The following is a 70,152-nucleotide window of genomic DNA, read 5'->3' on the forward strand; positions in this document are numbered from 1 at the left end:
AGGAGCACAGGGTTGAAGCAGGTCAGATATTGTGGAGCGAGGCCGTGAAGGCATTTAAAGACAAACAAAAGGATTTTAAAGTCAATTTGGTAAGGGACGGGGAGCCAATGTAGGGACATCAAAACAGGTGTAATGTGTTCCAGTTTTTTGTACCAGTTAAAAGGCGAGCAGCTGCATTTTGAACAAGTTGAAGTCATGCAAGAGAAGTTTGGTTCAGACCAATATAAAGAGCGTTACAGTAATCCAAATGATTGGTGATAAAAGCGTGAATTAAAATCTCAAAATGATGCTGTGACAGGACAGGTTTGACTTTCGCGAGTTGACGAATTTGAAAAAAGCTAGTTTTGACAACAGCGCTAATCTGGACATCAAGTTTTAAATCATTATCCAGCCTCACACCAAGATTTGTCACCACAGGTTTCACATGTTGAGCAAGAGCGCCAAGATCAGTACTAAAGGTGTTTGCTTCACTAAACCCAAACACTACAATTTCAGGGTTTTTTTGTCATTTAAGAACAGCAAGTTTAAAGAAATCCAATTTTTAATTCCCTCAAAACAGTCTCTGAGAGTTTTAGCACTGTAGGAATTTTCCTTCTTAAGTGGCATGTAAATTTGTGCATCATCTGCATAAAAATGAAATGAAATGCCATGTTTGTGAAAAATGTACCCGAAAGGGAGGCGATACAAAGAAAAGAGAAGTGGCCCAAGAATGGATTATACAGAGGAGGACTAATAAGAGCTCTGGTGTTTTGAACTTTACAGACAAAGAAGTTAGGAAAACTGTCACGCATTTCAACAGTGGACTCAACACAGACTGGAGAATTAAGTACACAGTTCACCATTTTAAACAAAACACGTTACAGTTGGACACAATGATATCTGAAAAATACTTTGTTTTAGCAGATTTCAGTATTCTCTGATAAGACCGCCAACTGTCTCTAAGTGACTGAAATGATACTTCTAACGTTTCCATTTGCGCTCAGCTTTCCTAGTGTAACCCACTTCAGGGCATGTACATGTGTCGCCTCTAGGTTCACAGAGCTGAGATGTAGCAAGAACAATGGACACCGGTAATTGTAGTTAATAGTGAACTTTTAGCTATAAAAGTATGAAAACATTGTATCATATAATGACACATATGGACCCAGAATAATAAAAAAGTGTCCCTTGGGGAATTGTTCCTCTGAAAATTGTTGCCTTGCAACTTCAATGTTCGAGTCAGTTAGTCGGGGGGATGGTCAAGTCAGGGAATGTGTCCAAAGGAGGCTCTCGTTGGTATCAGTCAGTGGGAACGATACAATCCTACCAAAGGATCCGTTGTGTGGGGTGGTGGAGTTCACAATTCAGCTGGGAGGCTTCGCCATCAATGGATCTCGTCAACCTCGGACATCAAGGCTGTGCATCACTTTTCCATGAAGTCAAAAATCCTGACCTGCATTTGCAAAACAGGTTTTTTATAATCCAATTCTCACGTATGCAATTGCAATTTGATTCACATAAAGTTCCTATAAAAGGTTGCTGTACAACATAAATTTATCTTATCAAATCGGAAATAATTAAATATACTTAACAAGTAGGTAACTACAATTACTTTCCCAATAAATGTTTCCTATGGTTAAAATATATTATTTTAACCCATAGTAATTCAAATTGTAATGTAATATGATCACATTTTACCAATGCACTCACTTATTTATGAAAACACATGAACTTTTACAGTTAAATGCATAAAACATATTTCTGTGTATCTATCTCACTTAGCGACTCTTTTTAACATAGGATTTCAGATAAAAGAAATAAAATACATAGTTTTAAATAACAAAAATCACAGCTTTGCTGGTTCTACTCAATTTAGATAACTTATGACAATTTTATCTTCACATGCTTTGTACTTTGATCCAGAGTCACATTTAGCGAGTGTGACTAGTTTCTTTTTCAGTGTAAAATTATTCAAACTGCACCTTTAATGGCACGTTACATATCACCATGAATTATCCCTCTTACACAATCAATGAAATGCTTTTAGCAATACATTTCTTTACAAAATGAACTCAAAATGTGCAAAGAACCTAAAATGGTGAGCTAGCATGCCCAAAAGGAGCGTCATAATACAGTCTGAGAGCACGTGTGTGCTAGCTCACCAAGACCAGTAACTCGGGTGATTCAGCAAATTAAAAGTGCGTCTTCAGTGGTTCTTTCGCCTCTAAACAGGAGTTTTAATCATATTAGAACATAAACTTCAACATTTGTCATTTTCAAGACATTGTATTTCGGTTTTCATACCTTTCTCTTTCTTTTTCAACCAACACGTGAGACGAAAGGCTGAGCTCTGTGCGTGAGCAAAGTGAAGCTATCTGCGCATGTTCATACTACTTCCGGTTTCCTGTCAAAATAACTTCCGGTTTTCCTAAATAAAACCACTTATGTATAACGTGAAATAAACAATTTCAAAACAAATGAAATATTATGAATTAAGTGGCAGTCATGTTTTTTACTTCTTTCCAAAAGCCAAACGTGTTGTTGAAAGAGTTTTCTGGCCCACGAGTCCGCTCTCATGGCTTGCTCATTTTTAGTTATAAAACGCAAGGCAAACTTATACTGAGCGTTTGTGACCCGCTTTTGTTCATACACAGGCCCACATCTTGGTCTTCCTGCCTGTATCCACTCCTGGGAAGCCTCTCGTGCCTTAACATAAAATTCAGCCACATGGGCATTCCAGCCTGGCCGTCCTCTCTTTTTAGCTTTTGTTTTATGAAGAGTTTCACTTGACTTAAACAACACTTTGACAATATCCTCATACATAGCACTGATGGCTGCTCTGTGTTCAGAATTTTTGCAGCTGCCATCCTTGCACACGACTGCTTCCTTGGGCAGGTAGATATTTCTTAGCAAATTATCCGTGGACACAGAATAAGACAGTATTTCCTCCTCTGAGAGAGAGCTCCAGTCCAAAATCAATGCATCACTTTCTTCCCTATAAATCTCAGTCCAAGGTAAAAACTGACGGTTTATTTGCATCCCAAATGGAATATGGTCAGTTGTTGTGAGCTCATAAAATATTTTCATATCTGTCAATGATGCATGTGCATCCGCTGTAGCTGCACAGTGGTCCAACCAAGAGGAGGTGTGCCAAGCTTCACTTATGTAAGTAAAACTATCTGCAGGCAAGAGGTCCTTAGTTGACAGTATTAAACCATTATCCTCACAAAACTGGTTCAGGTGATTGCCAAACATAGATTTATCATCCATAATGTCTGAATTAAAATCCCCAATTACAACCACATTTAAAAACTTCTTGTCTTGTACAAATGAATTAATAAAAGCCAGTCTATTAAGATATTCTGTCTCATTAAGATGGCACTCATAAGGGGTGTACACATTTAAAATAACACATTCCTTGCCGTGTTATTTTAAATGTGTACACCCCTTATGAGCTGTCAACTGATCACCACCTGGTGGTGAGTTGGATCCGCTGGCGGAGGAGGAAGCCGGACAGACCTGGCAGACCCAAGCGTATTGTAAGGGCCTGTTGGGAACGTCTGGCAGAGCCCTCTGTCAGGGGGGTCTTCAACTCCCACCTCCGGGAGAACTTCTCCCTGATCCCGGGGGAGGCTGGGGACATGGACTCTGAGTGGGCCATGTTCTCCACCTCTATTGTCAATGCGGCTGCTCGTAGCTGTGGTCGTAAGGTCTGTGGTGCTTGTCGCGGTGGAAATCCCCGAACCCGGTGGTGGACACCGGAAGTAGGGGATGCCGTCAGGCTGACGAAGGAGTCCCATCGAGCCTTGTTGGCTCGTGGGACTCCTGAGGCAGCTGATGAGTACCGGCGGGCCAAGTGTGCCGCGGCTCATGTGAATGCAGAGGCAAAAACTCAGGGTTGGGAGGAGTTCGGGGAGGCCATGGAGGAGGACTATTGGACGGCCTCAACGAAATTCTGGCAAACCGTCAGACGCCTCAGGAGGGGGAAGCAGTGTTTCACCAACACTGTTTACAGTGCGGGTGGAGAGCTGCTGACCTCGACTGGGGATGTTGTCGGGCGGTGGAAGGAATATTTTGAGGATCTCCTCAATCCTTCCGTCATGTCTACCGAGGAGGAAGCAGAGACTGGGGACTCGGAGGCGGACTCATCCATCACCCTGGCTGAAGTCACTGAGGTGGTTGGCAAGCTCCTCGGTGGCTCCGGGGGTGGATGAGATCCGTCCTGAGTACCTCAAGTCTCTGGATGTTGTGGGACTGTCTTGGCTGACACGTCTCTGCAACATCGCGTGGCGGTCGGGGACAGTACCTGTGGAATGGCAGACCGGGGTGGTGGTCCCTCTGTATAAGAAGGGGGACCGGAGGGTGTGTTCCAATTACAGGGGAATCACACTCCTCAGCCTTCCCGGTAAGGTCTACTCCAGGGACTGGAGAGGAGAATCCGACCGATAGTAGAACCTCGGATTCAGGAGGAGCAGTGTGGTTTTCGTCCTGGTCATGGAACACTGGACCAGCTCTATACTCTCCATCGGGTCCTCGAGGGTTCATGGGAGTTTGCCCAACCACTCCACATGTGTTTTGTGGATCTGGAGAAGGCATTCGACCGTGTCCCTCATGGTGTCCTTTGGGGGGTGCTCTGGGAGTATGGGGTCCGGGGCTCTTTGCTAAGGGCTGTTTGGTCCCTGTATGACTGGAGCAGGAGCTGTGTTCATTGCCGGCAGTAAGTCAGACCTGTTCCCGGTGCATGTTGGACTCCGCCAGGGCTGCCCTTTGTCACCGGTTCTGTTCATTATATTTATGGACAGAATTTCTAGGCGCAGCCAGGGGCCGGAGGGGGTCTGGTTCGGGAACCACAGGATCTCATCTCTGCTGTTTGCGGATGATGTTGTCCTGATGGCTTCTTCGAGCCAGGACCTGCAGCACTGGGGCGGTTTGCAGCCGAGTGTGAAGTGGCTGGGATGAGAATCAGCTCCTCCAAATCCGAGGCCATGGTTTTCGACCGGAAAAAGGTGGTTTGCTCTCTCCGGGTGGAGAGTCTCTGCCTCAAGTGGAGGAGTTGAAGTATCTCGGGGTCTTGTTCACGAGTGAGGGAAGGATGGAGCGTGAGATTGACAGGCGGATCAGTGCAGCATCTGCAGTGATGCGGTCGCTGTATCGGTCCGTTGTGGTGAAGAAGGAGCTGAGCCCAAAGGCGAAGCTCTCGATTTATTGGTCAGTCTACGTTCCTGCCCTCACCTATGGTCATGAGCTCTGGGTAATGACCAAAAGGACAAGGTCGCGGATACAAGTGGCCGAAATGGGTTTCCTCCGCAGAGTGGCTGGGCGCACCCTTAGGGATAGGGTGAGGAGCTCGGTCACACAGGAGGAGCTCGGAGTAGAGCCGCTGCTCCTACACGTTGAGAGGAGCCAGTTGAGGTGGCTCAGGATGCCTCCTGGACGCCTCCCTAGGGAGGTGTTCTGGGCATGTCCCACCGGGAGGAGGCCCAGGGGAAGACCCAGGACACGCTGGAGGGACTATGTCTCTCTGGCCTGGGAACGCCTTGGGGTCCCACCGGAGGAGCTGGAGGACGTGTCTGGCATGAAGGAAGTTTGGGAGTCCCTGCTTAGACTGCTGCCCCCGCGACCCGGCCCCGAATAAGCGGAAGAAAATGGATGGATGGACATTCCTTGCCATTTTGTGTAAAATGGTTCGGTATACACTAATCCACTTAAAGTCTAATCACATTAATAAAAGAGTCAAGCCTTTTATTCCAGAGGATTGCAACTCCACCAGTAATGCGCCCTTTTATTATCCCATCACCAATATCAACGCAGGACTCCCCAGCCCCATGAAAATGATGATTCAGTGAATTTAATCCTTCCAAATCCTGCTTCGTTAGGAATGTCTCTTGCAAACACAATACGTCGCATTGGGTCAACAGGTGGTCCACAGCAGCTCTGTGCATTATATCCTCTGTCCTCTGCCCCAAGCGCAGGCCGCGGCAGTTGTATGAGATAACTTTTAAGTTCATATAAGTTCTTACACTTCCGTGCCAACGGCCGATTGGGACACCACTCAACTGCGCGCCCACACCAGCTCGGTTAGAGCCAGCACCAGCCCTGCTCTGAGGCTCATAAAAACGCCGCACGCAGGTGCCCACAGGCCAAATCTCCGGATTGTACATCTCCGCCACATCTTTGCACTCAGCCGTAACTTTAAATGAGGCAAATCTACCATTAGCAGTGGTTATTTTTTGGCACGTAACCTCACGGCTAAATTGAACTTGCAAATAGTCAGACAGTATCTGGACATCTAGGTCAGGTGAGAATTTGGAGGCGAAAACACTCATCAGTTTAGTTGTCACCGTTTTTATGTGGCTCGCTGCTCCCGTGCCCACGATTGCAAACCGCTCGCGCGGGTTCCTCGCTCCAGGTGTACCAGGGCGCACAGACGTTTTAACTGCTCCTGGCTGTCGCCTTCTCCATTTATATACAGATGATGCTGTTTCGTATAAAAGTGCTCCCTCTGCTGGTCAGACACTTATTAAACTGCAGCAAGATTTTAATGAAATCCAAAATTTCCTCATAAATTTATCACTGAATGCAAATAAAACTAAGTATATGAAAGAAAAAACATATTTCAACGATGAGCAGGCTACAAATCTTATTACACTAAATCGAACATCGAAGAGTCACCACCTGTAAATATCTTGGGGTTTTTTCTTGACCAAAACTGTCGTAATGCAGGCAAATGGGACTCGGGGAAAGTTTACAGTGTTTATTTACAAGTTGTAGATAAATGTACAGCAAAGTGGGTTGATCTGGCGGAGAGCAGGGGGCGAGGTGCGGGCCAGGATCCAGGGGCGGAATGTAGAGTGCAGCAGAGATGACAGTGCGTGCAGCACCGGGGCGGGGAGCAGAGTGCGAGCCGGGGTCCGGGGTCTGTCACTGGTGAGGACCGGCTTAATTAGAGATATGTGGAAGACTGTCCAGTAGGGCTACAACGAGCCTGACAAGGGGCAGAAGACACAAGGAGGTCCCTGGAGGGAAGACGGTATCCAGCGGAGGTACAAGGGTCCTAATGGGGGGCAGAGGACACGAGAAGATGCCTGGACGGAAGACGGTGTCCAGCGGAGCTACAATGGTCCTGAGCAGGAGAGGACAGGTTGGGACAGGACGGCGAGTGGGAGGCCTTACCCCTGACACACACCTGGCACATGTAGGCCCTACTGTCTTTCTCTGGGATGGCCTGCTGACCCACCAGTACTCCAAGTGCTACTGTTTGGCACCCCCTCTTTGGCCGAACCGGACAGGAGACGAGGTAGTGCGCCTTCTTGCTGCAATGCAGGCACTCCCTCGCCCGGCAGTGATGCAGATGCTCCTCGGACGAGAGGCGTGTACGACCCAGTTGCATAGGCTCCTCTGGGGGCGGTGTAGAGGAGCGTATCTCGGGCCGGACTGGCGAATGACGTCCCTCTCTCCGGCGCGTCTGCCAACAATCATCTATCCGGTTGGCAAGCGGAATCAAGGATCCCAGGTCAGGGGGCTCCTCTGGGGGTGGTGCTGAGCAGCGTTTCTCGGTCCGGGCTGGCGAATTATGTCTCTCCCTCTGATGCGTCCGCAACCGGTCATCTATGCCTATTGGCAAGCGAAATCAGGGACTTCAGATCAGGGGGCTCCTCACCAGAAACTAGTTCATCCTTTAGACGGTCGTTAAGTCCCTTTAGAAACACAGCTCTTAAAGTGCTGTCGTTCCAGTCCACCTCAGCGGCAAAAGTCCAAAATTCTATGGTAGAATCTGCTACCGACTTAGATCCCTGGTTCAGGCTGAGCAGGCGAGAAGCTGTGTCCGCCTGGTAATGCGGGTGGTCAAATACAAGTTTAAAATCCCTTAGAAAGTCCTCAAAGTTTATCTGATTTAACTCAGTCCTTGCGAATTTAGCCCCATTAGAGTGCTCTCCCTCTTAAAAGTCTGCAGATATAACAAGTCTTAGCGACATCAGACAACAAGCGGGCTGGGCACTGCTGTCTGTTTACAGTGTTTATTTACAAGTTGTGGATAAATGTACAATTTATGCCCTGTACATGACGGAGACAGGGCGACCAGAGCCAGAACAAGGAGCAGGGTGCAAGGCAGGGTCCAGAGACGTAGAGTGCGGAGAACAAGACGAGACAAGACTGTACCAGGACTGGGAAGCAGGGTCGGAGCAGAGCCGGGAGCATGGGAGCTGGGACGGTCCAGAGAGCAGGATGTTGACATGCGGACGATCTGGCACCGAGTGTCTGGTCCTGGCTCCTCTTATCCCACGGCAGGTGGTGTTGATTGCGCTGATGAGCAGGCAGGTGAGGGAGGGGAAGGAGCAAGACAGGAGGCAAAACAGGGAGCAGAAATCACATGGATCGTGACAAAAACTTATCTTTAAAAAACATATCCCGGAATTATGTAACAGTTTAAAATGTAAATGATCATTTTATTACAGATATAAATCCTTGTAGATTGTGTAGATATAATCCACACACAGACTTCAGCCTCTACTTTAAACCTTCAGATCCACTCAGCCCTTTGTTTCAGGTGATGAGTTTAAACCCATCGCTCTATGAAAAAGTGGGTTGGCCATCGCTGTGTCAGATTATAAATGTATTTATAAGGGACAACTTCATAAAGTGTCTAAATACTTCACCTGTTCATCATTGATACAGGAACATTTAGTACCAGATCACATGACTGTATAAGGCTGAGGACAGGCCGCACCTGGGACCAGAAAAAGGACCTTTGGACATTTTGACTCACAAAAGTAGAATATATTTCAACATCGAGCAAAACTGGAGACTTTGGTGCCACAATCACAATTTAATCATCTGGTACCACACTGTTATACACCTGCTCCATGTTTTAAATGGACTTAGACTTATTTGGTTTGTTTGTTTTTTGTTTGTATTGTAATTTGAACAGGGCACTCATGAAAAAGAGAGTCTAGGTGCTCTCACTGGGTTCTCCTGCATAAATAAAGATAAAGAAATAATAATAAAAAATCATCATCATCATAGTAAATTTAAACAGTTCATTATTCCGTCCGTCCGCCATTCCGTCCTATGTTAAACTACACTTATATTTTGTGACACATATTATTATCATATATTTTGTGTTGTGTAAATGTACAAACGTACATTTAATCAGGTCATGGTAATTGTACATTAATATCTATGTAACAAGGCACAAGTTTATGTAGCACAGTTTTATTTCCATGCACTTCCATGTACATTGTACAGTTTAATGACATTTGTGTGTGTTCTGTTACAGTTTGACTAAGAGCCAAGTGGAGACACTTGAGTAAAGACGTCTCTACATGGACGTGTGGACTCTCTGTTTTGTTCTGTCTGATTCTGGCCCCGACCCCACAGAGAGGACACAAAAATACTATAAATCAACAACTCAGTACACACACTTCAAACTGCATATGTGTGTGACAGGGACACTTCACCTGCACATGTGTGTGACAGGGACACTTCACCTGTACATGTGTGTGACAGGGACACTTCACCTGTACATGTGTGTGACAGGGACACTTCACCTGCACATGTGTGTGACAGGGACACTTCACCTGTACATGTGTGTGACAGGGACACTTCACCTGTACATGTGTGTGACAGGGACACTTCACCTGCACATGTGTGTGACAGGGACACTTCACCTGTACATGTGTGTGACAGGGACACTTCACCTGCACATGTGTGTGACAGGGACACTTCACCTGCACATGTGTGTGACAGGGACACTTCACCTGTACATGTGTGTGACTGAGGCCCCTCCCTCTACTCTGATAATAAAGTCAGACTGAAGCAGGAAACACTCACTCTGCATTTGCTCAAGGGCACGTCAACGGCTCCAAACCCTCAACAGTCTGCTCCAGCACAGGTCAGTGTTTATAGACCCTTTACTACTACTACTACTAGTGCTACTACTACTACTATTAGTATTACCACTACTGCTACTGCTACTACTACTACTACTATTAGTATTACTACTGCTACTACTACTACTACTCTATTGTTACTGCGAGTACTGTCCTGTCCCTGGTTCTTTTCTTACTGTTGTTTAATTCGACTAAAGTTAAATTCATTCTATTGTTTATGTAAAAACTTATTTGGTTTAATTCAACATCAGTTTTGCTCAAACAGACGAGGGACTGAAAACCACTGTTTTATTTTCACTTTCCAAGACGTCTCCTCTTTTCAGACTTTATTCATAAAATAATCTGTTTATATTTCAGATTAAGATTAATGCATTATTATTGAGTTACTGTTAATTACAAAGAGGGTCACGTTTAGCTCAAAGTAAAGACAGAAGTAACTAAAGCAAGAAGCATCTGCAAACTCCACAACATATAGATCCTTTATGTTAAACAAAACTGGCCAAACCTGTAATACTTCATACATCGGATGATCTTGTGTCAGGCGTTTTTCCCTTTGGGTGTGTTTAAAATGTGAACTTTGAACACTAAACACAAATCTCAGTGTCACAAAGATCATGATCTGATATTCCCCCAAATGTTTCAGCTGTAAACACGTCCTCTGCTTTGTCCTGAAGAACAGAGTCGTCTGAAACGTTCCCCAGTCAGATCCTGCTCTATTTATCCATCAGTATCACTGTGTTTGACCCCGAGGGGCAGTTTAAGCTGAGCAGGAACATCAGCTCAACAGGAAACACTCGACTCATCAGATCAGGCCCGTCTGAGGTGGGGAACAGCCCTCAGGACAAAAGTGCCCATCCTGTGTCCTGCAGTATCACAGCAGCCTCCAGGGGGCGCCAGGTGAGCTCTGGAGACACAACAGGAAAGCTTCTTCTAAGCCTCTCTCTGTTGTTTCGGTCGGTGATGAGATGAGACGTTCAGAGAGTTTAGTCTGGAACATCTTCTGCCATATTTGCTCTAAAAACACTGGAGCAATTAAGAGCTAGCTGGTTAGCATAGCTAGCTTCAGGCAGGGCCGTCATGGATACAGAAAAACAAAATGCTCAAATCACACAATCCAATAGTTCTTAACCTCTGACCTTTGACCTTCTCTTCTTAACCTCTGAACCTCGGGTTTTTGCCTCTGTGACTGCCCGAGCTGCAGCACGCTTGGCCCACTGGTACTCATCAGCTGCCTCAGGAGTCCCGCGAGCCAACAAGGCTCGATAGGACTCCTTCAGCTTGATGGCATCCCTTACTTCCGGTGTCCACCACCGGATTCAGGGGTTGCTGCCGCAACAAGCACTGCAGACCTTACGACCACAGCTACGAGCAGCCGCATCGACAATAGAGGTGGAGAACATGGCCCACTCAGAGTCCATGTCCCCAGACTCCCCCGGGATCAAGGAGAAGCTCTCCCGGAGGTGGGAGTTGAAGACCCCCCTGACAGAGGCTCCGCCAGACGTTCCCAGCAGACCCTCACGATGCGCTTGGGCCTGCCAGGTCTGTCCGGCTTCCTCCTCCGCCAGCGGATCCAACTCACCACCAGGTGGTGATCAGTTGACAGCTCAGCCCCTCTCTTCACCCGAGTGTCCAAGACACACGGTCGGAGGTCAGATGACACGACAACAAAGTCTATCATCGACCTCCGACCTAGAGTGTCCTGGTGCCACGTGCACCGATGGACACCCTTGTGCTCGAACATGGTGTTCGTTATGGACAAACTGTGACTAGCACAGAAGTCCAATAACAAAACACCACTCGGGTTCAGATCAGGGAGGCCGTTCTTCCCAATCACGTCCCTCCAGGTGTCACTGTCGTTACCCACATGGACGTTGAAGTCCCCCAGGAGAACAATGGAGTCCCCGGTTGGTGCACTGTCTAGTACCCCTCCCAGAGACTCCAAGAAGGCCGGGTACTCCGCACTGCTGTTTGGCCCATAGGCGGACACAACAGTGAGAGACCTGTCCCCAACTCGAAGGGGCAGGGACGTGACCCTCTCATTCACTGGGGTAAACTCCAACAAGTTTTTATTGTCGTCATGGTAACATTGAATAACCAGCCTTTTCCTAAGACCGTGTTGGACATTAGTCACCACCAAACAGTCTCTGGTCACAGCACTAACATGTTCTTCTAGTCCAGTCTCACTACATCCTCCTGAAGCCTTACAAAATAAAAGCTCTTCACCTCTTTCCTGTCACAATAAGAGTTTTCACATTGAAAAGACTTTAGTTTGATAGTAACTATTGTTGGTTTGTTTCAGACATGTCCTCCACCAGTGAAAGGAGCTCTGAGGAGACGTTCCTATGCTCCATCTGTCTGGAGGTGTTCTCTGAGCCAGTGTCCACTCCATGTGGACACAACTTCTGCCGACGCTGCATCTCTCAGGTCTGGGACACTGATGGGCCCTGCACATGTCCTCTGTGTAAAGAGGTGTTCCACAGCAGACCACAGCTCAAGGTCAACACGCTCCTGAAGGAGGTGGTTTCAGGGTGTAACCTGGACAAGAACAAGAGCAAATCTATGGATGAGAACCTCGTCTTTAAAGAGGTCCAGTGTGACGTGTGCTCTGAGCCCAAGCTGAAGGCCCTCAAGTCCTGCCTGGTGTGTCTGTCCTCCTTCTGTGAGAGCCACCTCCAGCCTCATCTCACAGTCTCTGGGCTGAAAAGACACCAGCTGATGGAGCCTGTGGAGAACCTGGAAGACAGAATGTGTCCCACACACCAGCGCCCCCTGGAGCTCTACTGTGCCACTGATGAGAAGTGCATTTGTGTGATGTGCTCTGTTCTGGAGCACAAGAACCATGAGCTGTTGTCTCTGGAGGAGGCGTGTGAGCGCAGGAGGTCCTCTCAGCTGCAGACTCAGCAGAGGAGGCAGAAGATCCAGGAGATCCAGAGCCTCCTGGAGCTGAGTGAGACAGAGGCCCTCAGAGAGAGGGCTGTGGGGCTGCAGGCCTTCACTGCTCTCATGCAGTCTGTTCAGAGGCGTATGGACCTCTTCTTAGAGGAGCTCCAGGAGAAGCAGAGCCGGAGCCACAGACAAGCCCAGGATCTGGTGCAGCGGCTGGAGCAGGAGATCTGTGATCTGGAGCAGAGCGGCGCTGAGGCCGAACGTCTCTCACGCTCTCTTGACCCCCTCCACTTTCTACAGCGCTGCCCTGCACTCACGCCCCCTGCTGGGCTTAAGAAGTGGAGCAGCGTGAGCTTTGAGCTGGAGACGTATGAGGGCAGTGTGACCCGAGCACTGTATGAGCTGGAGAACAGTCTCTCTCAGGAGTTTAACAAACACTTTCAAGAACTGGCCTCAGAGTTTAACAAAGCTGAGCTGAGGAGAGTGCAGCAGTATGCGGTGGAGGTGACTCTGGATCCAGACACGGCTCAGCCTAATCTCGCTCTGTCTGAAGATCTCAAACAGGTTCATCTCACTGATGTGAAGAAGCAGCTCCCAGATTCTCCTCTGAGGTTTTATCAAAGTCCTTGTGTTTTAGGAAAACAGAGTTTCTCTTCAGGCAGTTTTTACTTTGAGGTTCAGGTCAAAGGGAAAACAGAGTGGGATTTAGGAGTGGCCCAAGAGTCCATCAACAGGAAGGGAAAGATCACTGCAGCACCTGAATATGGACTGTGGGCCATCGCCTTAAGAAACAAAGATGAGTACATCGCTGGTACTTCTCCTCCTATCCCTCTGTTTCCTCAGAGAGCTCCTCAGAAGGTGGGGGTGTTTGTGGACTATGAAAAGGGTCTGGTCTCCTTTTATGATCCCTATTCTGCAGATCTCCTATTCTCCTTCACAAACTGCTGCTTCAGGGAGAAGCTGTTTCCATATTTCGGTCCATGTTTGAATAAAGGAGGATCAAACTCTGCTCCTCTGGTCCTCACTGCAGTGGAGACTTTGAGCAGTGACAAAGTACAAAAGTAAAAGTAATGCACTTCAAGAGGAGTATTACACTTTTATGCGCATTAACTGTTAACCAGTGGAGGAAGAAGTACTCAGTTTAGTTACTTAAGTAAAAGTATAAGTACATTTATAAACAGGTACTTTAAAAGAGTAAAAAGGTATATCAAAAGTACTTCTTGCAGATTCTAATAAAGCTTCAAATGCTGTGATTTTGATACAGATTTGTGCTGAATTTTGTCCAACTAAACAATTAACTTGATTTTACATAATACCTCCTCTTTAAGTATAATTTTGAGGTATCTGTACTTTATTTATGTACATTTACTGTGTATACTTTTTACTCTATATTTTGAAGTGCACTGAAAAGTACCAAGTTCGTCTCCTTATAGTTTGGAACCTGAGTTATTTTAAGGACAATAAGAATTGACAGTGAGCTGGTAAAGTTCATCTGAATCTCTACAGTGATGTAAATAAACACTTGTGTGTCAACTCTGAACGGTGTGTTTGAGTGTATTCATGTGTCGTAAACTTGTGCTGTTCACACACGTTTAATGTTCACTCTGAAAATCTTTAGTTTATGTGAAGGTCGAGTACTGTCGTCTAGTGGATGATTTTGGTTTAGTTTTTGTTTTGTGCCACATGGGTCTTTTAAATATGATTGTCATAATGCAGGCAAATGGGACCAAGAGATGCAAGACTTGGGGAAAGTTCACAGTGTTTATTTACAAGTTGTGAATTAATGTACAATAAAATGGGTTGATCTGGCGGGGAACAGGGGACGAGGTGTGGGCCTTGATCCAGAGCCGGGGTGTGCGGCGTAGCGGAGACGACAGTGCGTGCAGCACCGGGTCAGGGAGCAGAGTGCGAGCCGGGATCCGGGGTCGTGGAGTGCAGGGACGGAGACAGGGCGACCAGAGCCAGAGCAAGGAACAGGGTGCAAGGCAGGGTCCAGAGCCGTAGAGTGTGGAGAACAAGATGAGACTGTACCAGGACTGAAGCAGCACTACAGGAGGCAAAACGTGGAACAGGAATAATGAGGATTGTGACATCCCCCCCCCAAGGGACACCTCCTGGTGGACCCCCAGCTTTGTCCGGATGCGTGCGAGGGAAGTCTCTGATGAGGTCGGGGTCCAGAATACACGCCCTGGGGACCCAGGAGTGCTCCTCGGGACCGTAACCCTCCCAATCCACTAGATACTGGAGGCCCCTACCCCGCCGGCAGACATCGATAAGGCGTTTGACAATAGTGAGGATGACCGCGTTGCCCTGAGATGGAGGAAGACCGGTGACAAAATCCACCGCCACATGGGACCATGGACGCCTCGGGACGGGAAGTGGGTGGAGTAGCCCAGATGGTGGCGAATGGGAGGCCTTACCCCTGGCACACACCTGGCATGCTGAGACATAGGCCCTAGTGTCCTTATCGATGGTGGGCCATCAGAAATACCGCTTCAGCAGGGAGAGTGTGCGGTTGGTTCCGGGATGACAGGCGAACTGGGAACTGTGGATCCACTCCAGGACCTGGGAACGCACAGAGTCAGGGACAAATAAAGTGCCAGGTGGGCCATTACCTGGGTCGGGCTCAGTTGGGCCTCCCGGGCCAGGCTCTCGATCTCCCACCGGACGGACGCTACAACACGGGAGGCTGGGATGATGGGTTCTGGGACGGTGAGGTCCTCCTCCTGGGTAAACTGACGGGACAAAGCATCGGGTTTAACATTGCGGGACCCTGGGCGATAGGTGAGCGTGAAATCGAAGCGGTTGAAAAAACAGGGACCAACGAGCCTGGCAGGAATTCAGATGCTTCGCTGACTGAATGTATGAAAGGTTCTTGTGGTCCGTGCATACCACAAATGGCTGCTCCGCCCCCTCCAGCCAATGGCGCCATTCCTCCAGGGCGAGCTTCACCGCCAGCAGCTCACGATCCCCCACGTCGTAGTTGCTTTCTGCTGGGGATAGGCGACGGGAAAAGAAGAACTGCCTTTTCAGTAAAAGGCAGTTCTTTGGTTCAGACCTCTGGGAGAGGACGGCTCCCACGCCGGTGTCCGATGCGTCTACCTCCACAATGAATTGGCGAGAGGGATCGGGCTGGTGCAGGATGGGGGCGGAGGTAGACAGGCTCTTTAGTCAGTTGAAGGCTGCCTGGGCTTCAGGGGAACAGATGAACTGCTAAGAAGGAGAGGTCAGCTTTGTGAGAGGCGAAATAACACGGCTGAAATCCCGGATAAACCTCCTATAGAAATTAGCAAACCCGATAAATCGTTGGAGCCATTTACAATTATGGGGAGTGGGCCAATTGGTCACCACCTTGATTTTCTCCAGATCTGCCCTCACCTGGCCCCTCCCGACAATAAACCCCAAGAAACTGACCTCCTCTGAGTGGAATTTGCACTTCACTGCTTTCACATACTACTTATTTTCAAGGAGGCGTTGGAGAGCCAAGCGGACGTGGTGCTGGTGTTCCTGCGGAGACTGAGAGAAAATTAGGATGTCGTCGAGGTAGACAAACACAAAACGGTTGAGAAAATCCCGAAGGACGTCATTAATTAATGCCTGAAAGACTGCAGGAGCATTAGTTAGTCCAAAAGGCATCACCAGGTATTCAGAGTGCCCTAGAGGGGTCTTAAATGCGGTCTTCCACTCGTCCCCCTCCCTAATACACACCAGGTGATAGGCGTTCCTTAGATCTAATTTGGTGAAGATGGTGGCCCCGTGAAGTGGTGTGAAAGTGGAGTCGAGGAGGGTATTTATTTTTGACAGTGATGGCGTTGAGACCTCGATAATCGATACAGGGACGCAGGGTCTTGTCCTTTTTAGCCACAAAGAAGAACCCCGTGCCTACAGGGGAGGAGGACGGGCGGATGATGCCAGCAGCCAATGAATCCCGGATGTACTGTTCCATGGTCTCTCGTTCAGGCTTGGAGATTTTATATAACTGGCTGGCAGGTAAGGGGGCTGCAGGTAACAGGTCGATGGCGCAGTCGTAAGGGCGGTGAGCGGGAAGTGAGAGTGCCCTACTCTTGCTGAACACCTCCCTCAGGTTGTGGTATTCCTCTGGAATCGTGGGGAGAGCCGGCGCCTCGGAGGACTGGTCGGGAGTGGAGCACGCCCTCCCGGCGGGTGACAGAGCTGATTGGAGGCAACGGGCGTGGCAAAAGGGGCTCCATCCCGACACCCTCCTCCGGACCCAGTCAATGGTGGGATTGTGGGTCTTCAACCAGGGGTATCCCAGGACCAATGGGGTGGAAGGGGAGGAGATGACGTGGAAGCTGCGGGACTTGTGGTGGTTGCCAGATAAAATCAATGTGACCGGTTCCGTGACTTGCGCTAAAAGTTGTCCGTTGAGGGCTAGTGCGGTGAGGGGATGCTCCAAAGGCTCCAAGGCCATTCCCCGCTGCTCAGCCACCCGCTGATCAATAAAATCCTCCTCGGCTCCAGAATCGACGAGGGCGGAAATAGGTAGAGTCTCTGAGCGATAGCACAGTGTGGCCTGGAGAAGCAGTTTGTTCTCTCTCTCTGGGATGGCCTGCTGACCCACCAGTACTCCCAGGGCTACTGGTGGGCCCGGTCTTTTGGTCGAACCGGACAGGAGGCGATGTAGTGCCCCTTCTCGCAGCAGTATAGGCACTCCCCCGCCAGGCGGCAATGCAGACGCTCCTCAGCTGAGAGGCAAGCATGACCCAGCTGCATAGGTTCTCCGGCGGTTGGTGGTGAGGGGGACCCATCGGTCCTGATCGGGGATTGGCGTCTCACGGACCGGGCTGGTGAGTTGCGTCTCTCCCTCTGGTGGGTCTGCAAGCGGTTATCGATCTTGTTCGTCAGGGCAATGAGAGTTCTCAAGTCCGGAGGCTCGTCACGGGAAACAAGTTCATCCTTTAGGCAGTCGTTAAGTCCCTTTAGAAACACAGCTCTTACAGTGCTGTAGGTCCAGTCCACCTCAGTGGCAAAAGTCCAAAATTCGATCGTATAATCTGCTACCGGTTTAGATCCCTGGGTCAGGCTTAGCAGGCGGGAAGCAGCGTCCGCCTGGTAATGCGGGTGGTCAAATACAAGTTTAACGTCTCTTAGGAAATCCACAAAACTCATCTGGTTTAACTCAGTCTTTGCGAACTTAGCCGCCGCCCACTGGAGTGCTCTCCCTCTTAAAAGTCCGCAGATATAGCGAATCTTAGCGGCGTCAGACAAAAAGCGGGCTGGGCACTGCTGGAAAACCGACACACACTGAAACAAAAAGCCCCGACAGAGGCTGGGCTGACCTGAGTAGGGATCCGGGTCCATGCCACTCGATTCCCGGGGGTCCGGCGGCGCCATGGCCCCGGCGGAGGTGGCAGTGGCTGGAGTCGAGGGCGCGGGGGCGAGCAGTGCGGCAACCTCAGTGTTGAGTTGGGCCAGCTGCTGGGACATGGACTGATTGCACTCCATCAGGGTCCGAATGGTTTGGTCGTGTTGTCCTATAATCATCCCGTGGTGAGAGAACGCCTGACGGAGCGAGGGATCCGACCCCGAGTCTGCTTGGTTCATGGTTGGCCAGATCGTTCTGTCATAATGCAGGCAAATGGGACCAAGAGATGCAAGACTTGGGGAAAGTTTACAGTGTTTATTTACAAGTTGTGAATTAATGTACAATAAAGTCGGTTGATCTGGCGGGGAACAGGGGACGAGGTGTGGGCCTGGATCCAGAGGCGGGGTGTGCGGCGTAGCGGAGACGACAGTGCGTGCAGCACAGGGAGCAGAGTGCGAGCCGGGGTCCGGGGTCGTGGAGTGCAGGGACGGAGACAGGGCGACCAGAGCCAGAGCAAGGAACAGGGTGCAAGGCAGGGTCCAGAGACGTAGAGTGTGGAGAACAAGATGAGACTGTACCAGGACTGGGAAGCAAAGTCGGAGCAGAGCCTGGAGCGAGGGAGCTGGGACGGTCCAGAGAACAGGATCTGAAGAGTAGCATGAAAAATCCAATGAGCAGGATACAAAGAGCAAAATGCAAAAGGGAAAAAACAAGCTAGATATTCACGTGGACACGTGGACGATCTGGCACCGAGTGTCTGGGCCTGGCCTTATCCACGGCAGGTGGTGGTGATTGTGCTGATGAGCTGCAGGTGCGAGCGGGAGGAGCCAGGAGCTCAGCCCAGCTCCGGCTCCAGCAGGTGGGGGAGGGAAGCAGCAGGACAGGAGGCAAAACGTGGAACAGGAATAATGCGGATCGTGACAAGGACGATGTATTAGGGTCATTTATAGATGAAGAAAAAAACTACTGAAGAGCAGATTTATGAGTTTAAACACACAAATTTATGAGATTTTGAACCAGCAAATGGTCCATAAAGGTTGAGATTATCTAGAATGTGTACGGGGACAAGTGCAGCTTAACCTTCTCATTTCCAAACTGTGTCCTGGTGAGTCTGTAGATTTGACTCTGTCCCATTTGACTCATGTTTGTGCTTATGTCAATTACCACAAGAAGATCCACACAATCTTAACAGTTTGGACCAAATAGTGTCAATCATGAGTCTGTCCTATAACAGATAATCCAATACAACAAACTTGTGAGGCAGCAGTGGGGTGTGGGACAGAGACAGAGACATAAAAAACAAGCAAATACAAGAAAAAAAGAAGCTAAATTGTTTTTGTTTTCTGGCATATTTGTTACTTTTATCTTGCAGATTTTTGTAATTAAATTTGAAAATGTCCTATCCATTTTTTTCCCGTCATCTATAAACCCGAGAGAGGAGCAGCTGAGGCTCAGGCGTCTGCTCAGGACGCCTCCTGGACGCCTCCTGGATGCCTCCTGGACGCCTCCTGGACGCCTCCTGGACGCCTCCTGGACGCCTCCCTGAGGAGGTGTTCATGTCCCACCGGGAGGAAGCCCAGGACACGCTGGAAGGACGATGTCTCTCTGGCCTGTGAATGTCTTGGGGTCCCACCGGAGGAACTGGAGGACATGTCTGGGGTGAGGGAAGTCTGAGAGTCTCTGCTTAGACTGATGCCCCCGTGACCCGGCCCCAGATGAGAGGAAGAACATGGATGGATGAATCCTGGACGGTGCAAGGCCCATCCCATTTCATGCACCCGACGAATGTGGTGTAAAATGTGCCCTGTGTTTCTATGGAGATCGAGCGTAACATCTGAGCAGACGTCACACACTGATATATCCCATGATGCACAACGCTCACGCAAGAAAGAAAAGAAAATGGAGTCCGCTACACAAAAAACGTTTAAATGTTTATACTGGTTCACGTCACCTACAACAGAGCGACATGAAAGTGTAAAATCTGAGTAAAGATCTGTACAGTGTGTTTGATGATTAAAAACCTTTCCAGCTCTGACACACTCAGGTTTATTTTGGGCTGGTTTGGGGAAACAAAACAAGATACATTGAAAAAATGAACTGGCCCATGGCATAGAAGGTAAACAGCGCCCTCTACTGGTATTAAAGTGGTTTAGCCACAGATCAAATTAAACCTTCTCTGGGTTATAGATAAAAATGTTATTGTTTCCTCTGTCTCTGTTATTAAATTTTAACAAGGTTTATTTTGTTAAAGTTATATAGAAGTTACAATTGGGGAAAAAAAAAAAAAAAAAAAATCACATATAACATTATATTTGCCTATTGATATTCAAAGGGAAACATTAATTCCTGACTTCATTCAATCTAAACAAAAATAAACGGCTGCGACAACGACACCTTGACTCTTCTTCTATTAAATAATAAATTATTAAAAATAACGTACATAACGTAGTCCATGATACACGTAGTCTCATGAACACTTTATAATATCTGCACAAACTGGACACTTTATAACACCGGTCACTTTAATAAGTCATGTTTGCACTGTTGTTCTGATGCTGCTGTTGTATATATTTTCTACCTATAAGTATTTTATTAGATTTTTAAGCATATCTTTTTAGTTGTTTTTTTTTCCTTTTTTTTTCCTTCGTGCATGCCCTTATTTGTATTTATTCAGTGTGTTTTTATGTTGCTTTATCACCAAAATAAGTTCCTAGTTTGTGAACTGTGTTCACAAACGATGGCAATAAAAGGATTCTGATTCTGATTCAATTCAATTCAATTCATTTTATTTTTGTAACGCCCAAAATCACAACAACAGTCTCTCGAAGGGCGTTCATGTTTTGGTTGATGGGGGAAACCGGAGTACCCGGAGGAAACCCATCCAGACACGAGGAGAAACATGAAAAACTCCACACAGAAAGGCCTGGGTGACCCGGGGATCAACCAAACCTTCTGCTGTGAGACATGAGCCACTCAGCCACCGAGATATACACACAAAAACAAACACTACTACTATCACAAATTAATATTATTATGTAAAAAATAAAATAAAATAAACTTAATACATTATGCTAAGTGGATGAATTTCTTGTCCTTTATTTGTGTCATTTATTTATTCATCTTTTTTGTATTTTTTATTTTGTTTTTATTTATGCTTCGTCACGGCAGCGTGTCGTTAACGTCATCAGTGCGCGCCGCCTTCAGTCCCGTCTCTTCATTCATTTAACAGATTAAAGAATTATGTAAAATTTTTAAAGTTTTAAATTATGTTTGGTGGATGTATTTCCTCTGCCTTTTCGGTGTCATTTATTAATTAATGTTTTTTATATTAATTTTAATATTTTTATTTATGCTTCGTCACAGCAGCGTTTCTACGTCATCAGTGCGCGCCGCCTTCAGTCCAGTCGCTTCATTCATTTTCGTGCTGTCGCGTTTGTTTTAGCCTTTTGTTTTCTCTCTCGGGGCTCCGTGACTCCAGACCCGCGGGCCCCCGTGTGTCACACCGGTGTGCAGCTCTTCTCGTAGCCGCCCTCGCCGCCATGGAGCCCGGGGAGGCCGCGGAGGAGAGGCCGAAGCCCGCCGCGGAGTCCGATCCGAAGCAGCCCGGGGGAGGCGCTCTGTCCGCGGCGCAGCGCAGAGCCGAGATCCGCCGGAGGAAACTGCTCCAGAACTCCGAGGAGAGGATGCACCGGATCGTGGGGAAAGCGAAAAGCGACCCCGACAGCGGTATGAGGCGTGGAGCGGATCAAATGAGGCTTTTCTGGACAAAGTGGACTCGACACAAAGGACAAAGGGTTGATGAGACTTTCCTGTGGTCATTTTTGAACCACTTAATTGGCAAAAATCAGTGTGTTAGCTTCATAAACGCCTGACATTTTATATAGGAAGGGCTGTAAAAACCTAACCCTAAATACAATCTGCATAATCTCTTGCATACATGCTGACTATTGTTCAAATATGTAATTTAAACTGTTTCTGAGCTGAACACACAGCTTTTTCATTGTTTGCTTGAGACAATCTCTCACCGATCTACAATTCCATCCAATAGTAGGGCCATTAAAGATTGAATAGGGCCATTAAGGCTGAAACTGGATGCAGTAGCTGTTTTCTGTTTCAGTGTCGTTAGCTCTTCCTTCAGACAGATTTAAGGCAGTGTCCAGCAGGAATCTGACCACAACTGAAGAAGAGACTTGGGCGAGCGGACAAACGTCTTCCCTCCTACAACGATTTGTCCAGTGACAGATTTAACTTTGCCTTTAGCTGCTGTTTACTTGCATAAAAGTTACTCAAAAGTACATTTGTTTTTATAGGTTTCTTGTACTTAAACTGTTATTACGCACGTACACGATGCATCAGAGGAAACATAAGGATGGATATGTAAAACAGAGGTAGTAGTGAGAAAACAAAAAGGCAAAAGTACAGGCTGATACCAACTTTAACATGATTTTTATGATTAAAAATAGAAAAACAGTCTAGGCGAGCTGTAATGGTCTATAAGATGGTCAGTCCTTAAAGGGTTAAGACCACAGCACATGGAGATTTAATCAGGTTTCACCTTCTTTTATGTTTAGAGAATTAATAAATGTATAACCAAGAACGCACTTGTAACTCTACGTCACTCATGACAGTGGACCGAGTGTGTGAAATGTTGTGCTTAACGACACAACAACGTTTGCACCGTTAAACGCACTGAGCGGCAAAAACACAACAGCAGAGCTCACTGCTGTTATCGATGCTTTGCAGAGATGTCACGCTGGGGATGTTTTGTCTGTATCTCTATGGTAGAATGTTCAGCGGTTACCATGGCGACACGATGCTGACATCAGCGAACACGGCCATGAAAGTTTTAAGATTGTCTGAAAACTCTATAAATACAAAAGGAGAGCTCGTGTTCAGGAGCCTGTGGTCAGTCTGAGCTGTTCAGGAGTTTGATTTTACGCAAAAAGATGAAAGTGACTCACTGAGAAACTGTTGGCTAATGCTAATGCTAATGCTAATGCTAGCTTGTGACTGTAATGTTTTTTTTAGGACTTGTTTAACAGCACAGATCAGCTCGCCTGGTGGAGTCCCGGATGAGTTCAGTTTCATCTGAATAAATAATTTTGGCTCTCACTTTGGCATCAGGACACGTCAAACATAATAACACCACACGCTTTTTTTATGACACAAAACACAAATGATGGAAAACTGTTCGTTGGATGTGTGAGTGGGCGTGGCTCGGGGTAGAGTAAATTGCGAACATCCTGCAGACAAATGTTTTTTGCTAATGAGATGTGCATTTTTGAAACCTCATTAATAACAGATTTAAAAGTTTAGCCTCTTGTATTTCAGTCATTACTGGGTTAAAACGACCATTTGTAATTAGACACATTTACCATTTACTGGTGGGGAAAAAAATGACCCAGGGTGGCTTTAACAAACGTTTCCTGTCCAAATGATGATGTATTTTTGCTACAATAGTGAACACCACAGGCAAACAGGTGTAAGTGGATCGATATGTTGAAGTTTGACAGTAACTCGTTCAGTTGAGCGGCGTGACGCAGCTCCCACAGATGAATAGTGTCATTGTGTCCTGGGGCAAGACACTTGACCGTAACGTGGTCAAATGGTCATGTTTTGAGTTTAGACTTGGTTTAGTTGAATAACATCAACAAACTCAAACTAACTTTGGCGCCTCTGAGCCTCTCTCCTCTTTTTTCTCCAGGCTCCTCCCTTCGTTCTTCAGAGCCGCGCTTCCACTTGGACCTGGACCCCTCCCAGCGCCCCTCCCCCTTTGAGTCCAGCCCCTCCCACAGCGGGACGTCCGACTGCAGTAAACCTCTGGAGGGCGCTGTGGAGGAGGACCCGGGCGAGGTGAGGCAGGTGCCCAGGGGAGACGAGGTCGGCGCGTCCCCCCGCAGAGGGCTGCAGAAGTACCTGTCGCGCTTCGACGATGCCATGAAGCTGCGCGGACAACTGGCCAATGAGAAGCCGGCGCATGACTCGGGGGCGGAGTCTGAGGAGTTTGATGCGTTCAGGGTTTTCCGTCTGATCGGCAGTGTGCTCCTCGCGCTGTTCGTGCGAGTGTTTGTCTGTAAATATCTGGTGAGTGAACACAATGCGTGTGTGTAAGAGTCAGACTTTGTAAACGTGACCTCTCTGTGACCCCAGAGACGACGTAAACATGTTCAGATCTAATACAGCTTTTACTGAAAACAACTGTAACGCTCATTTAATTTAAATCACACAAACAGTAGACACGATGGTCACGTTATTCTTTTTTTTTTCACGTTATTCATGTTATAATTTGGTGTTTGGGTTCCAGACGATTATCCAATCAGAGAGCAGAATGAGCGTCACATGACTCTCTCATTTATGAAACCTGAAATCCATTTTTTTAAACCTAAAATGTCTCTCTGATCTGATTGGACACTGTCTAAACACCAGCACCTGCAGCCAATCAGGACTAGACACACCTGTATGTGTCTCTGTCTTTAGGACAGGACACACCTGTATGTGTCTCTGTCTTTAGGACAGGACACACCTGTATGTGTCTCTGTCTTTAGGACAGGACACACCTGTATGTGTCTCTGTCTTTAGGACAGGACACACCTGTATGTGTCTCTGTCTTTAGGACAGGACACACCTGTATGTGTCTCTGTCTTTAGGACAGGACACACCTGTATGTGTCTCTGTCTTTAGGACATTATAGGTCATTATTCTTTCACTCCTCATGTGTAAACGTGACCAGATGATGTTGACGCCTGTGACTTGTTTTGTTTCAGTCCATCTTTGCCCCCTTCCTGACTCTGGAGCTGGCCTACATGGGGCTGTCCCAGTACTTTCCAAAGGTCAGTCTTTTAGCACTTTTCTTTCAGACGTTTTAGCCCTGGTGCATGACAAAGTCAGAATGCTTCATTTTGAGATCCTTCTGTGAACAAAGAGGAAAAAGAGGAACAAAGAGGAAAAAGAGCGATCCATGGGCCTGTGGACAGTGATGACGAGTAAAAACAGTAAAAACAGTAAAAACAGGTGCTCTATTTATCCCAGGAGCTCAGACACTACACTTAAAACTTGGGCCTGTGTTTACTGTATTTTTGTACATATATTCTTTAAATATTAGAATGAAACAATCGCTAATATTTTAATGAATTCATATATTTTTGTCTTTAAAAGAATCCTTCACATATCAGTTGTAATTATTTTTATTTATTTTATTTTATTTATTTTTTACAGAAGTTAAATTGTGAACGTCACTGCCACTTTTTTCTTTACCAGTTGTGTGATCTGCTGATTCTACTGATGCTGCAAAAATCTGTTATGAGAAAAAAATCCACAGTGGAGCATTTTTAAAACACTGATGCCCATTGAAGCCCTGGTTTAGACGTGTATGACTGTTGTTTGTGTCTTTGTGTCGTTTGTGTTCTCTGAGTCTGTCATGTGTGTCTTTGTGTCTTTGTGTGTTCTCTGACTCTGTCGTGTGTGTCTTTGTGTGTGTCTTTGTGCGTCAGGTGGAGAAGAGGCCTCAGACGACGGTGCTGACGGCGGCCCTGCTCTTGTCTGGGATCCCTGCCGAGGTCATAAACCGCTCCATGGACACGTACAGACGGATGGGAGACGTTTTCGCTGATCTCTGTGTCTATTTCTTCACCTTCATCCTGTCGCACGAGGTCCTGCTCCTGTACGGGTCCGAGTCGCCGTGACGACGAACTCTAAAGCCAAGTGCTTTATTCAAAAACTCAACTTTAACACTGAGGAAAAGGCTCGATATCTGAGGTTTAGACCACAGAATGTCATTTTCAACGCAAAATAATAAGAGTTTTTTAAGGGTGCACTGTGTAACTTTTCTGCTTAAGGGGCCACCATCTTACAGGTGTTTTTTTTTTTCTGATCCACAGTGAAAGAAAAATTAAAATCTGTAACTGGACAAAACGTTGTAGGAGTGAAGTCGTTTGTCTGACCAGCAGACAAACGACTTCACTCCTACAAGACGCTTCTTCAGTTCTGGTCAGATTCCTGCTGGACACTGACTTACATCTGTCTGAAGGGAGGAGCTAACTACGCTTAAGCTAACACTACCACATACTATTAGCATACCGGCTAGCCCTTCTTTTTGTCTTGATTTGCATTTGAGGATGGATGAAGTCTAAGGCCGCCATTCCTCTTCAAAAAAAAGGATTGTCTTTCCTAACACAAATCACTTCTTTAACTCTTCTCCTCTCAAACCGTTTCTTTCCTCTGGCTCAGATCTGAACCTCTCTCTGTTTTCAAAGTTCTGTTTTCAGCGTGTTTGAGACGGAGATGAACAGCAGACTGTGTCCTGAGCTGTTCTCTCGACGGTGCTGCTCTGTGTCCAGTTGACAGATTTATATTTTTCTTTAACTTGGCAGAGTGAGATTTTAAAACCGTCAAAGTGATCGCCGCTACCAGAAAAGTTCCAGTCGTCACTTTTAAATATGACGTGGTCTTAAACCTTTGTTCAGTATCGATTCTTGCTCGAATGCGTCTCTAGTTTCAGTACTAATTCAAGTATTGATTAATGTACGTGTGTTAATTTATTTCTTTTGACGGTTACCTGATATTTAAATGTTCCAGTTGGGTTTATTGGTCATTTTTTTGTTTTTCCAGAGGATCATGAGAACTAAACTGGGTCTAACGCGCGACTGTTCGATTTACTGTTACAGCAAAACTCCGCTGTTGTCTCTGAGAGTTGTGTAAAGTGCTTATAAACTCATCGTGGTGAGTCGTGAGGACGTTCTGATACGTCAGGTCAGTGAGGAGTAACTTCAGACGACTGTAAACTGTTTAAAATGAAGTAGTTTTAAAGGTTTTTCACGTTTTTAAGACGGGGGAAAGTCGGGTACAGCGACGTAAACACCGATTTACAGAGGATGTGTCGAAAATGAAGTGAATAAAAACACAATAAGTGAAAAGTGCGTTAACTTTAAACAAGGATGAACTGGGACCAAATAAAAATCCTACGGTTTCACTAATACAAAAGTGTAATTAAAGCCTTATACTGGAACATTCACAACAGGAAGATTTGAACAGGTTTAATGAAACACAGAAGAAACAAAACACTACTGATTACTTTATTTGCTAGATACCAAATCATGTTCTTGACCAATTTCTAAAAAAACTGCCACACTACTTCAGCTGTGTCCGTCAAAAACAACCATTTTTGTCGCCATATTGTGTGGTTTTTTTGTTGTTGTTTTTGTTTGTATTAGGTTTGAAACTAAAAATTGCTGCTTTGTTCCGTGTTCTAACGCTGTTCCCTCGTCAAAAACGCGTCTGAAGAGGTTTTAGACGTCACCCCTGTTTGAGTAACCTAGAGATCTCTCCCGAGCTCTATTCAAACGCTGTACGAGGCTCCGCCCACAAGCCGACGTCACCCATGCTCCACACGACAACACGCCATAAATATACAAAAACATGATTCAGAAGTGTACACTACGACTTCACAAACCTGGAGTGATGTGCAGTAGTTTCATTAGTGCGGCTGATTGTGTTGTGATAGTGCTCTGAAGGGGGAGGGGCTTAGCACAGAGAGCAAAAAAAATAAAAGCTGAACGTTAAAACCCGCTCTTTAAACGTGTGCGCAGTATTTAAGAAGTTTATACGTTTGAAGTCCCAAAAACCACGATGGACAAAGCAGAGAGGACGATCAGATATTAAAGCTGAAATATGAGACTTTTCTCACACTTTGTCTCCATGGAGATGATGTTGCTTTGCTTGTAATGTTCCACAGTAATGTGTCCTCTTTAAACTCTTTAAACTCTATGAAGATGGTGCAGAACATTTCAGGCAAAGAGACACGTCCACATCATGTCCACATCATGTCCACACCATGTCCACACCTTCTCACCTTCTCCACCTCTTCTCCTCACCTTCTCCACCCCTTCTCCACATCTTCTCCACCTCTTCTCCACACCTTCTCCACCTCTTCTCCACACCTTCTCACCTCCACCTCTTCTCCACATCTCCACCACATCTCCACACCTTCTCCATATCTCCACCTCTTCTCCTCACCATCTCCACCTCTTCTCCACACCTTCTCCACATCTTCTCCTCACCTTCTCCACCTCTTCTCCTCACCTTCTCCACACCTTCTCCACACCTTCTCCACATCTTCTCCTCACCTTCTCCACCTCTTCTCCACACCTTCTCCACATCTTCTCCTCACCTTCTCCACCTCTTCTCCACACCTTCTCCACATCTTCTCCTCACCTTCTCCACCTCTTCTCCTCACCTTCTCCACCTCTTCTCCTCACCTTCTCCACCTCTTCTCCACACCTTCTCCACCTCTTCTCCTCACCTTCTCCACCTCTTCTCCTCACCTTCTCCACCTCTTCTCCTCACCATCTCACCTTCTCCACACCTTCTCCACCTCTTCTCCTCCTCTTCTCCTCCTCTTCTCCTCCTCTTCTCCTCGTGTCCATCAGAGGAGGTGGACCCTCCTCCATGTTCTGTCGTTCACTTTTATAGTGAATATCACAGATTACGTCTCATTAAACACAAACATCAGTGAATCTTCTGATCATGTGCGACTGTTAAAAACGACAAAACGCTGAATGTTCTGAGTCATTTTAACGTCTGGAGCCTTTGACTTTGCTCTTTTCCTCTGCTCCTTCCTTTGTGCCCTTAAGCCTGACACTTTTATTACTGTGAATTTTATCTAGAATCTGTTTTGTTGTTGACACATGAACTGTTTGTATTTTGCATTTTGAGCTTTGAGATGTGAAAATAAATGTGCTGTAAAAGACGTCCGGCTTTTTTTTTACAGTGAAAAGTCCTCACGTCAGATGTGTCACGTGACATTTACATAATCACATAATCATTTATTGATCTGACTCTTAATCAGATCATGATCAGATTGTTGTCCACACTTCTCCTCTGTGCAGGTCTGACGCTCCGCCGCTGGGGGCGCACTGCGCAAACACAAACACGTGTCGCGGGTTGATGACGTCGCCGTTTAAGAGACACCAGCGCGGCGTCGTCGTTTTGTTTATATTTATCTCATAAAAACTTAATTTTATAAACCAAAGGATGGGCCGTGAGTCCAGGTACGTGCAGCTCACATTGACTCGGATGATCGTGTTTATTTGCGCGTTTATTCTCGTGTTTTTGTCTTTTTTTTAGTCGCTTTAAGCCCGTTGTTAGCATTAGCTCGTTAGCCAACTCTCTCCTCCAGACTCGACTCAGTCAAAACTTACAGAATATTTGGCACAGTATTTTCTCTTATGAAATGATTTGGTGTCATTGGAGAGACCAGTTTGTGACGCAGCTTTTATGAGATTTAAAACATGAAATAAACATTTTATAGACGCGGTGTGGACTGAAAAAACACATGGACTTTGCCTTTTAACAGGTATTGCTCCATTAGCATCAGAGTCTGAAGAGACTGGGGTTTTTACTGTTTAGTTTGTAAAATAAAGTCTAATCGTAACGTGGAAAAGCAAGTTTATTTATACAGCACTAAAGTAATTCAGAGTTTTACAGAATAAGAAAGACATTAAAATCACAATACAACAAATAAAACATAAGACCTGGTTTAGTCCTGGTTTAGACCTGGTTTAGTCCTGGTTTAGTCCTGGTTTAGTCCTGGTTTAGTCCTGGTTTAGTCCTGGTTTAGTCCTGGTTTAGACCTGGTTTAGTCCTGGTTTAGACCTGGTTTAGTCCTGGTTTAGACCTGGTTTAGACCTGGATTAGACCTGGTTTAGACCTGGTTTAGTCCTGGTTTAGACCTGGTTTAGACCTGGTTTAGACCTGGTTTAGACCTGGTTTAGACCTGGTTTAGTCCTGGTTTAGTCCCGGTCTAGTCCCGGTCCAGTCCCGGTCCAGTCCTGACTCTGGGACCAGCAGGAGTCCTGTTCCTGAAGTCCTCAGATGTTGCTTCACCTTTTTTACACAAAAATGATCAAATTCAACAGTGAAGTTTCATTATTTTGTGTGTTTTTCTTTGGCTGTTCATTTTCTCCTGGTGTTTGTTCCATCAGTGTAAAACTGGATTTCTCTTATACTATTGAATATTTATCATTAAAAGTGCAGTTTAATGGCAGATAATATTCTCTTTTAAAAGTATAATTACTGAGTAAAAGTAAAAAGTTGTAGTTACAGTTTTAGCACATTTTAAAGACATTTTTCATTTTTTAATACAAAACTTGACCAATTAAAGTGTAAAAGTGTGTGTTTTCTAAGCTCTGGCCAATCAGAGCGAGCGTTTGGAGAGAAGCAGAGGCAGTGGTCAGACGGTCGGGCAGTGGTCAGACGTTAGGATAAGTGGGACTTGAACAGTATTCTGTAACTTTTTAGATTTTTACATGGACTGAATTACAAATCGAGTCGTGATGAAGTCGTCTGATGTGCTGCTGATCGATTGGTCGATTGTAAAGGGGGCGTGGCAAAAGTTCTCAAAACTCTTCACTATCTCCGTGTGTCTGACCCAAACTGCACTTCAGACACTCTACACCAGGGGGAGTTCATTCAAAAACTGCTATTTCCACAGAAAACAGCACTGAAACAGATTAAACTTCAGAATCATGAGTTTTTACAGATAAATCCCAAAATAATCCCACATTTCGCCGCACCGCCCTAAAGTACAGGTTTAAAAAGCTCCTGTTTACTCTCAGTGAGGATTTATAAGTTTATCGTCCTGTTTATATGTCACATTGTGATGTCACATTGTGCATCTTCATCCTTCAGACATTACAGAAAACGCTCTTCATCGAGGGGTCGCTCCGGGAGCCGCTCAAAGAGCCGCTCTCCGGACAAACGATCCAAGAAAGACGAGAGAGACCGAGGCCGGAGAGAGAGGTCACGGAGCCGGGAACGCCGAAGGTCACGGTCCAGAGACAGGAAAAGACCCAGGTCAGTGTCCGAGCGAGACAGTGTCCAGACCGGACAGTGTCCAGACCGGACTGTGAGCGAACATTAGCCTATGAAATAATATTTAATCTTTATTCACTTTAGTCTTTTACTTTAAATGTGATCTCATCTTTGTTTCATTTCAGTCGGTCCGTTTACCTGCTGAGTTAAATCATCACTAGTGTCAATCTTATTAAAACAACACGCTGAATGTCAGTGCGACGCTTCTGTGTCAGAATGTTCTAGTGTTTAGTGTTTGTCGTATAAAAACGCTGCAGGATACTGAATGTCTCAGACAAAATAAAATATAAAATATGAGGCAGTTGAGAAATATAGAGATAACAGCTTTTGTGGAGTTTAAGTCGTTTAGTAGACTGTTTTTTGTTTTTTTTGTGATCAGTTTTTTATTTGTATTATAACAACATCCCCCCAAAAATAAATAAAAATCCTCAGTCCCGAGCTTATACTTCCGTAGATTGTTGCTAAATATTTCTCCTCTTTCTGTGAACAGACGGTCGAGGAGCAGAGACAGACGCAGGTCCAGGAGTCGAGATCGAAGGAGCCGAGGAAAAAGATCCCGATCGGGAAGCAAAGGCCGGAAAACCGACGAGACGTGAGGCGAAAATCGACGTGACAGTTTGAGTTTAGATGAATATCAAACCTTTACCGTTTATGTAACAGGTCGAGGAGCAAAGAGAAGGACGTCCTCGACTCTGCCCCCGAAAAGAAAAAAGTCAAAGAGGAGAAAGAGGATGAGAAAGTCGTGGATGTAAGTGTTTCATTTTAATAGTGTTCTAATATTATTTTAATACTGAACTGAGTACAGACTGATCATGAAAGCAGCAGAGTCTAAACACGGGAGAATCAGGAAGTGCCGGTTGTTGTTATTATTACTGTGACGTTCAACTCTGGTCTGGCCTCTAAAGATGGTGAAAAGCAAAAAAAACAAAAAAAAACAAATGAACTAGTTCTGTTTTCATGTTTTAAGTCATAAAACCCCCCCGTTTTTTTTTTTTTTTTTATTGTGCAGTACTTTTGAATCCCTTTTTTTTTTTATTGTACAGCACCTTTTAAATGGTGTTTTTATTTATTAATTTTTTTTATTGTACAGGGTTTTTTTTAAAGATTTTTTTTAAATTGATCAGCACCTTTTTATGAATGGCATTTTTTTTATTGTGCAGTTTTTGTTTTTTTTAGTTTTTTTTTACTGTACAGCACCTTTTAAATTACGTTATTTTTTTATTGTACGGGTTTTTTTTTTAATTATGCAGCACCTTTTAAATGGTGTTTTGTTTTTTTTTGTTTTTTTTAATTGTCGTCGTTCTAGAATGTTTCAGGAGTCAGCGTCTCGTCGTGTTTTGTTTAGTAAATCGTTGTAACTCTGCTGACTCGAGATGTTTCCTTTGCATCGTTGTGTTTTTGCAGCAGGATTTTGACCAGAACAAACTGGAGGAGGAGATGAGGAAGAGGAAGGAGCGTGTGGAAAAATGGAGAGAGGAGCAGAGGAAGAAGGCCATCGAGAACATCGGAGAAATCAAGAAAGAGCTGGAGGAGATGAAGCAGGGCAAGAAGTGGAGCCTGGAGGACGACGACGGTGAGAGACCCGCACTTTGACTCGTTAAAGACGACGACGGTGAGAGACCCGCACTTTGACTCGTTAAAGACGACGGTGAGAGACCCGCACTTTGACTCGTTAAAGACGACGACGGTGAGAGACCCGCACTTTGACTCGTTAAAGACGACGGTGAGAGACCCGCACTTTGACTCGTTAAAGACGACGACGGTGAGAGACCCGCACTTTGACTCGTTAAAGACGACGGTGAGAGACCCGCACTTTGACTCGTTAAAGACGACGGTGAGAGACCCGCACTTTGACTCGTTAAAGACGACGGTGAGAGACCCGCACTTTGACTCGTTAAAGACGACGGTGAGAGACCCGCACTTTGACTCGTTAAAGACGACGACGGTGAGAGACCCGCACTTTGACTCGTTAAAGACGACGGTGAGAGACCCGCACTTTGACTCGTTAAAGACGACGACGGTGAGAGACCCGCACTTTGACTCGTTAAAGACGACGGTGAGAGACCCGCACTTTGGCAGAGAAGTAGGAGAAAAAGAGAAGATTCGAGAGGAAGAGAGAGTAAAGAAAGGAGAGAAGAGAGGGAGGGAGAAAGCGAGAGAGAGGTGGGAGGAAGAGAGTGGGAGAAGAGAAGGAAAGAGGCAGAGAGAGGCATGAGGAGGTGAAGGGACAGAGAGGGGAGAGAGAGAGAAAGAAGGGAGGACAGGGAGAAGCGAGAGAGAGAGAGAAAGGGGCAGTGAGAGAGCGGAGGTGGCAGAGACGTTGAAGGAGAGAAAAAGAGAAGGGGGGAGAGAGAAAAGAAAGGAGAGAAGAGAGGGGGCAGAGAGAGAGAGAAGAGGGAGGGAGCAGTGAAAGAAAAAACGATTGGATCATGTCACTTTTGCACCGTCTTGATTCTGTTTCGTGTTTTTCAGACGACGATGACGACACTTCGGCCCCGATGGAGGGAGACGACGAAGAGGACGGCGAGGGAAAGGAGATGAAGGACAAGGACTCTAAGGAGGAGTCTAAGGAGGGAGGAGACAAGGACAAGGAGACAGAGATGGAGCAGGACACGGAGGAGGATGACGTGGATCCTCTGGACGCGTACATGGAGGAGGTCAAACAGGAAGTCAAGAAGTTCAACATGGGCGGAGTCAACGATAAGGTGAACACGGCGTTTGAGATATTTGCACTTTTTAACACATCGGTACGTTTTTTAAATGACCCACAGACTGTTTGTATAAAAGGACATAGCTAACCTGCTAGCCACCGCCGCCACCACGTTATAAACAGGAAGTGATGTCAAAACTCCTCCCCTCTCTTCAGACTCATTCTGGTCTTAAATGTTCGTATTAACCCTCTACATGATCCTGGGGTTTTTATTTCACTATTGTGTCTGTAAATCAAGATATGAACATTAATAACAGACAAATCAGGTCCTTCTTTCCCCGAGGTCGCTCCTGTTAGCGTTAGCAACAGGTTTGATTGACAGCGTTGCTAAGCGTCCGCTCCCTGTTAAACCAGAGGAGAGAGAGAGATGGGGAGAAAGGGGGATAGGGACGGGAAGATGGAGAGACAGGAAGACAGAGAGAGAGGAAAAGAGGGAGAGATGGATGGAGAGAGGAACAGAGATGGTGAGAGGGAGAGAGAGGAACAGAGAGAGAGAGAGGGGAACAGAGGGAGAGAAAGTACGTTTAATATTTCCCCTTGAAGTTGCTGTGAGCGCCGCCCTCGTCATTTGAGTCTTGTTTGGCGTGGAGCCGCTGGTCTTGGCGGCCGACAGGTCCGAGCTGTTTTAAAGCCTCCAGGACAAAGGGGGCAGTGTTGAACATTTGACACAAACCAACCAACTTTATGTAACATTTTAACCCCAAATCTTTCCCCAAATTCTCCATTTCCACTTAACCGAAAGTGCTACTATAAAGAAAAGCACCATTTATTTGCATTTAGGGATGGGACAATACACAATTATATTGTTTATCGCGATAAAAAGGGTTGACAGTAATCGCACGCGTGACATTTTATATAATCACGATAATCACCAACAAAGATGATCACCATTTTATCACCTGAATGTGCAGAAAAAAACTGTTTATTCCCAGGGGAGAATTGGACTATCTTCCTATTAATTTGTATTAGAGGGGGCCCCATGTGAGGGTTATTGCCCCGGGCCCCCAAATTTCCGTCAACGGCCCTGCTCATCCATAATATTTTCTGCTTCAGCGTATTTATTTTCACTCAATCCTATAACAGCTGTTTAAACATGGGGCTTATTCATAATGTTAAAATTACAGTGATTCATCTCCATAACATGTGCAAACTGTCAGCAGCTTTGATAAATATGGTGATATAATCGTTAACCGTACTTATTCTGACCATGATTATCGTCAAACAAAGCTTCAAGGTCGTCCCAGGCCGAGTTGGACTCACGGACAAAGTGGGCGGGGCTGAATCGGGTCATTATATTTGTGAAGTAACAGATTTATCTCCTTTGTGTTTGCAGCAGAAGGGAGCCATGATGGTGACCAAAGTGGTGACTGTGGTGAAGACGAAGAAAGGCCCCAACGTTCACAAGAAGAAAGGAGAACTGATGGAGAACGACCAGGACGCCATGGAGGTCAGACGCGCACGCCAACGACTCGACAAACAGTGGTGTCCCTCTGAGCTATACGAGACACAAGGGACGTTTAAAGTCTTAAAGTCTTTTCATAACTCGTTTGGCTCTGACGCTGATGCAGAGTTTATCTGTACAGCACAAATAACACAAAGAATTCAACGTGTTTTACAGAATAAAAAATAACATCACAATACAAGAAATAAAACGTAAATAAACATCATAAACTGAACTTTAAAGGAGAAAAGTGCAGAATAAAACCCCTTTGAGTCACAGCAGAAAAATAGAACTGTTTGGTCCAGTCCTGGTTTAGTCCCGGTTTGGTCCTGTTTTAGTCCCGGTTTAGTCCCGTTTTAGTCCCGGTTTAGTCCTGTTTTAGTCCCGGTTTAGTTCTGGTTTAGTTCTGGTTTAGTCCCGGCTTGGTCCCGGTTTAGCCCTGTTTTAGTCCCGGTTTAGCCCTGGTCTAGTCCCGGTTTAGTCCTGTTTTAGTCCCGGTTTAGTCCTGTTTTAGTCCCGGTTTAGTCCTGTTTTAGTCCCGGTTTAGTTCTGGTTTAGTTCTGGTTTAGTCCCGGCTTGGTCCCGGTTTAGCCCTGTTTTAGTCCCGGTTTAGTCCCTGTTTAGTCCCTGTTTAGTCCCGGTTTAGTCCCGGTTTAGTCCCGGTTTAGTCCCGGTTTAGTCCCGGTTTAGACCTGGTTTAGTCCCGGTTTAGTCCTGGTTTAGTCCCGGTTCAGACCTGGTTTAGTCCCGGTTTAGTCCCGGTTCAGACCTGGTTTAGTCCCGGTTTAGTCCCGGTTTATTCTCGGTTTAGTCCCGGTTTAGTCCCGGTTTATTCCCGGTTTAGTCCTGTTTTATTCCTGTTTTAGTCCTGTTTTAGTCCCGGTTTTGACCCGTTTTAGTCCTGTTTTAGTCCTGTTTTAGTCCTGTTTTAGTCCCGGTTTAGTCCTGGTTTAGTCCCGTTTTAGCCCCAGTTTAGCCCCCACCTCCTCTCTGTTCCCTTCACTGGTGTTAAACTCAAACCTCCTCGTTGTTGTTGTTTGCAGTACTCGTCGGAGGAGGAGGAGGTCGACTTGCAGACGGCCCTCACAGGTTTTCAGACCAAACAGAGAAAGGTTCTGGAGCCAGTGGATCATGGGAAAATCGAGTACGAGTCGTATCGGAAAAACTTCTACGTGGAAGTGCCCGAACTCGCCAAGATGAGCCCTGAAGGTTTGTACAGCTCCAAAGCAGATTTAACACTCTCACTCTGTTAAAGCAGTTTTTTATTTTTCATCGTCCATCATGAGTCACTCCCCGAGCTCCTGATGTGCTCCACGTTTACACGACTGTGGAGGTTTTACAGACTTATTTTGAAAGGGCGTGGGTAGTTTGTTTTGACAGGACGTGCTTGTTTCCCGTGTTTCCTGCAGTTCAAATGAAGAGTGTTTCCTGTGTCTTGTGTTTTTGATTTGGTGTACATTGAGATAAGTGTTTGTTTGGCGTGCAGAGGTGACGGCGTACCGCGCGGAGCTGGAGGGCATCATGGTCAAAGGTAAAGGCTGCCCCAAACCCATCAGGACCTGGGTCCAGTGTGGCGTCTCCATGAAGATCCTCAACGCCCTGAAGAGGTGCCACAAATTTATCTTTTACATGTCTTAGATTCAATGGTTCAGACACAGATTCTAGCGGCTTTTATCCGCCGCTTTGACTTTATCCGCCGCTATGATGCTATCCGTTGTTATGACATTATTGGTTGCTATGACGTTTTCATCCGTGAGTCATAACGGTCGATAATGTCATATTGGTGTCATATCGGCCGTTATGACACTATCGGCCTTTGTGACGTTACCGGACATTATGACGTTTTCAGACGCTGTGACATTTTCGTCTTTTATTGACATTACCGGTCGTTTACTATCACATTACCAGTCGCTGTGACGTCCTCGGTCGCTATGACGTCCCCGGTCGCTGTGACGTCCCCGGTCGCTATGACGTCCGCGGTCGCTATGACGTCCTCACTTACTGCAGTCCCACGTTAAACACGTCTCTTTTCCTCAGACATAACTATGAGAAGCCCACTCCGATCCAGACCCAGGCCATTCCCGCCATCATGTCGGGCCGTGACCTCATCGGCATCGCCAAAACAGGAAGTGGAAAAACCATCGCCTTCCTGCTGCCGATGTTCAGACACATCATGGACCAGCGCCCCCTAGAGGAGGGCGAAGGGCCCATCTGTAAGCACTGATCAGATCTGATCACTTTTTCATTCTGTTATGAAAAATCGACTTTTTAGAGATGTTACCTTTTTAAAAATCAAACCCATGTTAAGTTATACTTGTTTTTCATTTCTCATCTGGAGTGATTCATGTTTGAGTGATCTTTATTCTCCTGTATTCAAGACGCCATTGCTCCAGAAATTCCAGTTTTCCCTTATCCCTCATACACGTCCACTGCTTTTTACTTACTTGGTGACACGCCCACTGTGACACGCCCCCCTGTGACACGCCCCCCCTGTGACATCCGCACTTCCTTCTCCTCTAGTGTGACGTGCATCTGTCCATAGGGGGCGCTACAGCGGCGCTTTGTCGTGATGACGTTTACGGCGACGTCAGCTCCACTGGACACCACAGTTTTCTTGTTTCTTTTCTGAAGTGGTTTTAGATGAATATTGTGACTTAAATGTGTAAATTATAACAGAGATGAGAACCATAGAGACACAATAGTTGTGCTTTTGTTTTGTAGCGGTGATCATGACCCCGACTCGAGAGCTGGCTCTGCAGATCACCAAAGAGTGTAAGAAGTTCTCCAAACCTCTGGGCCTCAGAGTGGTGTGTGTTTACGGAGGAACCGGCATCAGCGAACAGGTACAGCTCCACTAAACACATCTGTTTATTATGTCACGGGTCTTTGATCAATCACATTTTTATATACAACTTTTTCACCTCCAAGGCAAGTTTATTTATACAGCATAAATGTTTCACAGAGTAATTCAAAGTGTTCAGAATAAGAAAGATTAAAATCACAAAACAACAAATCAAAACATAAATAATCATCATAAAATGTATATTAAAAGAGTAAAGATTACATTTTTGTTAGGAAACACAGTCCTTCCTTAAACATCTATCTCCCATCTATAACTGCATCCTCTGACCCAAAGCAAACAAAGGAAACAAAGAGAACAATAGAGCGAGCCATGATGCTAATAGGTGTGAAAAACCCATTAATGAATGTATGAATATGTTAAATCTGCCTCAGACTCAATAGACCCAGCCCACGAACAGAAACTGTAAACAAAAGCTATTTCCAGTTTCAGTGTCTTTAGCGCCCCCTGCAGACAGATATAAGGCAGTGTCCAGCAGGAATCTGACCAGAACTGAAGAAGAGACTTGGACGAGCAGAGAAATAACTACAACTTTTTGTCCAGTGACAGATTTTACTTTTGCCTTTCACTATCGTTCTGAAAAAGTTTAAATGCAAGAAAAAACTTCAGAAAAAACTTCCTACCGTGTTCTAACACTGTTCTCTCATCAAAAACATGTCTGAAGAGGTCCATGCATGTTTGAGTAATCTAGAGATCTCTCGCAGGTCCTAGTCCAACCCTCTTTGCGGAATACAAGTCCGTACGAAGCTCCGCCCACAACCCTACATCACCCACGCTCCACTCGACAATCCTCCATAAATATACAAAAAACATGATACAAAACTGTGCACTACGACTTCACAAACCTGTTGTGATGTGCAGTAGTTTCTTTAGTGCGATGCAGCTGATTGTGATAGTGCTCTGAAGGGGGAGGGGCTTAGCACAGAGAGCAAAGAGAGAGGAGAGACTCAAAAACAAAACTTACAACGGGTTTTTTTGGGTGAATATAGCATTTTCAGTCAAATACCTCCCCTTTAATCCCCCACAGAAGTAAATACCTCCTCTGTTGTGAATACTCTCCATCACCCCAGACACTTCCTCCAGCTCCGTGTGTCCTTGTAATGTTTCTGTTTAAAATGTTTTTGTCTGTTCCAGATCGCTGAGCTGAAGCGAGGAGCAGAGATCATCGTGTGCACTCCAGGCAGAATGATCGACATGCTGGGGGCCAACAGCGGTGAGTGGCGCCCCCTCCTGTCCCGCCTCAGCACTGTTTACACACAGACCTGGAGCTGTGTTTTGTTTCATTCACACACGTTTAACACACAGACCCCGCTTCTCTCGGACAGAAAACGCTCTGTTCCACCTTGTGATGTCATCATGTGGCGATACAGGAAGTGCTCCGCTGGGTTTTTAAACTCCACCTTCACTATTGGTTAAACTGGACGATAAAACACAAAATGAATCAACAGAGCGATAGAGTTTGGCTTAGACACAGATTAACAGAGCCTTAACATCTCCATGGAGACGAGCAGGCGTTGGAAAAGTGACAGAGTGCAGCTTTAGCAGTGATGTGATTGCTCTGTCAGCAGACGGCCTCGTGTTCTGTGCCTGGCGTGTTTCAGACAGAGATGTTTGAGTTTAAATCGTGTGTAATAGTTGTTATGAAGCACAGCTGTGAGCGCCCCCTCTGGTTCTGGAGGTAAAATCTCATCAGCTCTGTGGTCACGATCGACGACAGGACGGATCATTTTATTTAAAAACCTGTTTCTGAAACTGTTTTAACTGTACTTTTAGACTTTAAACAGCTGTGTTATCCATATTAGCGCGTAGCTGGTTAACGTTTACTGCGCCGTTGAACTCTTAATATTTGAGGTTTGTGAAAAATCTATGGGAAAAAAATGTATGAAAAAATCACTTCCAGAACCAGAGTGGACTTGGAAGTGGGTTTATGCCGCTTTCACGTGGTGTCGGACAAACCATAATTACAATTTTCCGAGTGGGAGCCGCGTGCCCGAGCCGCACACCTGAGTTGCGAAATGGGACGACCCATATTGTAACATCAGGGGCGTTGATTGGTCGAAGTCAAACAAGAGTTTTCAACAAATAAAACTGATTGCAAAACATTTTGTATCAAGTGAATGTTAAGGTGTTAAGGACAACTCCTGTAGGCAATAGTTTTTACCAATTTTACGCACACAGGTCGGAGGTGAGAATTTGGAGGTTCCCACAGGTCGCTCAGAGTGACCCAGCACCGCCCATCCCCTGTCCGAACTAAACTACTAAAACTAGAACTAAAAACATTAAAACTAAACGATCTGGTTGAATTTAATACAGTAGTTGTTATGTATAAGGCCCATAACCACATGCTTCCACACTGTATCCAGGAGCTGTTTAGACCTAGAGAGAGTCGCTATAACCTGAGGGGAACTGGCATCTTCCAAACAACTATGGCAAGAACTACAAAAAAATCTATGTGCATCTCAGTTACAGGGGTTAACTTATGGAATCATTTGGACAATGAATTAAAAAGCTGCACATCAATCAAAGTATTTAAGAAAATGTATAAATTAAAAATTCTAGAAAAATATAGAGCAATAGTATAACTGTTACTATGACAACTGAACTGAACATTAAAGAACATAGTATAAACTTTGTCTACTACATAATATGAATTATGTAATAGGAAAACAAAATAGTAATAATAATAATTTTGATGATTAAAAATAACATCTATGATCAGGATAAAAAAGGACTACTAATGATTATTATATATACAAATATAAATCCAGAGGTAACTAAGAATATAAAAACAAATGTATTTCTTTTGTTGTATACTGTATGTTTTTCTTTAGATGTGGAATTAGGCATAAATAAGCTTTGCTTCAGCCTATGCCTTTCAGACACAATGAACAAATTCTATATATGTGACTGTGACAATGTTTTATTTATTTTCTGTGTGTGTCTGAATAAACTAACGAACTAACTAACGAACTGACCGCCACGCACATGAAAGGTCAGAGTAGGGAGGAGTTTGTTTGAGCGCAGGGCGTTCCTTCCTCACATACGCGGTAATCTCTAATATGCTTCCCTTTTGTAGGTGGCCGAGTCTTAAGCTTCAGACGGAGCCCTCTTTGTTTTGTTTGAGACTTTTCAGATGGTACGCACCCAAAGACGAGCTCCAAACGTAACACTGCTCATAACACTGTGGCCACTGTTGAATACAGTTATTAAGTTGTTCACATATTTAGTGTTTTAGTGTTTTGGGATGGTGGGAGGTGGTGTCTGAGGTGGTGTTTTGTAGCTGATTTCTGTTCTGTTGTTGTTTTGGGACAGGTCGCGTCACAAACCTTCGTAGAGTCACTTACGTTGTGTTGGATGAAGCCGACCGGATGTTCGACATGGGCTTTGAACCTCAGGTGAGCTCACAAACTCCACACACTCTTCTACGATCCTGCTGTTTAGTAAAAGAAAAATTCAAATCTGTCACTGGACAAAAAGTCGTTGGAGTGAAGAGTCCAGTGACCGCTCAGGACCACAATCAGCTGTTCATCTCCATCTCAAAGCCGTCCATTAGGGGCTTGGATGATTATGGAAGTATGACAGACACTGTACCTCCATAGACCTGACCAACAAACAAACTGTAAACAAACAGGTGTGTTAGCTTCAGTGTCGTTAGCTCCTCCTCCACATATAAGGCCGTGTCCTCTCTCTCTGTGCAGGTCATGCGTATCGTCGATAACATTCGTCCAGACAGACAGACGGTCATGTTTTCAGCCACGTTCCCCAGAGCCATGGAGGCTTTGGCCCGAAGGATCCTGTCCAAACCCATCGAGGTGCAGGTGGGAGGGAGGAGCGTGGTGTGCTCCGACGTCGAGCAGCACGTGGTAAAGTCCTGTTACTACATGTGTCAGTACACGTGTTAGTACATGTGTTAGTACATGTGTCAGTACACGTGTTATTACATGTGTTAGTACATGTGTTATTACATGTGTTAGTACATGTGTCAGTACACGTGTTATTACATGTGTTAGTACATGTGTTATTACATGTGTTAGTACACGTGTCAGTACAATAGGGGCGTGGTAATGCTCTTATTCCCAGAGAGTTTGAGGATTATGGTCAACGTGATCTGTGTGAGGTAAAGACAAGTTTAAAAAAGATAGAACTTAGGCTGTTTTTCCTCCACTGTCAGTTCTAAATTTAATGCATGACAGATTTTTATCAATAATGAACTGAAACTGTTTAAAAATATTAGTTTGACTGGTCAAAAGTAACGTTGCAGGTAGAATGGCCACTGCTGCGTCTCTGTTGGACACTTTCCTGTCTGTGGCCCTCTGTTATAACACAGATGCACACTGCAGATTGTCAGCAGGTACTTAAAGCCACAGTATTGATATTGGTATCGATACAGGACACTCGATATAAAATGATCCCAGTGCAGAGACCAAAAATATATTTAATTTCCTTTAAACACAAACAGCATAAGGTCAAAATGATCCAAATGTGTTTTGTAACTGTTGTTTATAAATAAAATGTGAAGTAATTACAGATTTGAAAAAAGTGTATCCATCTGATATCCATTTAATGAAAAATATCAACATCAGTGAAGATACAACATCACATCTGACGACACACACAAAACCCTGTGTCTGTTGTGTGTTGTGTGTCTAATGTGTCTGTTGTGTGTTGTGTGTCTAATGTGTCTGTTGTGTGTTGTGTGTCTAATGTGTCTGTTGTGTGTGACCTTCATAACCCTGTGTCTGTTGTGTTCAGCTGGTGATCGAGGAGGAGAATAAGTTCCTGAAGCTGTTGGAGATTCTGGGTCATTATCAGGAGAAGGGCTCGGTCATCATCTTTGTGGACAAACAGGAGCACGCAGACGGACTCCTCAAAGACCTGATGAAGGCCTCGTACCCCTGTCTGTCTCTACACGGAGGTAAGTCCTCAAAGACCTGATGAAGGGAACATGCTTTAATTTGAGAGAAGACTGAAATCTGAAGGAAACCAAGAGCCCCATGCACCTCAGAACATGTTTGTAGAGGTCTGAACTTCAGACTTAGCAGTGTATTTGGATCATTTTAGCTCCTGGAACTGCCAATCTCTGCTCAACGAAAGGTAAAAGGAGCCGTTAACTGGAAAACTACCACTTCATGACATGTCCACAGACTAATAATAAAGAGTTAAACATGTGAGAATGAAATAAAACACAACTCCAGGTCTGTGTTTGAGGAGGACACTGCGTCAGAACATGGATTAAAGCTCAGAAGAGTCCGTTCTGTGTATCGTCGGAGCTTTAACCCGTGACATGACCGTCGTTTCTCGTGTGTTTTCAGGCATAGACCAGTACGATCGCGACAGCATCATAAACGACTTTAAAAACGGCGTGTGTCGTCTGATGGTGGCCACGTCCGTCGCCGCCCGAGGTTTGGACGTGAAACAGCTGATCCTGGTGGTGAACTACGGCTGCCCCAACCACTATGAGGATTATGTGCACCGCGCCGGGAGGACGGGGCGCGCCGGGAACAAGGTGAGTGTGTGGGCGCGGCGATAATGTGTGTGCACGTCTCCACAAAAAGAATCATTAAGAAGAATAAAATAAACCACCTGTGTGTGTTCACTCTGGTGTTACGTCTGGGACAATAAACGATCATATTTATCGTGGTAAAACGGGTCGACCATAATCCTCCATGGGGCGTTTTATATAATTATAAGAATCGCCAACAGAGATGACGACCACGTGTCCCTGATGATCTCCACCTGATCTGTGTCCATTTCACTTATAACAAAGTAACAAAGTAAAAACATGGAGCCTTTTCTTCATATTAAAATGATTCATGTCCAGAGCATTTTTAATAATTATGATGTAATCGTTAATCATCATTTTGGCCACGACCAGAGACAGGTGTAGTTTACTCTACTGTACTTTTGTGTACTCTGGTGTTAAACAGTTCCTCGTGTACTTTTTGTGTGTACTCTGGTGTGTACTCTGGTGTGTACTCTGGTGTGTACTCTGGTGTGTACTCTGGTGTACTCTGGTGTGTCCTCTTGTGTGTCCTCTGGTGTGTACTCTGGTGTGTACTCTGGTGTGTACTCTGGTGTGTACTCTGGTGTGTACTCTGGTGTGTACTCTGGTGTGTACTCTGGTGTACTCTGGTGTGTACTCTGGTGTGTACTCTGGTGTGTACTCTGGTGTACTCTGGTGTGTCCTCTTGTGTGTCCTCTGGTGTGTACTCTGGTGTACTCTGGTGTGTACTCTGGTGTGTCCTCTTGTGTGTACTCTGGTGTGTACTCTTGTGTGTACTCTGGTGTGTACTCTGGTGTGTACTCTGGTGTGTACTCTGGTGTGTACTCTGGTGTGTCCTCTGGTGTGTACTCTGGTGTGTACTCTGGTGTGTACTCTGTGTGTACTTGTGTGTACTCTGTGTTAAACGGTGTGTGTTGTGTTTGTCGTTCAGGGTTATGCGTACACGTTCATCACGGAGGAGCAGGCGCGTTACGCCGGTGACATCATCAAAGCCCTGGAGCTCTCAGGGTCTGTGGTTCCTCCTGAACTGGAGCAGCTCTGGGCCTCCTTCAAGGACCAGCAGAAAGCAGTGAGTTTACTCCTCCTACTCCTCCTGTGTACGCCTCCTGTTTACTCCTCCTACTCCTCCTGTGTACGCCTCCTGTTTACTCCTCGTGTTTACTCCTCCTGTTTACTCTTCTTTACTCCTCCTGTTCCTTCTGTGTTTTGGTGGTGATAATCATAATAATCTCCATCTTTAAACATTTCTAATGCCGTTGTGTCACAGGAGGGAAAGTCCATCAAAAGCAGCAGTGGATTCTCAGGTAAAGGTTTTAAGTTCGATGAGACGGAGCACGCTCTGGCCAACGAGAGGAAGAAGCTGCAGAAGGCGGCGCTGGGGCTGCAGGACTCGGACGACGAGGACGGAGCGCTGGATGTGAGTGTGACTCTACAGAATATGTAAATGATGGTTTAAACGACACACATCAGAGGTAAAGAACTTTTATCTGTGAAACCCGAGTTCTTTTGAAGACGGTTCAGGAGATGTTTGTCTCTTGTGGACATGTTTGAGTCCGCGGTGTCGGTGACGTGTCGTAGACAAATGTCGTCGACACGTCCAAGTGCAGCAGTAATCTATCAAAATAATTCCTTTATTACTTTAAAGGTTAAAAGTTCAAAAACGTCAAAATCATACAAAGACGAGAGGTCACGATGTCACCAGTGTGGATCTGTTAAATAACAGCCTCCTGCTGCGTAGAGCGCTCTGGAGTCGCACTAGTGGCCACTCAGTGGTACTACAACCAAAACATTCCTCCTGCGCAGAAAAGGTTTGTGATCACGGAGTGGAATCACAAAACTGACGAAGTGACGGACAGTTTTAACAAAGGTTCAGTTTTGTGCTGATTTTGACCTATTTTCATGAACTTTTTCTCAGCTCAAAATCCGTCTGTTGTCCTAAAAAAACTCTTTTGAATCTTTAGCTTCAGCGACGCTCTATGTGCGCTCAGGCTAAGCTCAAGCTCTGATTGGTCAGAGCGGTCACATGGTACGACACAAACGAGCCTGTGAGCGACATGAACGAGTCCGACTCATGAACGAGCTGCAGGTTTAGAACATGGACCAGAAGCTCCTGAGCACAAACTTTATCATTTATTATTTGTAATTTATTTATTATTCCCCCTCCTCCTCCAGCACATTTCAAGACGACCCATGTTCTTTACTCTGCATTATTCATTCACTCCACACTCAGGGCGGCACATGTGTAGCCACAGCTGCCCTGGGACAGAAGCATGGCTGTCAGTCTGCGCCATCGGCCCCTCCCACCACCAAACACTCCATTCATGCTGGACCATCTATGAGTCAGACATTATTTATTTATGAGCAGTATTATTAAAGCTCACACCAGAGCCAAAGAGAAATGACTTGAGGGGCGAGTTAAAGAAGCATTTTTCATTTGTTCTTTAATTCAAACTAAAGGGGGATGTGCCAAGTGCGTTGCCCAAGGACACACCATCAGTTTCATTCTACGCGTCTCCTTGATGATTCAGTTGGTGTTTTGTGTTTTGTGTTTTGTAAAATCCTCGTGTGTCTGCCGTGTGTTCAGATCGAGGAGCAGATCGAGAGCATGTTTAACTCTAAGAAGCGCGTCAAGGACCTGGCAGCTCCAGGAGCCGCCCTCCCGGGAGCCGGAGCCGTGCCCACCGCCGCAGCCTCCACCGGGGGCACGGGAGGAGCGGGAGGGCCCACCTCCGCCGGAAACATCCAGAAACTAGAGATGGCAAAGTGGCTGGCACATAAAATCAGCACTCAGAAGAACCTGGGCGCGGAGGCACAGGTGAGACACGAGACACAGGGGAGACACGAGACGGGAGACACAGGGGAGACACAGGGGAGACACAGGGGAGACACAGGGGAGACACAGGGGAGACACGAGACAGGAGACACAGGGGAGGCACAGGTGAGACACGAGACACAGGTGAGACATGAGACACAGGTGAGACACGAGACACAGGTGAGACACGAGACATGAGACACGGGGGAGACATGAGACACGGGGGAGACATGAGACACGGGGGAGACATGAGACACGGGGGAGACATGAGACACAGGTGAGACATGAGACACAGGTGAGACACAAGTGAGAGACATGAGACACAGGGGAGACATAGGTGAGACGTGAGACGTGAGGCACAGGGGAGACGTGAGACACAGGGGAGACGTGAGACATGAGACACAGGTGAGACATGAGACACGGGTGAGACACAGGGGAGACGTGAGACACAGATGAGACGTGAGACACAGGGGAGACATGAGACGTGAGACACAGGTGAGACACGAGACGGGAGACACAGGTGAGACACGAGACGGGAGACACAGGGGAGACACGAGACGGGAGACACAGGGGAGACACGAGACAGGGGCACAGGGGACACAGATTTAGACACAGTTTATATTTTCAGAGTAAATTTGATGGGACGACTCAAAAATGCGCTGTGTCCATAGACGGTTCCCATAGCAACATCTGGACATGCTCAGTTTGAAAAACGCCACCAGATCGTGCAGCGACTTTAGTTGTTTTTTCTTTTTTTTGTCCTCGTCTCAGGATGTGATGCAACAGGCCACTAACGCCGTCCTCCGCGGCCGCGCTATCATGACGCCGTCGGTGTCGGCCAAAACCATCGCGGAGCAGCTCGCCGAGAAGATCAACGCCAAACTGAACTACACGCCGGTGGAGAAGATGGAGGAGGAGAAACAGGGGGCGGAGCAAACGGAGACGGTCAAGAGGTACGAAGAGGAGCTGGAGATCAACGACTTCCCACAGGTGAGACCACAGACTCGTTATGTAAATGGACTTATCTAACCTGCCGCCGCGTTACAACCAGGAAGTGAGCGTGGACGCACTTCCTCCATCGACTCTGGCTCCAGTTCACTTTCTATTGAAAAACCGTGTCCTCTCTCTGTCTCTGCTGCTTCAGACTCTTTGGTCTTAAATGTTCATATTAACCCTCTGATCCTGGTATGTCCATGTGACGTCAGACTCTTAGTCCTCTTTTTATATAAACTATGGGTGGGACAAAGGGGGGACAGTCTAAGGATATTCTTTGGGACAACAGCAGAAAGGAGGAGTGAGAGAGAGAGAGAGAGAGAGAGCTGAAGATCATGTACTTTTGTCGTATTTATCCGTAAAAAGTCAGATAAACTCATGATGCACAGGTTTGTTCTGTCTTTAGAGACTTTCTTCTGCATTAATAGTGTCTTTTTCATAAACGCCCCCTGCAGGTGTGATGCAGTTATTCATGTCTTAAGTCAACTGAGAATTTATTTAGTTGATTGAAGACACTTTCTGCCCATCCATTGGTCGATTAAAAAGGGGGCGTGGCTAAAGCTATCTGTGTATCTGACCCAAACTGCACTAACACGACTCCACCTGCAGGGGGCGCTCACGCACAAACTACTATGTATGCAGAAAAGTCCAAGGAAGTGATGTATTTAAATCCTGCTCCAGATTTGTAAAGGTGTGATTTTCTGACATTCCGCTCTGTCCCAGACGGCGCGTTGGAAGGTGACGTCCAAGGAGGCGCTGCAGAGGATCGGCGAGTACTCTGAGGCCGCCATCACCATCAGAGGGACGTACTTCCCCCCAGGAAAAGAGCCCAAAGAAGGAGAGCGCAAGATCTACCTGGCCATCGAGAGTACGGAGACATGTCCACTCAGAATGTCCACTAAAACAGTCAAAATGTCCACTAAAACAGTCAGAATGTCCACTAAAACAGTTAAAATGTCCACTAAAACAGTCAGAATGTCCACTAAAACAGTCAAAATGTCCACTAAAACAGTCAAAATGTCCACTAAAACAGTCAAAAATGTCCACTAAAACAGTCAAAATGTCCGGCTAAACAGTCAAAATATCCACTAAAACAGTCAAAATGTCCACTAAAACAGTCAAAATGTCCACTAAAACAGTCAAAATGTCCACTAAAACAGTCAAAATGTCCACTAAAACAGTCAAAATGTCCACTAAAACAGTCAAAATGTCCCTAAAACAGTCAGAATGTCCACTAAAACAGTCAAAATGTCCACTAAAACAGTCAAAATGTCCACTAAAACAGTTAAAATGTCCACGAAAACAGTCTAAATGTCCGGCTAAACAGTCTAAATGTCCGGCTAAACAGTCAAAATGTCCACTAAAACAGTCAAAATGTCCACTAAAACAGTCAAAATGTCCACTAAAACAGTCAAAATGTCCACTAAAACAGTCAAAATGTCCACTAAAACAGTCAAAATGTCCACTAAAACAGTCAAAATGTCCACGAAAACAGTCAGAATGTCCACTAAAACAGTCAAAATGTCCACGAAAACAGTTAAAATGTCCACGAAAACAGTCTAAATGTCCGGCTAAACAGTCAAAATGTCCACTAAAACAGTTAAAATGTCCACTAAAACAGTCAAAATGTCCACTAAAACAGTCAAAATGTCCGGCTAAACAGTCTAAATGTCCCTAAAACAGTCTAAATGTCCCCAGAAACAATGAAAATGCCCCTAAAACAATCAGAATATCCACTAAACAGTCCAAATGTCCCTAAACAGTCAAAATGTCCCTAAACAGTCCTCACACATCTTGATCTGAGCTCCTGACGAGCTCCAGGACTGTGTCAAATCAAACCTAAACGTGTCCATTTACTTATTTTGTCCCATGAGGTTCATCTGGTCCCAGGTGCAGTTTGGTCCCTGACAGTTTGGAGCTCACTAGCGCCTCACTCTGGTCACATGATTTAAACAGGTTTTAAATCAAACTGTCAGGGATGAAAACAAAGTCAAGTTTAGTCTGAAAAAAGATGTGAAGTGATTTTCTTGTGGATTATTAAATGACTAAAGTGATTTTTGTGATTTTCCAGGTGCAAATGAACTGGCTGTGCAAAAAGCCAAGACAGAAATCACACGCCTGATCAAAGAGGAGCTCATCAGACTCGTGAGTGTTTAAAGAAACGATCAGTCTGATCATCTGATCATCTGATCATCTGATCATCTGATCATCTGATCATCTGATCATCTGATCATCTGATCATCGTCTGATCATCGTCTGATCATCTGAGGTCACGTTTGTGCTGGAGGAAACTATTTGAATTACTTTGTTGGGCACAATTGTTCCAGAAAGTAATTCAAAGTGCTTCACAGAATAATAAAAACATTTAAATCACTACAAACACAAATACAACAAATACTACAAATACTACAAATACAGCAAATAAAACAAATACAACAAATACAACAAATACAACAAATACAACAAATACAACAAATACAACAAATACAGCAAATACAGCAAATACTACAAATACAGCAAATACAACAAATACAGCAAATAATCTGCATAAAATGAACTTTAAAACAGACGAGAATAAAACTCTAAGTCACAGCAGAAACAGAACTGAGCCTGGATTTAAACATAGACCTGGACACACACGACATTACACACAACACACACGTGACACTATACAAATGTGACATTACACACACGTGACACTACACACACGTGACACTACACACACGTGACACTACACACACGTGACATTACACACACGTGACACTACACACACGTGACACTACACACACGTGACATTACACACACGTGACACTACACACACGTGACACTACACACGCGTGACACTACACACTACACACATGTTACTGCAGTTTCTTGTTAAATCTTTTACACTGAATTCTCTTTAATCTCACATTTTCTTTTTCTCTTTTTTTTTTCTCTGCAGCAAAACTCGTACCAGCCGACGAGTAAGGGCCGGTACAAAGTGCTCTGAAGGATCCTGGAGTTTGCGGTGTCCATTTGTTTTATTAAAGTTGATTATAACTTTGACTTCCTCTGTATATTATGTTGTTTCTCTGACCATCGCTGACAAACATTTGTCCTTTGTGTCAATAAATCTTGGGATTTTCTAATAACTTGGTGCAATGTTTTGTGTGTTTTTCCTTTTTAATCTCCAAAATGCTTCTTTTAACTGAATATTTGCATTTACAGGACACAGCTGCTTCTGTTCAGGAGGTTACTGTTCACGTGCGCAGCCATTTTCATTCATTTCAAATCTGTTGTTCTGTTTGTGGCTGTTATAAATTATTAAACAGGTCTCAATCTTTATTATTTATTAGCACTGTGGTGTTTAATGTGCCAAATCTCATGTTTTTACACAAATTCTCATCTTAAAGCGACACTGTGGAGCTTAAACGCGTAGCCTGTGCATGGCGTTTCCAGTGCACCTTTCTGGAGAGCACAGGTTTTCAAGATAAAGAATAAAAAAGACGTTCCATCCTGTAGGACCGCAGTGCGCATGCGCAGACCGCTTTCTCTCGTCTTATTAATTTTTAATGGAAAATGGCTGCGTTTCTGATCCAAACCTCTGGAGCCTGCTGATGCATCCGACTCTTTTTGCTCCTTTTCTGTCTGATTGAGTCCGTGTTCGCTGCTAAATCTACGTGAAAAGTGTTGAAATATTGCGATCGCGGGGTGTTTGGACGTAAATGCGCTTTGGAGACATGGATGGACTCTCAGTCTGAGACGAAGGATCATTTTTCTCCTTAACCCTTTCTGCTCCGACTGCGGCCAAACAATTGAGGTACAGTGAGGTCCGTGCGAGGCCAAACGTGCTCAGATAACGCTGCTTTGTTGTGTTGTGTTTGTGGGATTGACACGAGACTCAGACCCAGATTCGAGTCGCTTTGGTTCGTGGGTTTAACCCTTTTTTCACAGGGCAGGACCGTTTGGCCACAGCGAGCTGCTTTTGTCGTCTCGATTCTAAAATACAACTTAAAGCTCCGCTTTTTGGCTCGTAAAAAGACTAAATAGTGGGAGTTATAGGTTAAAAATGGTGTATTTATGTGTTAAAATCCTCTGGCGTCCTCCTCTGCTCCTTATTTAAAGACACAAGCATCACATGGACGAGCTTCACCTCCACTGGAGCTACGTGCATGTTCTGTATTCACGTGCATGTTCTGTATTCACGTGCATGTTCTGTATTCACGTGCATGTTCTGTATTCACGTGCATGTTCTGTATTCACGTGCATGTTCTGTATTCACGTGCATGTTCTGTATTCACGTGCATGTTCTGTATTCACGTGCATGTTCTGTATTCACGTGCATGTTCTGTATTCACGTTTGGAGAATCCATTTGGATAGAAACATGTCCACGTGTGTAAATAAAGTAACAAACTGAAGGAGACAGAGACTTTAAACTTTAAACATAAAGAACTGTCCAGGGTCATTCAGTCAAACACAAATAAAGTGAACTTTGACCTGGAAGGGCATCCAGGGCTGGCGCCAGGGCAGGGAGGGGCTCGAGGGGCCCCCGGGCTCGAGGCCCCCCCCCCCCCCATAGCTCCACTTTAAATCACACGATTCAAAATGTTCAAATGAGACTTTGATCAAAACACATTTCTGTCTTAGTTTTTGTGAATCTACAGGGAAAACCTCCGTTTAAACTCGTGCAGATTCACACGACAAACACAGAGGAGGCGGAGCTCGCGTTTATATGAAACTCTACATGAACACGTCAAGTGAGCGCCCCCTGAAGGACTTAAAGAGCGTTACACGTCAAAAACGCCTTTGTGTTTGACGATAAACGCCTCCAGTGCTCGTCATGAACGCCATGAACGCCATGGACGCACGTCAGAGAGACTTGACACGTGTCCAGAGCATCCAGGGAGTGTCCAGAGCGTCCAGAGCGTCCAGAGTGTCTCTGAGAGTCTTTGGATGTTTTGTTTTGTGTCTTTGTGAACATCAGTCCAGTTTGAGGGAGTGACTTTAGTGGATTTGTTACATAAAACCATCAGCGGGGACGATCGTCTCAGCGGCGTCTGCGTCTGTGACTAGCCTGTAAGATAGCCTTTATGCTAGCCTTTATGCTAGCCTTTATGCTAGCCTTTATGCTAGCCGGTGCTCCCTGCTTAATGAACACACGTCAAAAACCCAGGGCGTCCACCACAGACTTTACCTGTAAACTCCACCCCCCTGGGGCCCGGGAGCACCAACCGCTCCCACAAACCCCGGGAGGGCATCCAGTGTAAAATTGTCCAAATCTCAGACCGTGCTTTGTTTTGTTTTTTTGTAAATGCTCGAGGTTAAACTTTGTGTCTTTGGAATCGTTTTGCTCAGGGATGAAAGTCACTTTCATTTTACTTAAGTAAAAGTACAGATACTGAAGCAAAAACAAATACTCAAGTAAAAGTATCACATGAAAAAAATCTACGTAAGTAAAGTATTAAAGTACCCGTTAAAATGTACTCAAAATCTGTGAGAAATACTTTTACTTTAACTCTTTGAGTCTTGTAAAACTTCAAATGTGGAGATTTTGATAAAGATTTGAGCTGAATTTAGTTTTTCTGTTTTTATTTATTTATTTTTGTTCTGTTCAAATTCTATTAAAAATAAAGCAGGTCTCACACAATTAAAAATACTTTTCAGTTCTGGTCATAAATGTAGTGCAGTAGAAAGTACATGCTCTCAAATGTACTGAAGTAAAAGTAAAAAGTACACGCTGTAAATGTACTGAAGTACACATTGGAGGTATTTGTGTGTGTACTTGTGTGTAGTCTGCAGTTTTCATCTTGACCTTTGATCTCAGCCTGACCTCCTTTGTCTTTAATCTGTGTTTTACTTTGTCTCACATAAATACACTGAAGTGCAGTACAGTGCAGTACTTTACTACTTTTACTTTGTTCCATTTCACCTTTGGTCATTTCCATCTTTTGCCTCAAACACAAAGTCCGTCTCTACGGCGACGTAAATGAGTCAATTTAATAAAAATAAAGAACCATGTGATTCTAGAGGAAAAGTCGATGTGTAAATGTGAATCTCACGAGTCGTAAACACAATGAGATTTGAGATTTATTATTTATTTATTTGAATCAGAAAAAGTGAAAAAAAGACAAATCTGCACTGACAATAAAACAAGAACAGAACACGGGGAGGGCATCTGACACACGCAGGTCCAGGGGGACGGGTCACACTAAGAGCGATACAGAAGCCCCACATGGTGAGTTCAACAGCAGTTACGTCGCTCAGACCGGTGTTACCGGGGCCCCACCCTGGAGCCAGGCCTGGGGTCGGTGAGCGCCTGGAGGCCACGGGGCCCAGTCGGGTCCAGCCCGAAGGAACGACGTGGGGCCGTCCTCCCGTGGACCCACCACCTGCAGGAGGAGCCATGAGGGGCGGGTGCAGAGAGATCCGGGCGGCAGTCGAAGGCGGGGACCTCGACGACCGGATCTCCGCACATGGAGACTAGCTCTGGGGACATGGAATGTCACCTCTCTGGGGGGGAGGAGCCTGAGCTTGAGCGTTACCGGCTAGATATAGTCGGCCTCACCTCCACGCACAGCTTGGGCTCTGGAACCCATCTTCTTGAGAGGGGTTGGACTCTCCATTTCTCTGGCGTTGCCCGCGGGGAGCGGCGGCGAGCTGGTGTGGGCTTGCTCATTGCCCCACAGCTCAGCCACTGCGTGTTGGGGTTCACTCCGGTGAACGAGAGGGTCGCGTCCCTGCGCCTTCGGGTCGGGGACAGGTCTCTCACTGTTGTGTCGGCCTACGGGCCAAACAGCAGTGCAGAGTACCCGGCCTTCTTGGAGTCCCTGGGAGGGGTACTAGACAGTGCACCAACCGGGGACTCCGTTGTTCTCCTGGGGGACTTCAACGCCCATGTGGGTAACGACAGTGACACTTGGAGGGGCGTGATTGGGAGGAACGGCCTCCCCGATCTGAACCCGAGCGGTGTTTTGTTATTGGACTTCTGTGCTAGTCACAGCTTGTCCATAACAAACACCATGTTCGAGCACAAGGGTGTCCATCGGTGCACATGGCACCAGGACACTCTAGGTCGGAGGTCGATGATCGACTTTGTTGTCGTGTCATCTGACCTCCGACCGCGTGTCTTGGACACTCAGGTGAAGAGAGGGGCTGAGCTGTCAACTGATCACCACCTGGTGGTGAGTTGGATCCGCTGGCGGAGGAGGAAGGACAGACCTGGCAGGCCCAAGCGCATTGTGAGGGTCTGCTGGGAACGCCTGGCGGAGCCCTCTGTCAGGGGGGTCTTCAACTCACACCTCTGGGAGAGCTTGGACTCTGAGTGGGCCATGTTCTCTGCCTCTATTATCGATGCGGCCGCGTATAGTTGTGGTCATAAGGTCAGTGGTGCTTGTCACGACGGCAACCCCTGAACCTGGAAGTAAAGGATGCCGTCAGGAAGGAGTCCCACGAGCCTTGTTGGCTCGTGGGACTCCTGAGGCAGCTGATGAGTACCAGCGGGTCAAGCGTGCCGCGGCTCGGGCAGTCACAGAGGCAAAAACACGGGGTTGGGAGGAGTTCGGGGAGGCCATGGAGGAGGACTATCGGACGGCCTCAAAGAGATTCTGGCAAACCGTCCGACGCCTCAGGAGGGGGAAGCAGTGCTTCACCAACACTGTTTACAGTGCGGGTGGAGAACTGCTGACCTCGACTGGGGATGTTGTCGGGCGGTGGAAGGAATACTTTGAGAATCTCCTCAATCCCACTGTCACGTCTTCCGAGGAGGAAGCAGAAACTGGGGACCCAGAGGTGGATTCGTCCATCACCCTGGCTGAAGTCACTGAGGTGGTTGGCAAGCTCCTCGGTGGCTCCGGGGGTGGACGAGATCCGTCCTGAATACCTCAAGTCTCTGGATGTTGTGGGACTGTCTTGGCTGACACGTCTCTGCAACATCGCGTGGCGGTCGGGGACAGTACCTGTGGAATGGCAGACCGGGGTGGTGGTCCCTCTGTATAAGAAGGGGGACCGGAGGGTGTGTTCCAATTACAGGGGAATCACACTCCTCAGCCTTCCCAGTAAGGTCTACTCCAGGGACTGGAGAGGAGAATCCGATCGACAGTCGAACCTCAGATTCAGGAGGAGCAGTGTGGTTTTGGTCTTGTTGGACACTGGACCAGCTCTAGACTCTCCGTTGCTTCTTGTGTCACTTTTTCTGGTTTAAAACATGAACTTTGAACAAACTCTATTATTAAAAATAAAAAAATCAGCATTTGACATTTTTGCAACTCTGTTCATGAGTTTCAGCTTCTTCTACGTCTCCATTCAAAAGATAAAATATTTAGGTTTAAATTGTGAATCGTCATGGTAACTGTGCTCGTGTTTCATCATTCTGAAGCCCCGGGACACGAGCTTCAAGTTTCAGTCTGATTTGACCTGTGTGTGATGTGTGTGTATGTGTGTGTGTGATGTGTGTGTATGTGTGTGTGTGTATGTGATGTGTGTGTAGGGGTGTGTCCATGTGTGTAGGGGTGTGTGTGTATGTGCGTGTGCGTCACTAAACACATTCTTGTCGTTTTAACTCTCTGTCTCTTCTCAGACGAAGATGATGCGTCAGGTGACCACGTCCGACTTCTGCCGGCCCTCGTGCCTCGCCGAGGACCACGCCGCGCACTTTGACCTTTGCACCCAGGCCAGCAAGTTCTACCCCCCTCCTCCCCCCACGTCGCTCCAGATGACCCTGGCGCCCATGTCCCTCCCGACGCAGAGCTCGCACAAGACGCTCGTGTGTCCCAGGCAGGACCTCCTGATGCCGGACTCCCTCAACCCGGCGGGCAAGCTCGCCACGATCAAACCCAGCGAGCAGGCGCCGGACGACCCCAAGAAGAAGAACAAGGCCACCGGCAAGTCGGGACGTCGAGGGAGGCCGCTGGGCACCACGAAGCTGGCGGGATACCGGACCAGCACCGGCAGACCTCTGGGGACCACCCGAGCCGCCGGGTTTAAGACCAGCCCGGGCAGACCTCTGGGGACCACGCGAGCCGCCGGGTACAAGGTCAGCCCCGGGAGACCCCCGGGCAGCATCAAGGGACTGTCCCGACTCAACAAACTGTCCGCCTACAGCACGTCCTGCAGCGGGGCGGCGTTCCCGTACCCGCTCCCTCACCCCAAAGAGTTACTCTGTGAGGTCCCGGGACACAAGGATCTGCTGTGCGACGTGTCCCCTCATAAAGATCTACTGTGTGACGTCCAGGGACACAAGGACCTGCTGTGCGACGTGTCCCCGCACAAAGAGGTGCTGTGTCAGGCGTCCTGTAAAGAGAAGGGCCCCGCGGAGTGACCAGCAGGGGGCGCCGCAGACCAACAGACTTTTTACAAACTCTGGACTTTTCTAATAGTTGTGTGTATGCCTGCTCCTGTATAAACGGTTTACTCACAGTGAAGACGTGACGCACTCACCAAACGGTAAGAATAATGGACAGAGGGACGAGGGAGGCGCGCGAGGAGCGAGGGCTGTCAGAGGTATCGAGAATCGGGTACGAATCGATACTAAAACGAGTATCAGAACTAGATACTCATGCGAGATATCGATACTGAAAAAGTCCCATTCACAGGACAGAAATGAACCTTTCCTGAGTGTCTTTAAGTCTGATGGTGCGTTCACACCGCGGCGTCGGGGCGTCCAGGTCACATGTAAAGTCTATGGTGGTTTGCGCGTCTTGGTCGCCCTGTGTTTTTGCGGCGCGAATCTTGTATTGACGCGGCGTGTCCTGAGTGTCCACGCGTCGGACGCTCTGTTCACACGTCCACGAGTCAATGAACTTCTGGTGTTTGACTCAGCGTCAACCAATCAGAGACTACGCCCGATGATGTAGTGACGTCATTATTCAGAACAAGTAGAAAGACGTAAGACATAAAGGCTAGCATAAAAGCTAGCTTACAGGCTAGTCACAGACGCAGACGCCGCTGAGCCGATCGCCTCCGCTGATGGTTTTATGTAATAAATTCACTAAAGTCACTCTGATGTTCACAAAGACACAAAACAAAACATCCAAAGACTCTCAGAGACGCCCCGGACGCTCTGGGCGCGTGACAAGTATTTCTCTCCGACGTGGCGTCCATGACATGTCGGTGGCGTTCCAACTCGAGGCGTCCAACGCGTTTGACGCTCTGGTGTGAACGCCGCATCAGACACATGTACTTTGTGCCGTGGGCGTGGACTTGTCCAACATTTAATGTGGAACATCACAGTCTGGAGAAAGTGTTTTTATCATTGTGTATCAGGATCGGTATCGGGTATCGAGTCTGTTCCGTAGTATCTAAATGGAGCCGTATGTGCAGCAGGATGAAGCACAGGGGTGAGGGGGCGTGTACAAGTGTCTGTGGGAGGGGCTTCAGTTACGTCACGCTCTGTGTGTTTTTATTATTATAAACCTGTCGTGTCGTTTTGTCGTTCTAGACAAAACTTTAGACAGAAACAGGTTTAAAGGCTGAAACGTCCCAGCCCCGTGTGTAAAATACTGCAGTAGTACACTGTAGTAGTACACTGTAGTAGTACACTGTAGTAGTACACTGTAGTAGTACACTGTAGTAGTACACTGTAGTAGTACACTGTAGTAGTACACTGTAGTAGTACACTGTAGTAGTACACTGTAGTAGTACACTGCAGTAGTACACTGCAGTAGTACACTGTAGTAGTACTGTAGTACTGTGACGAGTACATGTATCCGTGCTCTGATGTGCCCACAGCGCCCCCTCTGGTCCCCGTCCATTATTCTCTCTGTTTCATTCTGTGTTTTTAAAATGATAAATGTGTAAACGGCTTTGAAACTGTAAACGTAGCATTTTCTACAGTTTAAAGGGACGACGCAGAGACACTGTCACGAGCATCGCCGCCGCACCTCCACTTTACGTTTATCACCTCGACTTTACGTTTATCACCTCGACTTTACGTTTATTAGACCTCGACTTTACGTTTATCACCTCGACTTTACGTTTATCACCTGGACTTTACGTTTATCACCTGGACTTTACGTTTATCACCTGGACTTTACGTTTATCACCTCGACTTTACGTTTATTAGACCTCGACTTTACGTTTATCACCTCGACTTTACGTTTATCACCTGGACTTTACGTTTATCACCTGGACTTTACGTTTATCACCTCGACTTTACGTTTATCGCCTCGACTTTACGTTTATCAGACCTCGACTTTACGTTTATTAGACCTCGACTTTACGTTTATCGCCTCGACTTTACGTTTATCACCTCGACTTTACGTTTATCACCTCGACTTTACGTTTATTAGACCTCGACTTTACGTTTATCGCCTCGACTTTACGTTTATCACCTCGACTTTACGTTTATCACCTGGACTTTACGTTTATCACCTCGACTTTACGTTTATCACCTCGACTTTACGTTTATCGCCTCGACTTTACGTTTATCAGACCTCGACTTTACGTTTATGAGACCTCGACTTTACGTTTATCGCCTCGACTTTACGTTTATCGCCTCGACTTTACGTTTCTCACCTCGACTTTACGTTTATCGCCTCGACTTTACGTTTATCGCCTCGACTTTACGTTTATCACATCGACTTTACGTTTATCGCCTCGACTTTACGTTTCTCACCTCGACTTTACGTTTATCGCCTCGACTTTACGTTTATCGCCTCGACTTTACGTTTATCGCCTCGACTTTACGTTTATCACCTCGACTTTACGTTTATCACCTCGACTTTACGTTTATCACCTCGACTTTACGTTTATTAGACCTCGACTTTACGTTTATCGCCTCGACTTTACGTTTATCACCTCGACTTTACGTTTATCACCTCGACTTTACGTTTATCACCTCGACTTTACGTTTATTAGACCTCGACTTTACGTTTATTAGACCTCGACTTTACGTTTATTAGACCTCGACTTTACGTTTATCAGACCTCGACTTTACGTTTATCGCCTCGACTTTACGTTTATCGCCTCGACTTTACGTTTATCACCTCGACTTTACGTTTATCACCTCGACTTTACGTTTATTAGACCTCGACTTTACGTTTATTAGACCTCGACTTTACGTTTATTAGACCTCGACTTTACGTTTATCACCTCGACTTTACGTTTATCACCTCGACTTTACGTTTATCACCTCGACTTTACGTTTATTAGACCTCGACTTTACGTTTATTAGACCTCGACTTTACGTTTATCAGACCTCGACTTTACGTTTATCACCTCGACTTTACGTTTATCACCTCGACTTTACGTTTATTAGACCTCGACTTTACGTTTATCAGACCTCGACTTTACGTTTATCGCCTCGACTTTACGTTTATCGCCTCGACTTTACGTTTCTCACCTCGACTTTACGTTTATCGCCTCGACTTTACGTTTATCAGACCTCGACTTTACGTTTATCGCCTCGACTTTACGTTTATCGCCTCGACTTTACGTTTATCGCCTCGACTTTACGTTTATCAGACCTCGACTTTACGTTTATCGCCTCGACTTTACGTTTATCGCCTCGACTTTACGTTTATCGCCTCGACTTTACGTTTATCGCCTCGACTTTACGTTTATCGCCTCGACTTTACGTTTATCACCTCGACTTTACGTTTATCAGACCTCGACTTTACGTTTATTAGACCTCGACTTTACGTTTATCGCCTCGACTTTACGTTTATCGCCTCGACTTTACGTTTATCACCTCGACTTTACGTTTATTAGACCTCGACTTTACGTTTATCAGACCTCGACTTTACGTTTATCACCTCGACTTTACGTTTATCGCCTCGACTTTACGTTTATCACATCGACTTTACGTTTATCGCCTCGACTTTACGTTTATCGCCTCGACTTTACGTTTATCACCTCGACTTTACGTTTATCAGACCTCGACTTTACGTTTCTCACAGTAGCACTTATGTCATTTTAAACCTGTTCGTTGGGGACAGTGCCTTGCTCAGTGGCACTAAAACAGACTGTAAATGTACAGATTTCACGTGTGTTTATTTAAGCGGAGCCACAGAGTCTGACGGGCGACTTCTCGTCTTTTGTAAATCCCTCCGTCCTGTGACTCTAAACGTCTCGTCTCTTTTTGTTTTCGGCTCCAGGTAAAAATCACAAAACTCGACTTTGTCTTTGAACTTTGACCTTCAGCTTCACACGACTCGATTAGACACATCTGATCATCTGTGTGTGCCATTTTAAAGCTGCACTGTGGAACTTTCTCTGAAGTGTGTGCTACTGACAATGTGTGTCTGAGGCCCGTGTGTCAGATGCCCTCCCTGTGTGTCAGATGCCCTCCCTGTGTGTCAGATGCCCTCCCCCCGTGTGTGTCAGATGAATTCTCTTGTTTTTTTCTCTCTTCTTTTCTCTGGTGAATCCGTCTTGTCCAGCTCCAGCTGAAGGTCAGACTGACCAATCACAGGGCAGCACTGTGGTGTGGGCGGAGCCAGCGCTGAACAAACTAAAGTGAACACGGCGACGCCCATTTTCACACAAATACTTTTTTGTGTGTGAAACGTGCAGAGGGAGGCACTTCTCTGTCTGGAGTCAACTCGTTTGATTTCTCGCCTTGTTCCGCTGTGACGTATCTGTGACCTCTGACCTCTGACCTCTGCCTCCAGACCCAGATAAACCACAACACAATGGACAGTATTATTATGTTTTGAATGTTCCACAGTGTGGCATTAAACTTCACTGTCTCATTCACGTGTTTATGTGGATCACAAATGCCACGCGGTGAGTGACATCGCCCCTCCACAGATCTTACCTGTAACTGGAGTCACCTGCTCGTCTCCATGGAGATGCTTAATGCCAAACACTGGAACGTTCCAGACAGAGACATTGACACAGAGACGAGCAGGTGACGCACACGCCGGCAGGAAAGTTCCGCAGTGCAGCTTTAAATCTATGGAATAATTTAGTGCAATAATGTTTAATGTTTGTGTTTTTTTCTTGTGTTTCGATGTTTTTGTCCAGAGCCTGAATCACACAGACCTGGAGCTGTGTTCTGTTTCATTCACACGTTTAACACACAAACCCTTTGTCTCTCACACTGAAAACACTCTGTTCCACCTTGTGATGTCATCATGTGGTGATACAGGAAGTGCTCCACTGTGTTTTTAAACTCCACCTTCATTTATAGAATCATCTGGATCATTTCAGTCCTGGAATCGTCTCTTATCTCGACTGAACTAAAGGTAAAAGGAGGAGTTCACTTAAACTCCCACTTGATGACATCACAAGGTGGAACGTCGCATTTTGATCTTTGTAGATGTGACAGACTCATAATAAAGTGACTCAAACGTGTGAATGAAACAAAAACTCCAGGTCTGTTTTTAATCATTACACTTTTATTTGTTTAACTCAGCGACAAAACCATCGCCTCATCCACCAAAGAACTGCTACAGGCGTCAAATCCATTTAAAAAAACTTAAAAACTCAACATTATCTGGGGGTGTGGCGCTAACTGGAGGCACCGCTCTGTCTGAAGCTGTCACACTTTAATCTGAACTTTGTTTTAACACAATCTGACCAGAAAGAGCTGATTTGTGCTGTTAAACAAGTCAAACAACATCACAGTCACAGGCTAGCATTAGCATTAGCATTAGCATTAGCCAACAGTTTTTCTCCTAAACAGGACCATGAACACTCTTGAGTTTAAAAACGATCTTCAAACTTTTCAGCAGCGTCTACTGATTAAAACATTAAAGCTGTATTGTGTAACTTTCTTGGTTTGACTGTCACCTGCTTCAGTCCATAGATATCATCGCTGTGCCTTAAATGTTCCACAGTGTAGCATTTAAAGCATGTCTCTTTAGCTGTTTTTATTGCTCAAAAAGACACATGTTAATTCTCTGAGTGGAGCCGCCTCTCCACAGATCTGACTCATGATTTGGCCTGGTGTCATCCGCCGTGTGTTTCTCTAGAAATAGACAAGTTTGTTGCGATAGTGTGGCACATTCCAGGCAAAGCGACGTCACCGTGGAAACGAGCAAGTGGCAGACACCCCGGTAGAAAAGTGACACAGTGAAGCTTTAATGGGATTTTCACAATAGAAAAAAAATGAACCAGAGTCAAAGAAAAACTCAAGTTTGAATCTGACTGAAGCAGGAAAACGAACGAGAAATCAGAGAACATTTAGACCTGGTTTAGACCTGGTTTAGACCTGGTTTAGACCTGGTTTAGACCTGGTTTAGACCTGGTTTAGACCTGGTTTAGACCTGGTTTAGTCCTGGTTTAGACCTGGTTTAGACCTGGTTTAGTCCTGGTTTAGACCTGGTTTAGACCTGGTTTAGACCTGGTTTAGTCCTGGTTTAGACCTGGTTTAGACCTGGTTTAGACCTGGTTTAGACCTGGTTTAGTCCTGGTTTAGTCCTGGTTTAGACCTGGTTTAGACCTGGTTTAGACCTGGTTTAGTCCTGGTTTAGACCTGGTTTAGACCTGGTTTAGTCCTGGTTTAGTCCTGGTTTAGACCTGGTTTAGTCCTGGTTTAGTCCTGTTTTAGTCCTGGTTCAGTCCTGGTTTAGACCTGGTTTAGACCTGGTTTAGACTCGGTTTAGTCCTGGTTTAGTCCTGGTTTAGACCTAGTTTAGTCCTGGTTTAGTCCTGGTTTAGACCTAGTTTAGACCTGGTTTAGTCCTGGTTCAGTCCTGGTTTAGACCTGGTTTAGTCCTGGTTTAGTCCTGGTTTAGACCTAGTTTAGTCCTGGTTTAGTCCTGGTTTAGACCTGGTTTAGTCCTGGTTTAGTCCTGGTTTAGACCTGGTTCAGTCCTGGTTTAGACCTGGTTTAGACCTGGTTTAGTCCTGGTTTAGTCCTGGTTCAGTCTTGGTTTAGACCCGGTTTAGTCCTGGTTTAGTCCTGTTTTGGGTCTTCAGGTGGTGGTTTTCCTGGTGGATGTCGTTGGTTTTAAACCTGACTTTTCTTCTGAAGGTGGAGACGTTTCCTCTGGACAGTTGCTCTTTTGGTTTCGTGTCAGTTTCAGTTCTCGTGTTTCAGTCATTTCGATTTATAGTGATGTTTTTGAAGCGCGACTGAAGCCTGTAAAGATTTGAAACTGTAAAATTGCATGATTGTCGTGGAATGTTCAAATGTTGTGAAATAAACATAAACGTGAGTCAAACGCTGCGTCTTTAAAGTTCATTTTTAGGATTTATTTTCAACAGGATCGTGTTTTTTTTCTATTTTATTTCTAGAGCGGCCACTTTTTAGACACTCTTGCGCTAAAAGTTCCTGTATCAAAGTTAAACACAGTGAGACTTTGAGTCAGTCTGCGTCATAATCCCTTATAAATACATTTTATAAACACATTTTACTCAGTGTTTTTATTTTTGACAGACAGAGACGCCCAGCCTACTCTTTCACAGTGTACAGTGGTGACTCGGGTCTTTCCGGAAAACACCGAAGCCCTGGCCGCTCCACTCGACTATTTCCGGAAAGCACCGAAGCCCTGGCCTCTCCACTCGGCTGTTTCCGGACACGGTTCATCCTGAGCTCGGATCAGTCTCGTTTTTCAGGCCCACTGAGCTCTCCACAGGCGCTTTCTCTCTTGCTTCCTCTAAAAAGTCACGGTCTGCACATCTGTGTGAGTCCTGTCTGCTCTTTAAACACTTTTATGAGCCGTTTACGTGCTTGTGCCGTGGCTAAAGCCTCGTTGTAACAGCAGCGTTAGCATTCATTGTGCAGTGTAACGCTAGCGAGCGCCTTGTTTTGGTTTGTTTTTGTTTTAAATAATCCGCATCTGTTTTATTGGCTGACTGAAGTAGATTGTTCAGTGTGTAATGCGCTTTCTTTGTGCGAATATCTTAAACATGTCATTGTTTAAGTGGCTGGAACGTGCGTGTTTACGTGCTTAGCTCTCCTACTAGCTCCGTGTTAGCTTAGCATTAGCTCCGTGTTAGCTTAGCATTGTGTTGGGATCATTTTGTTGTGTAAATGCCTCAGGTGTTCGTCTAAAGTTGATGTGAGGTGTTATAAACCCTGTTGTGTGTGTTTTTTTTGCTAGCTGAGCTGGAGTCACGTGCTCTCAGATCAACACGAGCTAAATCTGAACATTGAGCGACTGTTTGGCTCCTGATGTTTCGTGTTTGTTTCCATGGTCACATCCTGAGGCTAAACTAATGTCTTTAAACATTTGTGTTTCAGAAAATGCCCACGATTAAACTGCAGAGCTCTGACGGGGAGATCTTTGAGGTGGACGTGGAAATAGCCAAACAGTCCGTCACGATTAAAACGATGTTAGAAGGTCAGAAACGTCCCGCGTGACGTCAAACTGTCCCTGAAACGTGTCTGTGTGGAACTGTAAGTTTGATGTGTGTTTGTTCAGATTTGGGGATGGATGATGAAGGAGATGATGACCCTGTTCCTCTCCCAAACGTCAACGCTGCCATCCTCAAGAAGGTACGTCACGTGCTTCACTTATGACGTAATGTGACGTAATGACACTGAGATGGAAAAACAAACAAACATTGAGACTTTAAGCTAACACATAAAATTTACCCCACTAATCAATTTATGTTAAAATATATTAAAACACCTGACCCTAAGTGCACTTTGTGTAAATGCACTTTTATAAAATCCTTTTGGAAAAGACTCAAAATGTTTAAAAGAACAAAGTGACTCTAACTTCTCATTAACATTTTAGCATATCATTTTTGATAAGAACTTAGACTCAAATAAAAAAAAGGCAATGTAATTATTGTAATTGGCAAATTTTCTGTTCACAAAAGTAGATTTTCTGTTACGTCTTTGTGTTTTCTTGTTTTAATTAAATAATTAGACATTTCCACGATTTCCAAAAGCTTAAACAAAAAAAACACATTGATGTATGAAAGTTGTTTGTCTTTAAACGTCTTTGTTCCTGAACAGTTCCAGAACAAAATGTCCCATTAATTTTTCTCATACTTTCCAAAATAAATAAATATATATATATTTTTTTTAAGTTTGAAATCTCGGGGGGATCAGCTCTATGGAAAATAATGACCACGATAATTTTATTTAAAATCTGTTTCTGAAACTTTATAAAACGCAGAATTATTAAAACATTTCACAGAATCTTGATTTTTAAATTTGCTTTTTAGACTTAAAACGATGAACATTAGTTAGCACGTGGCTGGTTAGCCTCTGGGATGCCTTTAACTCTTAATATTTGAATTTTTGTAAAAGTCTATGGGAGACTCTGAGCAGATGTGACTGACTCTGGACCAAAGGTTTCACTTTTACCTCTGCAGTTTGAGCTGAGTGTCATTATGTTAGAGATAAACATATAAAACAGATCAGTGAATACTGTGTTCAGTCCCGTCCAAAGACTCCATGACACATTCACATTAGTTTGTTCAATTATGAAGCACTACAGGTAAATCACCTAAAGCAAACTGTGGCCCTGGGCCCTCAGGGGCCCGTTTCAGTTCCAGTGTGGACAGTTTTTAGACATAAACAACCATGAGATCTTGTGTTAAGTTTTTATATCAAAGTTCGACGGGTGAGACATTGAGTCTGTCATCTCTTTTCTGTTGTTCTGGTCTTTCTCAGACAGAGGGAGTGATGGGTTTAGATTTAGACTGAGGGGAAGAGCGGCTCTAAAAGTTTCAAAGCAGCGGCTGAAGTCTGTGGATTATATCTACAGACTCTAGTACACAAAGGTTCCTTCCTGCTGAGTTCTATTTGCAGAACTTTTACCTCTTAACAAAACCTTCAGTTATGATCGTGTCAAACTGAGTAATCCTCCGCCTCCTGCTGCAGGTGATCCAGTGGTGCACCCATCACAAAGACGACCCCCCTCCCCCCGAAGACGACGAGAACAAGGAGAAGAGGACGGACGACATTCCAGTGTGGGATCAGGAATTCCTCAAAGTGGACCAAGGAACGCTGTTCGAGCTGATTTTGGTAAAGCAGCGTCTGCACACACTGTCGCTCTATTATGTGAGAACATCTTTGTGGAGAGATAGAGTCAGATGCCCTGAATATCTTTAGACTGATGTGTATGTGTCACATGTTTATTATCCCTGTGGTATCCAGTATATAGTCTATATCAGACGTTTTCAGTGTGTGAGCTGCTTTTAAAATGATCGTGTCTGAAACATCTACCACCTAATACAAAAATGTGAAACATATTTATTTATAAATGTTTTATGAATTCTTACATGTACAGTGCATTTTAATGTACTTTGCACAACGTCATGAGATAAAACTGCACAACACAACTGAACTTCTTACATGTTCATTACTTGAATAATGATCACTGCTCTGAACAGAATCAGTGAGGTCAGAGTTCGGGCAGAAGCTTCTGACAGACAGGAGTAAAATTGCATTTTTCGTTTGAAAGTGATAACAGAGATAATCATGTTAAACAAAGTATCAGAATTTACTGCATTTTTTCACACAACTACTTCTATTTTACACATCCATCCGTAGTTTTTCTTTTACGCATCGAATAAATGAGTGAAAATCCCCGCAGCCCCGCGCTCTCATTCATCACCAGGGACATCAGAGGCAGATTAATGTAATGATGGTGAAATATTTATACAGCCCCGTGTCTCCACTTTGAGACGCCGTTTGAATTTACATGAGAGCACGACTGGGCGGAGTTACGCTGCTGGAAAGTCCACAACCACGAGTCTATCGGCGACGATAGGATCCGACGCTAAAGGGTTAAACTCGTGCTTGTTTATGCAGCGTCCATGATGTGACCAGGGTCAGGTGTGACCTGACTGTCCTGTGTATTAGTCATGTGACTGGATGACGGGGCGTGATCTACACAAAATGCCTTCGACATAATGAACAGCCCTGGTCCAGTCTGTCATGTGTCTGAAAATGGGACAGACATTTTCCTGCTGTACTCACTCATGATGTAAAGTGCAGACTCAGTCTTTGGTCCTTTAGTCTTAAAATGCAGTTTTAGTTTTAGTTTTAGTTTTGTCACTCTACTTGTGGGCGTCTGCTGCTGCTTTCTGCTCTATTTGTAAAAACGACAGGAAAACACTCCATGAGGTCAGTACAGCACAGCATCATGTGACCTGAAACCTGAGCTCTGATTGGCTGATGTCCCGCTCCGGCTGAGAGCCTCCAGGAAGTGAAAAGAGATCCTCTGGAGCTCAGGAGGCCTCAGAGTGTTTACATGAGACAGAGCCAGAGAGAAAGCATTATTCATAACTGGGAATCAGTATCAAAATGAAAAAAAACCCTGGATCTGAGCATCGCAACACTGTTTATACTTTAAATATATTAACTCTTATTAACAGAGACACCAGAGCAGAGAAACAGAACAGATCCAAATGTTTATGGAGCCTTTACTAACCCCGCGAGTAACAACAGTATCATGTAAATAAAAGTTCAAACATTGAGACTTTCTGAGAGAAATATGACTGTGAAACAGTCTTATTACATCAGTGTATGTGTCCAAAGGGGATATATCAAATGGACCGATATTTGGAAGCCGATATCAAATCCTACAAATTTTTCAGTATCAGCACAGATTCCATTTTCAGATCGTGCGTCTCTAATCAGAACACGGTGGTTTCCAAACCTCACTTGAGTTGTAAACAAATAGATCTGTGTTAACAGATTTACAAACCAAGAGAAAGTGACGGGGTCTGGGACACGGAGACACGGGGACATGGACGTTTTACTGCTTTAGGACGGGTTTGTCCCAGGTTTAATGACATTGTTTTTAAATGCGATGTTATGCAACACTTACTCTACGATTACAAGGGGCGTGTCCGGGCCCTGGGGCAAAGGCCAGAATGAAACACACAGGAACAGCAGATGTTTCACTGAGTAAAAGATGCAGTGAAGAGGGACTTGTTCTGTGTTTTCTGCTTTAACAGTAGCAAAGAAAGTTTATTTGTGTAGTACAATTCATACTCAAAGTAATTCAAAGTGTTTTACAGAATCAGAAAGACATTTAAATCACAATACAACAAATAAAACATAAATAATCATCATAAAATGAACATTCAAAGAGAAAAGTGCAGAATAAACCCCTTTGAGTCACAGCAGATAAACAGAACAGAGCCTGGATTTAAACATCGTCAAAGTCGAGGCCTGAGTCACATCTGCAGGACGACACAAAACTGAAACGCTGATTCTCCTGGTTCAGTCCTGGTTCAGTCCTGGTTCAGACCTGGTTCAGACCTGGTGTAGTCCTGGTTTAGTTCTGGTTCAGTCCTGTCCTAACAGCAGCATGTAGAGACTGAAGAGCAGGGGTCCCAGGATTGACCCCTGGGGCACCCCACAGGTCAGGGACATTTTATCTGAGACACATTTTCCAATTTCAACAAAGTCCTCCCTGTTTTCTAAATAGGACTTGAACCAGTTTAGTGCAGTACCACAGATGCCCTCCCAGTCGGGTGATTGTTCAGTATTATGGCATCAGGACTGCTCTTCTTTAGGAGAGACTTGAGAAAAGCAGTTTTCAAAGCTCTTGGAATGTTCCAGATTGAAGTGACATGTTAACTATGCAAACTGAGCACAGACTTTATAAATGTAGTGGGTCACACATGGAGCTGACTCACTCTGTGCCTGTAACTGCCCAAACTGTCCCAGAGCTCGTCTCCAGTCTGAGTGTGGACGTGGGTCCTGGGGTGTTTTTATATACACTGAACACTTGTGTTTTTAGAGTGAAGACGTTTTTCTGACTGAGCCGTTTGTGTTTTGGTTTTTTAGGCAGCGAATTACTTGGACATTAAGGGTCTTCTGGACGTGACGTGTAAAACTGTGGCCAACATGATCAAAGGAAAGACCCCCGAGGAAATCAGGAAGACTTTTAACATCAAGAACGACTTCACGGAGGAGGAGGAGGCGCAGGTCTGTACAAGTGGACACACACTGTGGACACACACTGTGGACACACACTGTGGACACACACTGGACACACACTGGACACACACTGGACACACACTGGACACACACTGGACACACACTGTGGACACACACTGGACACACACTGTGGACACACACTGGACACACACTGTGGACACACACTGTGGACACACACTGGACACACACTGTGGACACACACTGGACACACACTGGACACACACTGTGGACACACACTGGACACACACTGGACACACACTGTGGACACACACTGTGGACACACACTGTGGACACACACTGGACACACACTGTGGACACACACTGGACACACACTGGACACACACTGGACACACACTGTGGACACACACTGTGGACACACACTGTGGACACACACTGTGGACACACACACTGTAGACACACTCGTGTGTGAGTGTAGTATGTGTATAGTGTGTATATACTGTAGTACACATAGTAGTTCAGACTGTAGTACTGTGTGTATATACTGTAGTAGTTCAGACTGTGTCCAGAGGTGGCGCTGCTGCAGATCAGTGTTTTGTTCCGTCTGAGTTTTTGACACATTTGTAGTTTGTCCTTTTCTGTTTGTCGTGAGACACGTCTCCTTTTCTCAGAGACACAGATTTGACCTTTTTAAATATAAAAGAATGAGACACATGAGACGTGTGACTGTTGAGGACGTGTGTTTATATTTTAAACTCCCTCTCGCTGCGATTGGGCCAAAGTTGCTACGGCGACAGTTTGACGTTTGTCATTCTGAAACCCACAATCAACTTTAAAACAAACACAAGTATAGAAGTTTTGTAGCGTCACCAAACAGAAAAACACTGTTTTTGTGTTTTTTCAGGTACGTAAAGAGAACCAGTGGTGTGAAGAGAAGTAGCGCCCCCTGCTGTCACCTGCCGACACCTGTCCCCCCGCCCACTCTACAGAAGAATGTCCCGTAACATAAAACCAACACACACAAACTGCACTGGCGTTGTTCATACTTGTTAATATTTAGTCCATTTAGACCCACTTTACCCACAATGCCCCTCTGCTCCTTTTCCTGTTTCAGAAGCATGAACCTGTGTGATGTAATTAATTTA

At 45.5% G+C, this 70,152-nt stretch overlaps 5 protein-coding genes across 7 annotated transcripts in view; all 5 read left to right on the forward strand.

The window, feature by feature from the left end:
* The first annotated feature begins 9,796 nt into the window (after nucleotides 1–9,796).
* LOC117381479 (E3 ubiquitin-protein ligase TRIM21-like) lies at nucleotides 9,797–13,850 on the forward strand. The gene is made up of 2 exons (XM_033978458.2): nucleotides 9,797–9,871; nucleotides 12,169–13,850. Exon 2 carries the CDS (start codon nucleotides 12,171–12,173, stop codon nucleotides 13,818–13,820), a length of 1,650 nt encoding a protein of 549 aa, XP_033834349.1. The 5' UTR covers nucleotides 9,797–9,871; nucleotides 12,169–12,170; the 3' UTR covers nucleotides 13,821–13,850.
* Nucleotides 13,851–21,534: 7,684 nt separating this feature from the next.
* camlg (calcium modulating ligand) lies at nucleotides 21,535–43,676 on the forward strand. 2 transcript variants are annotated; one of them, XM_055226652.1, is made up of 5 exons: nucleotides 21,535–21,807; nucleotides 23,786–24,165; nucleotides 24,846–24,911; nucleotides 25,572–25,759; nucleotides 43,665–43,676. In XM_055226652.1, the coding sequence occupies exons 1-5, from the start codon at nucleotides 21,621–21,623 to the stop codon at nucleotides 43,666–43,668; spliced, it is 825 nt and encodes a 274-aa protein (XP_055082627.1). In that variant the 5' UTR covers nucleotides 21,535–21,620; the 3' UTR covers nucleotides 43,669–43,676. The 2 variants fall into 2 exon arrangements, with proteins under 2 accessions (XP_055082627.1, XP_033834296.1); XM_033978405.2 differs by lacking the exon at nucleotides 43,665–43,676 and having other exon boundaries at nucleotides 21,536–21,807; nucleotides 25,572–25,903.
* On the forward strand, nucleotides 29,028–50,322 carry ddx46 (DEAD (Asp-Glu-Ala-Asp) box polypeptide 46). Its single transcript, XM_055226615.1, has 23 exons — nucleotides 29,028–29,126; nucleotides 30,766–30,930; nucleotides 31,439–31,540; nucleotides 31,609–31,696; nucleotides 32,353–32,521; nucleotides 33,421–33,653; nucleotides 34,995–35,105; nucleotides 36,143–36,308; nucleotides 36,586–36,706; nucleotides 37,137–37,312; nucleotides 37,821–37,942; nucleotides 39,094–39,172; nucleotides 41,272–41,354; nucleotides 41,658–41,822; nucleotides 42,712–42,874; nucleotides 43,272–43,465; nucleotides 44,394–44,531; nucleotides 44,730–44,879; nucleotides 46,047–46,277; nucleotides 47,046–47,264; nucleotides 47,991–48,135; nucleotides 49,339–49,412; nucleotides 50,212–50,322. The coding sequence occupies exons 1-23, from the start codon at nucleotides 29,110–29,112 to the stop codon at nucleotides 50,257–50,259; spliced, it is 3,159 nt and encodes a 1,052-aa protein (XP_055082590.1). The 5' UTR covers nucleotides 29,028–29,109; the 3' UTR covers nucleotides 50,260–50,322.
* Nucleotides 50,323–50,964: 642 nt separating this feature from the next.
* c14h5orf24 (chromosome 14 C5orf24 homolog) lies at nucleotides 50,965–56,725 on the forward strand. The gene is made up of 2 exons (XM_033978506.2): nucleotides 50,965–51,069; nucleotides 55,826–56,725. Exon 2 carries the CDS (start codon nucleotides 55,832–55,834, stop codon nucleotides 56,564–56,566), a length of 735 nt encoding a protein of 244 aa, XP_033834397.1. The 5' UTR covers nucleotides 50,965–51,069; nucleotides 55,826–55,831; the 3' UTR covers nucleotides 56,567–56,725.
* Nucleotides 56,726–63,685: 6,960 nt separating this feature from the next.
* The window catches only part of skp1 (S-phase kinase-associated protein 1), a 6,708-nt gene continuing 241 nt past the window's right edge, over nucleotides 63,686–70,152 (forward strand). Inside the window, exons 1-6 of one of the 2 annotated variants that reach the window (XM_033978021.2) lie at nucleotides 63,686–63,818; nucleotides 64,379–64,478; nucleotides 64,560–64,633; nucleotides 65,975–66,118; nucleotides 68,897–69,037; nucleotides 69,912–70,152. The exon at nucleotides 69,912–70,152 is cut by the window's right edge and continues 241 nt beyond it. In XM_033978021.2, the coding sequence (XP_033833912.1) occupies nucleotides 64,382–64,478; nucleotides 64,560–64,633; nucleotides 65,975–66,118; nucleotides 68,897–69,037; nucleotides 69,912–69,947 (492 nt within the window). In that variant the 5' untranslated portion in view covers nucleotides 63,686–63,818; nucleotides 64,379–64,381 and the 3' untranslated portion in view covers nucleotides 69,948–70,152. The remainder of the gene's footprint in view (nucleotides 63,819–64,378; nucleotides 64,479–64,559; nucleotides 64,634–65,974; nucleotides 66,119–68,896; nucleotides 69,038–69,911) is intronic. The other variant, XM_033978023.2, reaches the window with a different exon arrangement.

This window comes from Periophthalmus magnuspinnatus, chromosome 14 (assembly GCF_009829125.3).
Source record: "Periophthalmus magnuspinnatus isolate fPerMag1 chromosome 14, fPerMag1.2.pri, whole genome shotgun sequence".
Taxonomy (NCBI): domain Eukaryota; kingdom Metazoa; phylum Chordata; class Actinopteri; order Gobiiformes; family Gobiidae; genus Periophthalmus; species Periophthalmus magnuspinnatus.

Bases quoted from the DNA above. Each gene is read 5' to 3' on its own strand.
- LOC117381479 (XM_033978458.2), top strand. From the start codon at position 12,171: ATGTCCTCCACCAGTGAAAGGAGCTCTGAGGAGACGTTCCTATGCTCC.
- camlg (XM_055226652.1), top strand. From the start codon at position 21,621: ATGGAGCCCGGGGAGGCCGCGGAGGAGAGGCCGAAGCCCGCCGCGGAG. The intron at 21,808-23,785 runs GTATGAGGCGTG...TTTTTTCTCCAG, and splicing joins GAAAAGCGACCCCGACAGCG to GCTCCTCCCTTCGTTCTTCA. The intron at 24,912-25,571 runs GTCAGTCTTTTA...TTTGTGCGTCAG, and splicing joins TGTCCCAGTACTTTCCAAAG to GTGGAGAAGAGGCCTCAGAC.
- ddx46 (XM_055226615.1), top strand. The intron at 41,355-41,657 runs GTGAGCTCACAA...CTCTCTGTGCAG, and splicing joins ACATGGGCTTTGAACCTCAG to GTCATGCGTATCGTCGATAA. The intron at 43,466-44,393 runs GTGAGTGTGTGG...TTTGTCGTTCAG, and splicing joins CGGGGCGCGCCGGGAACAAG to GGTTATGCGTACACGTTCAT.
- c14h5orf24 (XM_033978506.2), top strand. From the start codon at position 55,832: ATGATGCGTCAGGTGACCACGTCCGACTTCTGCCGGCCCTCGTGCCTC.